Below are 72,089 nucleotides of genomic sequence, written 5' to 3' on the forward strand. Positions count from 1 at the left end.
GGGGATAAGAGGACGGACAATAGTATCTTCTTATTTTTAATGCAAAAGGATAATGGCCTAACATAAGGCATTTGAGTAGGATGAAATTAGTTTCCTCATTTCCCCATACCAAATTTATGAAGGTGCCTGTTGGCCTTGCCTCTACATAGGTATAGCCCTGGTTTCATTGACTGCTTTCTAAATCCAAATGACCCATTTGAGAAGTGGCATAGCTCAGCTCAAGTCAATTCAACTGGTGAGGATATAAATTCACCATCGAGTGGCGACACAAAGGAGTAAAATGTAGTCCTTGCCTTCAGGGAGATTATAATTCCCTTGGGAGAGGGTGCTGATCCTCCTCAATCTAAGATAGTGCGTTATTGAGGGCTGTTAGCTTTAAAACACGAAACTCAAAAACAGTCTTCCCTCTTTTCCCTCTGCTCCCTTGCAGCAAGATTGCCATTTCTAACATACTATATAGAAGATTTGAGCCTCTACTTGGTGTTACCAATTTGCTGGGACACAAAGGCATTTACTAAGAAGTTTACAGTTTCCCTTTCTCTGCAACAAATCAGCTTGATGCCATCAACAGTTCTTCCATTTCTATGGTGTGATATTGTGGTTCATAATAAGAAATATATATTTGGTCTTCTCCATTTCTGGCACAGATCTCCTAAAACCCTCGGGATTTTCTAAGAGATAAGAATGATAAAGGGATCTTGTGTTATTAATAACAAGCTCCTTTCAACAACACCTGAGTTTATGTTAATAAAGCCCCTGTCCATATCTGTCTTAACCTCCCATTCACTCTCTCTCTGTCCCATTGATTCGGGTTGCAGTCCTTTGGCCTCATCTTTCTTTCTGGACCATTGTGGATTGGATACTTTAATTGGACTATCTCTGGGTCTCAGGCCCTCTTTTACCCCTCAATGCTGATTTCTTTTCCCTGTTTTCTCAGTAATCCCACTGCAGTTGCCTCTGGTCCCTTGCCCAGTTCAAGCTCTAGGAGGCCAGTGCAGGTCAGAACCCTAGGCCTGTGTTTACTTACGAGGGGAAGTTAGGCATCATGACCTTGCTTAGCAAGAGTGGTAGCAGTAGCCACTGTTCTTCGAGGTTATTTAGATCAAGTGACAGGGATTGAGTGAGTGGGTAAGCCCCTGGAGAGTCCTGAGGTCCTAAAATATATTTTATACCATGCAGTTTCTCCATGAGGTATTGTGGAAGTCAGGAAATCCTCCCACATCACCCTGGAGGGATAGAGTGAGGAATATATATGTATTAAGTGTAGAGGATGTATTAAGCTTTGTACAAAGGTAGTACTGACGGTCAAAACTAAAAAGAACTATGCATCTGAGGCATGCACCTGAATCAATCGAGGTCATCCAGCTCATGAAAACATGTTTTTCGTCATACAGCTGGGATGTTTGCCATCATTTTAGAGCCGAGTTTCTCAAAGTATGATTCCTAGACCACCTGTATCAGAATCATCTAGGGAGCTAGTTAAAAATGTAGACTCCTGGGATGGGACCAAGTTAGGATGCTCTCAGCTGCAAATAAGAGAAAAACTCAGCTCAGAGGGACTCTAGGAACTCGTTAATTCAGAGGTTCAATAACCTCTTCAAAGACATCCTTTCTGTCATTCTTCCCTTGTGTCAGCTTTGTCCTCAGGTTTGTTCCCCTCATGCTGGGAAAATGGCTGCCCTATCTCCCAAAGGCAGCCACAGTGATGTCCAGCAGAGGAAAAGACTCCTTTAATGAGTGATGAACACTTTTCCAGGAGTCTCCCCACTAAGGCTGGCTTTACAGGCATGAAACCTGTGCAGTCACATGGGGCCCTGTGCAGTCACATGGGGCCCTGTGCTCAGAAGGGCCTTCCTTGTACTTGGTTTAATGCTTGCTTAAGACTCTCACTGTCTTGAAATTCCGGGTAATTTTATCTTTGAACTTGCGTTTTGTAAGTGAAGTCTGATGGGACAATGGAGCATGTACATGAGCAGATCAGTTATGTGTCTCTGCCCTTCTTTGCTACTCCATTCGCATGTAGCATTTGCAGTGTCCCGTGAGCACAGAATGTGTGGGCGTTCAGCAAGACTCAAAGCTTGTACAAAGTAAGCATGTTATGGAAGCTGTTGGCTTCAATGGAGTGTTCATATTTTACATCAAGAAGTAAAATAAAACAGTTGAGTTTTGTACAGACTTTTCACTGTTCTGGTAAGAACAAAGTATGTCTATGAGCTATATAATACAAATTGTGTGATTTCAGCTATTCTGCATACAAGTTAAATGTTCTTATATTTGTATTTAAAATTGCTGTTACACAATATAAAGGTAAACACATGATAATAAAGAAATACCACGACAAGATTAGAGAGAGATTACAGAAGAAAGGAAAAATACAAAATCTCCCTCCATTTTCCTCAAAAGTCAACAAAGGCCTTGTAAGATTTGTGGGGTGTGTCAAGGAAATGGACTGAGTTTCACTTCTGGGTTAGAAGAGGGACCTCATGCCCAGGAAGGTGAGAGCTGATGAAGTGAACTAATTCCAGAACCAGAGACCACAAAAATGTAAGTGTTCTGAGAAAGTGCAGACATCTTGGGGAGGGCACTGAACTTTCCACAGGATGTGGACTGGAGATTCAAGCCAATCTTATCTGGATCTCAAGTGGCAGAGTGCCTGCAGCTGACATTTGGGTTATGTTTGATTTTTATTTTATTTATGACATCAAATTCATTTCCTTCGCCTTCCATAATCTTGCTTCACCCTATGAAGCCAGCTTCAACACAGAATCCCTCTGCTCCAGCTAAGGTAATGCTGGAGTCATCTTAAGAACAGGCTTCGCTAACTTGGGGCACCCAGCCTTGCCTCCATTTTCCCCGGTTCTCTAATGCTCTTCCTTCCCCACTATGCAAACTCCATGTCCCTCTGTGTTTTGCCTAAGCCTACTCGTAAAAGTTTGACCGCTTCCTGTCTACACACTCTCTCTGTTTCTGGCTGCTTTTTGCTCCTATGGATCATAGCCATGAGGTCTCTCTCTCTCTTCTTTTTTCTTCCAATAGACTGTTTTTTAGCGCTGTTTTAGGTTCACAGCAACATTGAGTGGAAGATACAGAGATTTCCCATATACTCCGTGCTCCCACACGTGTATATCCTCCCCCATTATCAACATGTCACACCAGAGTGGCACATCTGCTACAATTGATGAACCTATATTGACACATCATAATCGCCCAAAGTCCATAGTTTACTTTAGGGTTCACTCTTGGTGTTGTATACACTTGGTGTTGGACAAATGAATAATGACATGTATTCATCATTATTATATCATACAGAGTATTTTCACTGCTCTAAAAATTCTGTGTTCCACCTATTCATCTTTGTCACCCTCGACCAACCACTGATCTTTTTATTGTCTCCATAGTTTTGCCTCTTCCAGAATATCATATTATTGGAACCATATGGTATGCATACCTTACAGATTGGCTTCTTTCACTTAGTAATATGCATTTAAATTTCCTCAATGTCTTTCCATAGCTTAATAGCTCGTTTCTCTTTAAGTGCTAACTAATATTCCATTGTCTGGGTGTATCACAGTTTATTTATCCATTCGCCTACTGAAGGACATCTTGGTTGTTGGGTCTACTGTTAATCAACATACTGTTTTGCATATGTCTCCAATTACTGTTCAGATTTGCTTGGCTTTCAACACTGCCATGCCGTGGGCTCATTAAAGCCAGAGCCCTTCTTGTTCCTTGGATGCCCCACAGTGCTTAGCAAGGTGCTTCGTATTTACACAAGATGCTGACAGCCTGACTTAACACCTTTACCTTTGGGGCAGTCCATGCACCAGACTCTCTGCTTGCTCTGCTGCCTTGAGCCTCTCAGTTTTGTTCCTACACTCAGCTAGGACCCTCCTCTTCTGGAACTGTTGAACCCCCTGCTCAGCTCACTTTCCAATCAAATTTCTTTGCAGATGAACTGATACCCCTGAACCGAGGAGGTGGGTATTCCCCAGCAGAGTCCACAGCCCCCAGTTCATGAGCCCCCAGTTTGCCCTTAATGAGTCGGTAGGATCAACCCGAGCTTTGGAAGACCCTCTGCCACAGTCTGTAATAGGTACTGCTCTTTGACGGGCAGACTCTGTCACAAGCACAGTACCTCAAAGGGTGGCCACCGGGGAGAGGTGCTGGTTCTGGGTGATCCCTCCTCCTGCAACCTCCTGCAGCCTTGCAAATTCAGTGAAGGTAAAGAATTAGCACGAAAGACATCTGGGTCCCCTCACTGGTCTATGGGCCAGGTGGGCAGCTTCCTGTAGAGCGACATCCGAGAATGGGTCGGGGGTTCTCCACTGGGGGCTGGATACTCCGTGCCTTGTTGTACTGTCAGCTCTGTGGACACTCAGGACAGGATCATGCTGGTGTTCAGTAAATGCTTATTGAATGGATAATTGAAGCGTGATGACCTCCTGTTTCCATAGTTCTTTGTTGGTGGCTACTGACAAAGGAAAGGCTCTGGGGAGAGGGAGGATGGGGAAGAGGGAGGGACGAACACAGAGTCTCACCACCAGTGACACTTCTGGGTGGTGAAGCATCCAGGTGTCAGCCTTGCAAAAGGCAGACACTGGCCGGGGTGTCCCCTGGGCTCCCTCTGCATCCAGAAGTGAACCTTCTCAGTGAGGGTCAAGGACAAATGCAGCCTTTTCACGGCCTTTGCCCGTGGACAGCATTCTTGGGGCTGAGCGGAGGAGAGACCGTGGGGCAGTAGGAGGGAGGGAGGTCCTGAGGAGATTACACCGGCTGTGGCATTTTATCAGGGATGCTGCTCACAAAAGAAGAGGTGATGAGGAAGCGTTAAAAGTCAATGAGGTGCTGCTGATGTGCTCTGGGCCAACCTCTTCCTGCCAGTCATGGTCACACAGAGTGGACAGCGGCCCCCTTCAGCCCTCTCCCCAGGGCCAACTCAACTCAGTGCCAACTCAGTGCCAACTCAGGGCCAACTCAACTCAGCGCCTTCCAACTCAGTGCCCTCCCTGGGCCAGGACACAAAGCTCTGCAGGCCCGTAGGGAGCAGGGACCCTCTCCACGCTGCTGCCCTGATCCTGGGAAGCAGAAGAGGCAACTGCTGTGTCTCCATGGCAACCTGGAGGGCCTGTCTCTCCTTGTGTGGGAGTGTGGGCCGCCCTGAGCTGGGTGACCTTGGGCAAGTTATCGAGTTATTTTAATTCTATCTAAGTGTCCTCATCTATTAAATGGGGCTTGACAATACAATATAGTTTCTGTGAAGATTAAAATGAGGTTAACATATAAAGTCCATAGCACATAATTAATTAATTAATTCAACAAATATTTAATGACTAGCTGTTATGTATCACTCTCTATTCTAAGTGCTGGGGATATAGCAGTGAACAAACCCTGCTCTCATAGAGCTTATATTCTAAAAGGGGGAGTGAGATAATAATCAATAACAAAAATAAGTAAATATATAAAAGGTCAGATTGTGAGAAGTGCTTTGGAGAAAAGTAAATCAGGGTAAGGGCCACAGAGGATGATTGGGGAAGAGGTTGTTATTTTATACAGACTGATCAGGGAAGGTGTTATGGACTAAATGTTTGTGTCTCCCCAAAATTCATATGGTGAAGCCCTAATCCTCAATGTGATGGTATTTGGAGATGGGCTCTTTGGTAGGCAATTTGGTCATGAAGGCAGGGACCTGATGGGATTAGTGCCTTTATAAGATGAGATGCCAGAGAGCTTGCTTTCTCCTCCTTCATGTGTGGACACAGCAAGAAGGTAGGCTTTGTAAGTCAGAGAGAGAGCTCTCTAGAAGCCTGCCTGGCTGGCACTCTGATCTTGGACTCCAGCCTCCAGAACGCTGAGAAAATACATTTCTGGGGCTTTTGCCACCCCATCTGTCTGACATTTTGTTATGGCAGCCTGAGTAGACTAACACAGAAGGCCTCTCTGACAAGAAGACATTTGAGCAGAGACTTGAAGAAGTAAGAGAGCAGGTCATGCAGATGTTTGGGCAGAATATTCTAGGAAAATGGAAGGGTAAGAGCAAAGGCCCTGAGGTGCCAACATGTTTAGTGGATTCAAAGACTATCAGGGTGGCCAGATTGCCTGGTGAGGAGTGAGAGGAAGAGAAATAAGAGATGAGGGAGCAAGAGATCTTAATAAATAAGAGATTATCGTGAACCCCTTTAAATAATCAATTTTTTTCACCTGAGCTTTGCATTTGGAACAACGGAACAGGCTTGTGGAGAGAGGGATGGACTGGGGGGGTGGGAGTAGGAATAGGGTTTGACCTAGCCCTGCCTTTCCTTCTGTCTCCATCCTTCTCTAAGTCCACCTACACCTCTCAGTTACCTGTGAGTCTATTTACTGACTCAAGAGCAGTGGCCAACAGAAGGCCATGTGTGAAAGACTGCTTTACTTGTTGACACATATCTATGCTCCCCTGCGTTTGTCTCGCTTCTCTGTAGGTGACAACCCATCCATTGGCTTCAGGCTGGGCCATGGGACTTACTCCTGGCAAGTGGAGCATGGGCAGATGCGTCAGAGCTGAAGATTTCAGTGTGCCGGGGTGGTTTGGCTCCATCCCCTTTGGAGCCTCTTCTCCTCAGGGAGTGGCTGCCCCTTCATCATGGGTCACTGAATGAGAAGAGAAGCGGGAAACCAGTGGAGTCCCACCAGAGCCACAGCCAATCCACAGGCCTCAAGAAAGAATTGTCTGTGCTTGTAAACCACTGAGATTTGGGTTTTTGGGTTGTCACTGCAGCAAAAATCTGACCAGTAGAATCAGATTCTGAGCTAGGCACTTTCAAATGTTACTTCATTTAATCCTCACACCAGCACTTGCCTGGACAGTGGGCATTCTCATCCCAATTTTGTAGATGAGGAAGCAGGGGCCCAGCAAAGTTAAGCAACTTACCATGATTGTACAACCCACAAGAGGCAACGTGCACACATAGGTCTCGCTGACTTCCCATTCCATGTGCCACTTCTGCTCTTTCACACACGATCCAGTGGAAGATTAATAGTCAAAGATGTCCCCATGACAACCCCCAATCCCCTCCAAGTAAGGTTGGACCTCTTTCCCCCGCAAGTCCAATGGACCCCTTTCCTCTCTTCGGGCCCTCCCTCCCCTGACCCCCACCCCTTCCACCTCCACTGCTGAAAGTGGTTTTTGCCTCTCACTTTCTTCCAAATGGCTATTCAAAACTACCTTTTTGGGTGAAATCTTTACCAAATGACAAAAGAGAAAGTTTGGTCTCTCTTGCACTTATTATTTCCAAAAATATGTGAAAAATCTCTTGGCAGTCTCCTCCCCATTCTTGATTCCCAAATGCACTAATTTTTCTCTTTATACCATAAATGTGTAAACGACCACATTTAGTGAGCACCTACTAGATACCAGCCACTGTACCAGGACTGGGGAGTGAGAGGTGAGTGAGATACTTTGTTGGAAGACTTTAAAACCTAGCAGGAGCCAGCATGTAAACAGATCATGTTATTAAAAGTGCTGTAAAATAAGTAAGAACAGGGTTATGGTTGCACAGAGGAAGGGTCAGTGCTCAGCTGGAGAGCGACGAATAAGAAGGTTCTCTGGGGAAGATGGTACTGAGGTGAGTCTTGAAGGAAAAGTGGGAGCCAGCCAGATGAAGAGGCAGGGAAGGGGACAGCATGAGCCAAGGCTGCCAGGGATTCTTGGAGAACCTCGAGAAGTTGGGTTTAGCTGAGGTATAAATTGCAAGTGAGGTCTGCAGTGGTGGGGGGAAGGTCTGGAGGGACAGAGCAGATGTGACACCTGAGAGCCTGGTACATATAACTCAATAGGTTAAAATGCCCAAAGAAGGTAAGAGAGTCGGCCCGCACCCTGGTGTGTAGCATTGCTTGAGTCAGAACAGCACTGCTGTGCAGGCCTTAAGGACAGTTTTCGTTTTCTTGAGCAGAATTTTTATTTATTAAAAAATTTTTATTTTATATTTGGAGGATAACTGGTTTACAATGTCGTGTTAGTTTCAGGTGTACAGCAAAGTGATTCAATTATACATACACACGTATCTATTCTTTTTCAGATTCTTTTCCCATATAGGTTATTACAGAGTATTGAGTAGAGTTCCCTGTGCTATACAGCAGGTCCTTGTTTATCTCTTTTTTGTATAGTAGTGTGTATATGTTAATCCCAACCTCCTAACTTATTCCTTCCCAACCTTTCCTGTCTGGTAACCATAAATTTGTTTTCTATGTCTGTGAGTCTGTTTCCGTTTTGTAAATAAGTCCATTTGGGTCATTCTTTTAGATTCCACATGTAAGTGATATCATATGATATTTGTCTTTCTCTGTCTGACTTACTTCACTTAGCATGATCATCTCTAGGTTCGGTTTGTTTTCGAAGCTTCCAGTCCCCTTGCACCCTTTCCCCCGTTGCATCCTATGTGTTCCTCCCCTCACCCCATAGCTTATCAAAACCTTTTCTGATAGCCTTCCTTCACCCTAGAGTGCAAGGGTGAAGCACCCCTGTTTCCAGGCACGTCTGCTTTCTCACAAGGGATCAACCGCACCCACAGCAACAAACATCTGCCGACACTTCATGAGCCAGGCTCCGTACTAAGCTCCACATGGGCACACGTTACATCATTTGATCCTTAAGATTACCCTGCAAGGAAGGCACTATAATTATCCCTGCTTTAGAAATGATAAGCTTTAGGGAAGACCCTAGGAAGAAAGCAGCCAACAGGTGGGAGAATTTGGTGGGGAGACTCAGGGGGTGAGCAGGATTCAGGGGCTTAGGAGAAACTTCCAGCTCCCATATCCCATCACACAGACTGACTATTGACATGTATTCCTGAGCTCATCCGTCCTTTTTTTTTTTTTTTTTTTTTTGCGGTACGTGGGCCTCTCACTGTTGTGGCCTCTCCCGTTGTGGAGCACAGGCTCCGGACGCGCAGGCTCAGCGGCCATGGCTCACGGGCCCAGCCGCTCTGCGGCATAGGGGATCTTCCCGGACCGGGGCACGAACCCGTGTCCCCTGCATCGGCAGGCGGACTCTCAACCACTGTGCCACCAGGGAAGCCCCATCCTTTTTAAAAAAAAAAAAAAATTTATTTATTTATTTGATTGCATTGGGTCTTAGGTGCAGCACACGGGATCTTCATTGTGGCGTGTGGGATCTTTCATTGCAGAGCCCCAGCCCCTAACTTGACTTACTCAGATTCCTCCTTCTGGTTCTCTGGGTTCCCTTGGTTCCAGTGCTCCCTGGATCTGGCTCTACTCATGCAAAGCCATCTTCTTACCCTCAGAGGCAGGCAGACTGGATGCTGAGCAGGGATGCTGATACACTTGGGTGCTCAATAAAGCATACTGATGAAGGAAATATGGTAGCTGACATTACTGAGAACACCTCTGACCAAATCTCATGGGTTATGTCAGTTAATCAACAAAATCCCCATGTTGCTAAATCCCACAGTTAGTTCTCAGTCCTCATCTTACTTAAAATGACCTATAGGCTACACTGACTTTCTGTACTTGCTCTCCAAGGCACCACACTCTCTGCAGTGATGTTCTAGTTCTCTCAGTGTAAAAGCCAAAGTGCTCACAGTGGCCTATGACACCATCTGGTCCCGTTACCTTTCCCACCTTATCTTCTACCTTTCTCCTCCTCTTACTCAGCTCCAATCACACTGCCTTACTAATGAGGAGAATCAGAATATGCCACCCAAAAGTATGCTACTTTGGTGTATGGATTATTCTGAGCAGAAGACAATTGGGAAACAGCAGATGTAGGCTGAGCTCTCTGTCCTCTCCCTGTTTACCTAAAAGCAGGGTATAAATTTTCCCTTGGGAAGGCGTCCCCTGATCATCTTCCCATATCAGGAAAAGGAGACAACTCTTACTGGAGATGGCACCGACTTGGATCTGCATAAATAAACGTTACTGAAAGAACTCTTATCTTCCATTAGCTTCTCTCCATGTGTTTACCTTCCCACAATTTACTTCCCCCAGAAGCTCTAAAGTTTTCCTTTGTCTTGTCACTTCTCCACAAATTTATTGCTTTTTTAAAAAAATGGTATATAAGATCTCAGTCCTAACTATTTCTTTGGGTTTTCACTTCTTTTTCTGTGAGAGCCCTGTGTACATGTAAACAAAATTAAAATGTTAACATCAAATAAAATTTGTTTGCCTTTCCCCTTGTTAATTTGTTTTTTGTCATTTTAATTTGCAGATCACCAGGTACAGAACATAAGAGGATAGAGGAAAGTTTTTTCCTCCTCTACACTCACTATTCCTCAAACATGCTAGGTGCACACCCCCACCTTAGGGCTCTCGTACCAGCTGATCTCTCTGCTATCATATTCTTTCCCCAGATATAGGCTTGACCCATTCCCTTTACCCTCAATTCTTTGCTCAAATGTCACCTTGTCGAAGAGGCCTACCTTAACCACCATGTTAAAGACTGTGACCCACCCCAGGCACTCTCAATCTGGCTTTCCCTGCTCTATTTCCCCCCTTAGCACTTGTCGTCTACTAACATATTGAAATAGTTTTCCTTGTTTATGACTTTTTGCCCCTACCTCCCATTAGAATGTAAGTTTCAACCAAGAATGCCATACCTAGAAAGATAGCTAATAGTTATGTAGTACTGTGTTCCAGGCCCTCTTCCAAGCCCTTTACTATGTTAAGTAATTTAATCTTATATCAGCTCTATGAGGTAGGTACTGTTATCTCTATTTTATGGATGAGAAAACCGAGGTATGGAGAGGTTAAATGACTTACCTAAGGTCACATAACTAGTAAGTAGTGAATCATGGACCCAGATATTATGACTCCAGAGCTCATGCTTTTAACCCCAAAGTATACTGCCTTTTGTTGCATAGCACATAGTAGGTGCTCAATAAAGGTAAATAGTGTTATTGTTCCCTTACAGATGCGGGCACTGAGGGACAAAGCTCATGATTTAATAAGTAACTTGCTCACACAGGGAGTGGCTGAACTGGGCTCTGAACCCAAAGTGCTGCTTCTATTTCCAGCTCTTAACATCATGGACGGGGGATGAATATAAACTGCTGATAAACATCACTTTTCATAGTTTCTCACTGCATGAGAATCTATGCAAAAGTTTTCCTTAACGCACATGTCCAGGAACTCTCATTAAATACCACAAAGGAGGTAGGAAAGAGCATCCATCTCCAACATATTAATACACAAACTGATCTCATATAGGTCAATTAAACATAACTCAGGAGCAGAGCTTCTGTGTCCCAGAAGGATTCCAATTTCCCAGTAATCTACAGAAATGCAGAGGAAATGAAGGATTACTTCCACTAACCTTACTCTTTTGTCTAAAGAAAAATGCTGAAGTTGAGACCTGCGTCATATTATGACACTAGATTTGGTTGGAGACTGGCCATGCATGGTCATTTCTGCTCCTGATCCTGGTCTGATTAGTGGCTCAAAGTCATTTTTGTCAGTTTTCCAAGTGTGTGTTGGGTGTGTGTATTCCAAGTAGTCCTGGTGCCTGCCCAGCCAGCTCTCCATCTCATGGAGACATTCCCACTCTGAGAAAGTCATTTATTTACATGTCTGCATTCCTGGCTTTGTCCGCCATCAAATCAGTTAAGAAGCACTGAAGGCAGATGCCAGGGATAGCAGGAAATGGGACCCTGGAAGAGTTTGTGTTGTTTCTGAATGCTGACAACACAGGGAGCTTAGAGAGAGAGGGCAGAAGATAAAACCTCTCCTGGCTAGAGCAGCATCTGACTGCTAGGTCTTATGCAGAACTGTCCTGTTAAAGGAAGAGTCTTAAAAACCCTTCGAAGTTTCTTCTTTATCCCCAGCTCAGTCTGTGTCTTCAACTCTCCCCAGCAATGAGTCATCTCCCCTGGGCTCCATGATAGCCCTCCCCACCTTGGATTGCCACCATCTGTTCCCTGTGTCTCCCCAACTAAACTGTGAGATCCTTGGTGGGTCTTATTCATCTTTGTATCCACAGAGCTCAGTTCACAGTCACACAATATTGGGTATGAAATGATAACAGAAATAAAACCCCACGTGGTCTCTGTCAAAGGGAAATGGTGAGCACACGGCATTTATTTATTTATTTATTTATTTATTTATTTATTTATTTGGAGTATAGCTGATTTACAATGTCGTATTACTTTCTGGTATACAGCAAAGTGAACCAGTTATACATATACATATACCCACTCTTTTTTAGATTCTTTTCCCATATAGGCCATTACAGAGTATTGAGTAGAGTTCCCTATGCTATACCGTAGGTCCTTATTAGTTATCTATTTTATATATAGTGGTGTGTATATGTCAATCCCAATCTCCCGATTTATCCCTCCCCCACTTTCCCCCTTGGTAATCACATGGTATTTATGTTCCAGTTATGGGACCCATTTTCAGCTCTAGCCAACCTGTCAGTTACCCTTTTTGCAAGAGGTGTACAAGCCCTCTCTCCACTGCCACATGACAGATAGGACAACACAGAACATGGGGGGCGAAAAGAAGGCAGGCAGCTGAGGGACTCTAAGACGATGAAGGGATGCTGGTGGAGGAGGTACCACATGTATTGGAAAAGATCAAAACCTTCGTAATAGTGAGGATACATTCTCTGTGTTCAGGGTGTGCTCAGACCAAACTTTTGGTGATGACGCTGAGATTTTTCTGAAAGCAGTGATGAGATTTTCCTGAAAGCAGGGAAGTGACTTGTCCCCCAGGTAGGGCTGAGACAAGGATAGTGGGGAACATGGGAAAAGAAGGATCAGAAGAATCAGGGAAAGAGAAGGAGAAAAATCTGGATCCACCAAAACTGGGACACTCCTTCGAGTACTGTTGGCTAAGAGCTGTCATCAATTCCTCACTGGGGAGGGGCTGCTTGTCACCAGCAGGGTCCTGCTGTGAGGTGGTTGCACCTGTATGTAATTATGTCTGCCATTTACCAAACAGTAAACCATACACAGTTCCCATCCCCTCGCAAGGATAAAATTCATCCTTTTAATGTTTTCATCACTCTCCAGGTGTTGGATCTGAACCCTGTGGATCTGACAACTATTTTGGTCCTGATCCTGCAGTTTAGTCTGGGTAGGACTTGGTTCTTAACAAAGCTTATTCTTGTACGTGTGTGCTCTGGCTAAACCTGGAACAGAGTAGGTACCCCATTGTTGTTCAATGGATGAATGAATTTGGCTCAGGTGCCTGATGCTGTTGCTGGTACAGCCTCTCCACAGTGCCCACTCAGGACCATCTCTCCAAGGCTGGTGCCCCCTACGCTGAACCCACCTGTCTCTAGTGTGTTTTTTAAAATACTAAACAAATGGCTAAGCATTAAGGAATCAGGGTACAGCTCACAGTACAACTCTCTGCTTTGTCACTTCACTGAAGGGAGAAAAACAAACCTACTCAAAGGAGTATCTGAATGGCTGAAATTTATTCCATCCAATCATTTCCTCAAATTCAAGTTAAACAGTGACAGATTCTGTTTTCGTTTCCCTTCTTTCAATTCCCCAGATAGGAAAGCATCTGCCTTGATGAAAATGATTTATCACTGGAATTGTGTGTAGTGGAGAGAGAGAAATAGGGCCTGCTTGGCTAATACTGACTATGAATTTCTGGTGTGAACCCACCACAGCAACTCTTCAGTTGGAGGCACCACTGTTGAGGACAGGTGCACAGCCAGCTGACTCTACCCTTCGGGCTCAGGCAGCTCTGGATTTGAATCCTGGCTCTAATACTTTCTACCTGTGGGAACTTGGGTGTGCTCCTCAATGTTTCTGAGCGTCACTTTCCTCACCTATAAAATGGGGAATTATAATGCCTACTCGACAAATAGCTCTTGTGAAGTCATATTATTATGGGAAGGAATCTCATCAATAAATTCACCCAATGGTACTGACAATGGACTTTAACTTAATGTACTAGATCCTTCCAAAGACATTTTAATAGGGCCCAGTACATTATTCCAGGGAATGAAGCTCTGATGGGGGCACAGGACACTCAAGGTCTTAGGAAAATCACATTACGTGAGTTAGAAAAACAAAAGCTTCCAAAATCAACAGAGCTAAGAGAGTGGGCCTCAGAAACAGGGAGGGTAGGATGTGCCAGGCACTGCTCTTAGGACTGGAAATCCAGTGGTCAATTGAGACAATCAAACCCTTACCCTCATAGAGCTTACATTCTAGTTGGGACAGACAGGTAATAAGCATCTAAATAAATTAAATATATGGTGTAGGGGCTTCCCTGGTGGCGCAGTGGTTGAGAGTCCGCCTGCCGATGCAGGGGACGCGGGTTCGTGCCCCGGTCCGGGAGGATCCCACATGCCGTGGAGCGGCTGGGCCTGTGAGCCATGGCCGCTGAGCCTGCGCGTCCGGAGCCTGTGCTCCACAACGGGAGAGGCCACAACAGTGAGAGGCCCGCCTACCGCAAAAAAAAAAAAAAAAAAAAAAAAAAAAAAATATATATATATATATATATATATATATATATATATATATATATGGTGTGTCAGGGGCTTCCCTGGTGGCGTAGTGGTTAAGAATCGGCCTGCCAATGCAGGGGACACAGGTTCGAGCCCTGGTCTGGGAAGATCTCACATGCCTTGGAGCCACTAAGCCCATGTGCCATAGCTACTGAGCCTGCACTCTAGACCCCGTGAGCCACAACTACTGAGCCTGCGTGCCACAACTACTGAAGCCCGTGCACCTAGGGCCCATGCTCCACAGCAAGAGAAGCCACTGCAGTGAGAAGCCCATGCACCGCAATGAAAAGTAGCCTCCGCTCACCACTACTAGGGAGAAGCCTGCATGTAGCAACGAAGACCCAACACAGCCAAAAATAAATAAATTAAACAAATAAATTTAAAAAAATATATATATATGGTGTGTCAAAAGATGTATAAAGCAAGGGAAGTTTGGGGTAGGGGGGTGCCGCTGGGTTTTACAATTTTAAACAAGGTGGTGAAGTATACCATCCTGAGAAGGTGACATTTGAGCAAAAACGGAAGGGATGAGGATGTCTCCAAAAGGTAGTGGGCAGTCTGGGTGGAGGTGGAGCTGGGTAGACAAGGGGTAGAAAAGGATGTTACCAGGTCCCAGCTTCAGTCCTACTGTCAGTGTCTGGTGACATCGGAGAGAGCCAAGGGCAGTCTCTGTGCTCATGATGTTTTTGTATAGGACAGGTTGGCAGGGACCCTCTCTGCTCCTTCCCGTCGCTGCCCCACTGGATCTCTGCCTCTGCTGCCTCTCCAGCAGCTTCACTTTAACAAAGCAGATGGGTGAGCCCTTCTCCGAAGTCAGATTGCTATGTGTGGTTGTGCAGGATGAGTACTGTAAGGATGACACGTTGAAGGGGGCTCCATTTATACTTTACACATTCTTGATTTGTATACAGTATTATAATTTTCTGGCAGGTGGCAGTAAAGTGTGTGATCTAATGAAAGCAGTATATTACAGTGCTTTTCTGACAATTGGAATAAAGCATCTCGAAGAAGGGGAACGTTTTTCCAATTCACGTTTAAGAAAGCTTGGAGCCAAGTGTCAGCCCCGAATTTCCAGATTTCCAAAAGGTCCCACCAGTGGTTTGTTGGGGATAGATTGATTGGTTAAGTCAAATCCTTCCTCTGCTGAAAATTCTACTGTGGCTCCCATCACATAATGGAGAAAATTCCCCAGAGAGGCAAATAAGCAGTGGAAATTCTAGAATTTCTATGTTGAAGAGGCTCCAGGTACCAATCTGATTGGAAGGATGGAGAAGCCAAGGAAACACAGGGTGAAGGTGCACTATCAGGGCAAGCATATAGTGTTCCTTTAGTTTGGGGAGCAGCACAGCACACTGTCCCTTGACCCCAATTCCTTCTCAACTTGGTCTCTGCTACTTTCTCTTGCCTCATCTCTCATTAGCCCTCCACCGAATCTGTGGCCCAGGGGCACTGGCTACTAGAGGTGGCAGACCATTTGCACGCAAGGCACAAGATATCCATTCCCACTCCTGCACCACTGTGGTTGCCCTTAATCATTGCTTCCTCTGCAGAGCCTTCCCTGATGCCCAAATCTCGCCCCATGCACACTTGGGCACTCTATTCTTGTGCTCACAGACATTTTATAATAGTCTCTTTTAAGTATTGTTTTCTCTCTCTGTAATAAAGTGGCAGGTTCATCTGTCTATACACCCCACTAGACTTGGAGCCTGGACTGTATCTTATCAACCTTGGTAAACCCTGCCTGACCCTGTGGTAGCTCAATAAATGTACCAACAAGCACTGTTTCTCAAGTATAATTCCTAAGCAACTTCTGGTGATAATAAAGAAAATGATCTTTTAAAATCATACATCTCAAAACAGTGGCACATGTCACAAGCAGCTTCTAAATCCTTTAAGTCTTAAAAGGCTGCTTTTTCCATCTGTCATGTCTGCGTTGAGCCTGATAATTTCTCAGGAACTGAGATATAAATATGCATCAAATGAGTACACATGCAGAGAAGAATAACACCTGCGATTATGGGGTCTTGGATCAAATAGCCCAGGCTACATTCTTCATACTTGATGGTATATGTTCATCCCCCTTTGGGATTGGAGAGAAATCCCATACCCCAGTATGGGGACCCCAAGAACGGGTCACCAAGAGCCCTGGGTCTGTATCACTGGGAAGCCCCCTGGGTCTCATTGTAGCTGTCTCTGTAGGCCTTGATCACTGGGGAAACGTACAGAGTATGTGACCTTTGTAACCCCAACACATAAGACTCTTCGGAAAGTTGCCATTTTCAGGCGTCAAGCACGTCGATGGACCATATCCCACGGTGACTCTGGGGCAGAAATATCCCAATTTAAAAGTATTCTCCAAGTGGCTTATAAAATGTGTACAAGTTCATTTATTCTCCAGTCCCATGTGCTGTGGCAGCTGGCCTGTCTGTGTTTATTTGCTCCTCTGACTTGTGATTATGCAGAGGGATGGCGTTTGTCTCAGTCTCCTCCATGAGACGCAGGGAGTCCCTTAGAAGAGAGGTCAGCCACCTCAAATGAGTGGTGGGCCCGCCTGTGGACTCTTGTACTTCAGGGGCAGAGATCAGGAGAGTGTTGATCCTCCTGAGGAGGCTGGGGACAGGTTAGGCAGCAGTGGACAGGGCTGGGTATCATCTAGGTGGCAGTGTGGCCACCAAGAGAGGACAGTGTGCTTGTGTTTTTTCCACTGGCCGTGGAAACCAGCCCTGGTGCCACCTTAATTCCACTTCCTGTAGGTGGCCAGTCCTGCCTTTGCTGTGTCCTTGGAGACACAGTGGAGGGAGTCAATAGTCTAATAAGGCAGAGTGTCAGAGGATAGTTGGCAAACATACATATGACTTAAACAATAGAACCCACAGAGTTGAGAACAGAAAGCTGTCTCTAAATTCCCTTTGGCTGGCAAGCTGACCTGGGGATAGCTCAGCTAGTGGACCAGGGCTGGAGAGGGAATTCCTCACCCAAGGTTTTGGGGAATGCCATCCAAAGAAGACATTCAAATAGGCTGCAAAAAGCAGGGGGACTGGGAAGATCAAATAAGGCCTGGCCTCCATTCCCCAGTCCATGACCTCAGCAGCCCATAGGCCCCGACTGACCTGAAGGGGTCCTGGACCCAGCTGTGACTACAGCCACCTCAAGTGCCCATGGAGGGATAAAGTGGCCATATTTTAAAGCTTGCCTACATTACTTCAGTTGGCAATTGATTCTCTACTTCATGCCTCTTCTCTCGTGTTTGATGTGATCCTTGAACTAAACTTCCTGACCTTGGATTTCAGCTTTCAATGCCGGTGCCGTAGACATCCCACCTTGGGTTGCTCTGATTTGCTCCTCACCTTTATGTGGCTCATTACTGTTTGTAAAGCCTTTCACATTCCTGACCTCATTTGATCAACACATCAACCCTGAGAGGTAGGTAGAATTACTAGCCTCATTTCATGGATGAGAAAAATGAGGCTCAGAGAAGAGAGGTGACATGTATGAGGTCACTCAGCTGCTAAGCAGTGGAGCCAGAAACTGAACCCAGACATTCTATTTCTGTTTTGACATGTCAGTTATGTCTGTACATCACTGATAGCCACACTTTTTTTTAGTGTTGTATGTTTGAGCATGCCCTCCAATGTATGTATGCTTAACAATCTATAAAGTGTGTGATGGTGTTAATATAGTAAGTACATTATACAACATGTAAAAACATATTCAAAAGGGGTTAAAAAAGGAAATAAATAATAATAAAAAAAAAAACCCACAGGGGCCAACATTTGTTGGCAGGAGCTGGGAACTTGGGGATTAATTTTATTATTTGGACTACTGTTGCATATGTTTGAGATCTGCCATAATAAAACTTTAGAGAAAACAAAGAAAGAACAAAGAGGGTTTCCCTGGTGGTGCAGTGGTTGAGAGTCCGCCTGCCGATGCAGGGCACACGGGTTCATGCCCCGGTCCGGGAAGATCCCACATGCCGGGGAGTGGCTAGGCCCATGAGCCATGGCTGCTGAGCCTGTGCGTCCAGAGCCTGTACTCCTCAACGGGAGAGGCCACAACAGTGAGAGGCCCGCGTACCACACACACACACACACAAAAAGAACAAAGAAACAAGAGAGGGCCAACAAACAACCATGGAAGCTTTGTTGGGGAATCTCAGACGCAGGCCGGGTAGACAGAGGGGGCCTAGGAATTGCCCTTGGCATTGCCTGGTTTCTGGTGTGGCACTCTCGTCGGGCATGTGGGGTGACAAAGGCAAGGGCTCAGTTAATTCTGCTTCTGTGATTTCAGCAACATCACTGGAGTTTGTCTCAGCTCCTCCCTTTGTGAGAGGCTCTGCGGTGTGTTGGTCAAGAGGCTGGACTCCAGTGTTGGACTGCTGGGTCGCTCTGTCCCTCACTAGTTATTTAATCCTGGGAAGTTACCTAACTTCTTTCCTACTCTGCAAAGAGGAGATAATAACAGTGGCTACTTCACTGGGTTGTTGTGAGGATCAGATGACATACATATCATTTACATAAATTAACATATAAAGTAGTAAGGCAGGGTTTAAAACATAGTAGGTGCTACATGTACTTGCTATTGTTATGAGTTATTGTTCTCTCTGCCCTTAATCTTCCTAGACATAACGGGATCTGAATTCTCAGGGACTCTGCTTTCCCTGTTTCCATCCCTGACTCAGGCTCTGAAAATGTCTGAATTAAGAAGATGCCAGCCCTTTCTGGGTAAGTGCGATTTGGAAAAAGAGAAAACGACTCTGCCATACGTTACACATCATAGGAAACAAAATCTGGTGGAAAGAGGTAAGGTGGTGATTCAGGAAAGCAGATTGCAGTATAAGTTCAGCCCCACAGCACACGCTGTCCACTTCAGTGGGTCCCAGTTTCATCATCTCTGAAGGGAGTGATTTGGAGCAGGTGGTCCCAGAGGTTCCCTTCAGAGCTGACTTTTTTTTTTAAATATTTATTTATTTAGTTAACTTTTGGCTGTGTTGGGTCTTCGTTTCTGTGCGAGGGCTTTCTCTAGTTGCGGCAAGCGGAGGCCACTCTTCATCGCAGTGCGCGGGGCTCTCACTATTGCGGCCCCTCTTGTTGCGGAGCACAGGCTCCAGACACGCAGCCTCAGTAATTGTGGCTCACCGGCCTAGCTGCTCAGCGGCATGTGGGATCTTCCCAGACCAGGGCTCGAACCCATGTTCCCTACATTGGCAGGCAGATTCTCATCCACTGCGCCACCAGGCAAGCCCCAGAGCTGACATTTTTTTACTGTGTTCTGGTTTACTCTGAGCTGTGATCACTTAAGATTTTGAATTTCAAACACTCTCTTAGGTTTAGAGCCCGATCATAAGCTCTCCCGACCTATGGTTCTGACATAGGCCATGTTCCCATGTGCCCACACACCAGGTTACCCTTCAACACAACAAATCATGAATTATGTATTAAACTTTTAAAAGAGCAAACGTATCATATTTTTTATTATATGTACATGATGATTGGTTGATAATGTAGGAATTCATAGCAGAATGCCAAATAAAAATACACACGTCATATAAGCTGATCTCTATTTAGGCAGTTATACATAGCTAGCTATATAAATCTCTATCTACTTATAGATATTTTATGATACATATATCTAGTTACATGCAGGTTAGATAAATCTGAGATACATATTAGATACCAACCTATTTCCAAGATCCTTGTGTCACTAGGAATATCTAGAATACTGCACTGAAGAAAAAAATGGTATTCATAGTTTAAAAAATTTCATGAAAAGTCACAAATGTGTCTATATATCTATATAAATATAGATGTTGATATGTATGTTATATAGATATAATCACTGTTAACGGTGATTATTTCAGGGTGGTGGCATTTCAGGTGATTTTCTACATTCTTCCTTATGGTTTATGTATTGTGGAATTTTTTTTTACACTGAGTATCTATTATTTATATAATCAGAAGAAAAGGTCCTTTTTGTGGTGAAAAGTAGAGTATCTAAAGGACACTGATTAGATGCTGGTATAAAAGATAAAATTATTAAAGGAAAAAATTAACAAAATGTCTGATGTAATAACTAAAGAAAGAATACCAAAATCTCCTTAGGTAAGAAACTTCTAACGCATGTTTTTTTGTTTGTTTGTTTATTTGTTTTTAATAAGAAACTTAATTTATTTATTTAGGCCACACCGCATGGCACGTAGGATCATAGTTCCCTGACCAGGGATTGAACCCAAGCCCCCTGCATTGGAAGCACAGTCTTAACCACTGGACTGCCAGGGAAGTCCCTCTTACACATGTTAAATGCAGTGTTTCAGATCTTTTTGTTTACGGTAGAGTTCTAGGGCTTCTTGGATCTCTCAGAGGACTGACTACAACTAGGAAATGCTAGAAAATGTTCGAAGCTGGAACAATTTAGCCTTTTGAGGATGATCAAGAATTTAGGCACTTGGGTAAAACATTTCTTATTGTAGACTGCTAATTTTCTTTAGTTTCACGAAACTATTCAATTCAGTCATTTGTACTGGGTGTTTCAATGTATTAATACTGGGGCACCCTTACACTGGTCCCCCATCTCAATCTGCCTTCCCTCCACAACACACACACACACAGAACTCAGTGCTCCTTTGGAAGACAGCCCCTCCCCAAATGCAATCCCGCCCCTGCATTGACCCAGGCTGCCGTCTGGGCAGCAGTTCCCACAGCCAGGCTATCGGGAGAGCAGTGAGGGCTAAGCAATAGCAGGGGAAACTGGAGCAGCTCTGAGCTGATAGCCTCCCAGACCTTGCATCTGGGGCAGGTGAGGGACCTGGAAACACTTCCTCCACAGTAGAGCTTGTCTCCTTTGCTCCGGAGCAGGTTCTTCTGGGGAACAGAGTCTCAGTTCTCACTGCTCTGGGGGGTGGGTGCAGGGGATGATGAGGGCTCACATCTCAGGAGCTGGTGCCCCAGGACTGCTTTGGAACTGCTCATCTGCCCCTTGTGGCCTTGGGTGAGGACCCCCCCAGAAGCCAATCAGGCAATATCCCATTTGGCGGGAGAAGAATTTCCCTTAGCCTCATGCATTCCTCTTACCTGAGCCCGCTCTCATTAAAAAAAAAAAATTCTACACAAAATACTCATTTAGTGCTTAATATAATAGTCGTGGTGAATATTTACTATGCACTCATAAAGTGCCAGGGGTCAAGGTAAATGCTTTACATGTGTGGGCTAATTTAACCTTTACAATAGCTCTATGAGGTAGGAACTATTTTACAAGTGAGAAAACTGAGTAATAGGAGTTGCTTTCTCTAAGTCACACAATGAGTAAGTGGCTCAGTAGAATTCAAACCCCGGTCTATGTTTCCCCTGACCCATGCTCTTAACTGCTGATCTGTGTGTAGCCACATACTCTGTTCAAAACTGTAAACAAGACAGGCATTGTCCTTGTCTTCATGGAGCTCATAATCTAATAGGAAGAAAGGACCAAAAAAAAAGAAGAGTTGATTATGTGTGTGAAACAGGAATGAGAGAAGAGAATGCAAGGTTTATAGCACTCACAGCAAAGAGAGCTGACCCAGGCTGGCCAGATGGTTCACCTATATGTGTGAAGGTGAGGCAGAAATGCATGTAAATTCAACATGGAAATTAGGGACTCTCCTGCAGATCCTTTACTTCATCTTGTCCAACAATCTTGGAATTCCATCTGGCAAGGAGAGTGGGGGATTCTTTTCTCTCCAAAACATTTCTTTTGGCAAATATTTGAAGATTCTAAACTTGATCAGTGATCTACTGGGACTCTGTGTGAGAGGAAACAGCCCTCTAGTAATAATAGCACAAGCACAGCCATTCATCAGTTTCATCCCAAAACCTCTTTCCTTTCCAAGGCTCAGTGTGGAAGTTTGCAGGCCAGAGACATTAGAAGGTGCTAATCTTGAGTGTTGGCATCCTGGAATAGAAATTTAATTTCAAAAAAGTACATGATTATTCATATTTCTGCCTGTCTCCGTGAAAATCAAATGTATTTTTATTCTAAGTACTCTGATAAAGAAATGATTTTTCCCCTAATCTTTTCCTTGCAAAGATAGCAGAAAATAGGGTCAAAATATACTACATCTGATGGGGCTTCTTCAAGGCAGGAAAATGGATTGGAACTTTATAAAGCGTTTATTAAGGGAATGGTGAAAGTCAAAGGTTTCTCCTGAAGCTTATAATTGCCAAGTCAACAATTCTGGAAAATTTCAACCAAGTTCTGTGCTGCCTGGTAAACATGCTTTCACCATTTTGATTCATTTTAACACTCGTTTATTGAGCGCTTACTACAGAATGCAGTGGGAGAAAGGAACTTTAACTTGGAGTCCAAAAGTCTAGGTTCTGAACCCATTTGTTAACTGCTTGACCTTGATTAAATACTTTAAACTCTCTGTTCTTCAATATCTTCATCTGTTGAATAAAGATCAAGCTTACCCGACAAGGTCATTTAAAGGATCAATATAGTGATCTCAAGGGACCCAATAAGTGACATCTCCATTTTCTGCCCAAGTTGGTTAAAATGGAAGAAACAGACAGAGGGACAAGGAGTAAGGGGGTCAACATGTCTTTCTTACTGATGAGACAATGTTCAATCCTTAGCTTAGGGTGTATAGCTACAGTGGACTTTTCTTTCCAGTCACCCAACAATGCTGGACACAGCTGTGGCCCTGTCAAACAGTGAGCATGGAGGAGCACGCTAAATGCTTGCTTCCTGCCCACAGGCAAGGCAGCTTCCCAAGAGGAAGGCGGGGAGGGGCTGAGCTACCCACACCCACAGAGCTGCATTGTAATGTGTGTGGGTAACAGGCACTTTGGCCTTCGGGGCCCTTTCCCCCATAAAAATGTTAAAAATTATAGGGGCTTCCCTGGTGGCACAGTGGTTGAGAGCCCGCCTGCCAATGCAGGGGACACGGGTTCGAGCCCTGGTCTGGGAAGATCCCACATGCCACGGAGCAGCTAGACCCATGAGCCACAACTACTGAGCCTGCGCGTCTGGAGCCTGTGTTTAGCAACGGGAGAGGCCGCGACAGTGAGAGGACCGCGCACCGCGATGAAGAGTGGCCCCCGCTCGCCACAACTAGAGAAAGCCCTCGCACAGAAACGAAGACCCAACACAGCCAAAAATAAATAAATAAATAAATAAATAATATATGCATTGGCATAAAGATGAATAGATTAATATTATATTTGAAAACACTTTCTTTGACCTAACCTAGACATTTATTTTTTTCTTATTTTAAAGGAAATTAAAACATTTTTTAGGTTTAGGGTGGGCCCCTGAAAGTATTGTGAACACTAGCCACTGTGCTGAATGGATAAGTCAGCCCTGCATGCCCAGTCCTTGTTCCCAAATTTCCCAACTAGATCATCCCCTCCTGCCATCTTGAGGAGGATTGAGCAAGGCCAAAGCGGAGGCACTAAGTGTTGTTCCAGATAGAGACGTGAATTCAGGGAACAGAAGGCTCCCAGACCCCCATGAAAGTAAAGCGCTAAAAAGAAATGTGTGATGTAGCCTGGACTGTGAATAACACCAAGGTGAATAAGACATTCTCTCTGCCTTCAAGAACTAATTACAACACAAGGCAGAGGGAAAGTGCAAAAACAAGTCACGTGCTGAGGGAATTTCCAGAAACAAATGCTTGAGGTAGTGATATTTGAGCTTGGCCTTGAAGGATAAAAGACATTTTCTAGACAAGGTAGGATGGGGAGAGGTCATTCCAGGCTGTGAGACTGGCTAAAGATCCAGATTCACTAGAACACAGGGATGTTCTGGGAATTGAATTCAAAAAGCATCCACTTACCATACTCTTCTGGCTTCCATGGACTGTCTGTTTGTTGTATTATTATTTTATAACAATGGATGGGAGGGAGGAAAGTTATCATTTATTCAGTACCTACCATGTTCCCAATGCTTTATAGGCATCACCTCATTTAATCTTCACCCCAGTGGTTTGAGGTGGATATCGTTATCCCCACTTTTTCAGACAAGGAAGTTGAGACCCTGAAGGTATAAATGACTTTACCCAGGGCCCCAGAGCCTAGCTGGCATCAGCGGAAGCCAGAACCCAGGGCTCTTGATAGCCAGCCCAGGGCTCTGTTCCCCACTCCTTGGAAACTTCAAAGGGGTGTTCCGAGACTATACAAAGAGGAGTTTTTACAGTAATATTCTAGGTAGAATGTTGTCTCAGAGCTTCATTTCTGGTGTTCCACCATGCATGCTCTCAGACTCTTGGGATGTTTTTCCTCTCCTCACACTGATCGTCTGTCTGTTGAGGGCTCCTGCCTTCATCTGTTGACAGTGCTGCCTACCTTGGCCTCCCACGCGGGATCCAGACCTCTGCTGTTCTAGGACCTCTGCTTATGATTCCCCAGGAGGGGCTGGTTCTAGGCACCCGACCACAGGTGTTCCTGTGTGCCTGTCCCAAGACCACCGTGTGCTCGTGGGAGCTAACATCTAGTGGTCAAGTAGCTAATATTCAGGAAGCAGCTGCTCTGTTCCAGGCACTGTGCTTAGCACATTCTTACTCGCTTAATCCTTTCAACATTCCTCTGACATAGGCATTATTAAAATTTTACAGATAAGGACTCTGGGACTTGGAGACACCATGTAACTTTTCCAAGGTGAACTGGAGGCAGGGTTTAATCCCTGCAGCCTGACTCCAAACTCTCACCCTGAGCCACAATGGGGTCCAGCCTCTTGTAACACTCAGAGCTTCACATCAAGCCTTTAATATTTGGGAGAAATTGGCCTCTCTGCTTTTCTCCAATTAATTTCAGTTTCTCAAAGTGCTTCAGTATTTGGAATCTTTTCTTTGTTGTCTTTCAAGTTATCTTTCATAGGCATGCCTTTTATTCTCTTAGAATTTTGTCGTTTGAACAATTTCTTGTTCAGAAATTATTCTCTTATATCTGTATTTCATCCATTCCTTTTGTTCTGGTCCTTTTGTTATTTTCTTTTTTCTTTTTTGCTCCTTGCTTTTTTCATCTTCTCCTTGCAATGGCCAGAGGGTAAGGATGGAAACTCGAACGTGGAATTCTTGGGCACAAAGCACCTCAGAAGTCCTCCCTTTTCCCTCTAGCAGGACCAAGCCATGAGGAAGCATCTGTGGACTTTATCTCTTAGCATCCATCCCCCTTCTTCATCAACCTCAAAATTCTGCTTTGGGGGACCTGACCTTTCCCTGTTGATATTCAAGGAAATATAGCATGGGGACGTCACACTGCCTCGGCTTGAATCCCAGCTCTGCCACTAGACCATCTGTGCAAACTTGGACTGCTAATTCAAACTCTGTGGCTCAGTTTCTTAATTACAATAGTACCTGCCTCATAGGGTTACTGTGAGAAGAAAATATGTGTAAATATAGTGCTTAGAACAGTGCCTGGAAGAAAGTAAACACAATATAAACAGTGATTTGTATCATTAATCTTTTCGAAGGCTTGGTTGAGAGAATGTTCTTTCCCTGGAATTTGAATCTTGAGCAGAATGACAAAAAGACAGAAAGCCATTAAAGCTGATTTACTTGGATAATTGTGCCCTGAAGAAGTGGTTAATCAGTTCCTGCTCCCTGGATCCTAGGGCAGTCCTAGTTCTGGTCCTTCTTGTATCTGGATCTGCAGAAGTTTCTTTTACTCTGCATCCCACTCCCAACACTCTGTCAACAAATGTGCCCCCCTCCTCATTTTGCTCTTCCTCTTCAAAGATCTTTCTTCTCCTTCTCCTACTTTCTCTCTTCCTCCCTGGTTTAAAGTAGTAAACGTTGGTTTCTGATACTTTTTGCCAAGGAAATTTACTGAGCCAGCACCCCTTGAAAATGGTCCCTTAGCCTTGGCTTGAATACTTCCATAAAACAGCTCTTTCTCTCTTTTTTAAAAAAAATTCTTATGTTCTCTCCTTTTATTGTTTATTTTTTATACATCTTTATTAGAGTATAACTGCTTTACAATGTTGTGTTAGTTTCTGCTGTACGACAAAGTGAATCAGCTATAAGTGTACATATATCCCCATATCTCCTCCCTCTTGAGCCTCCCTCCTACCCTCCCTATCCCAGCCCTGTAAGTCGTCATAAAGCACCGAACTTATCTTTCTGTGCTATGTGGCTGCTTCCCACTAGCTATCTGTTTTACATTTGGTAGTGTATGTATGTCAATGCTACTCTCTCACTACGTCCCAGCCTCCCCTTCCCTCACTGTGTCCTCAAGCCCATTCTCTACATCTGTGTCTTTATTCCTGCCCTGCCACTAGGTTCATCAGTACCATTTTTCAAGAGTCCATATATATGTGTTGTCTCTCTCTCTTTTTAAATTGGTAAACTCTGAAAGTACTTCCTCATAGTAGGCAGAAAGCCTTTATAGGACCCTGGAGCCAGAATGTTTGGGTTGGGAGCCTGGCACAGTCATTTACTTGCTATGTGGCTTGGACAAGCTATTTAACCTCTATGCCTTGGCTTCCTCATCTGTAAAATAGAGGTTAATAATAGTAACCACTTCACAGTATTGTTGTGATGATTAGCTGTCAGAATACTTGGGAAGCACTTAGATGCCTGGGAAGAATAAGTTGTTAGACCCCTTCCTCCTCCTCATTCCCACCTTGGGTCCTAGCTCCAGCCTTTTGAGCTGCCCAGAATGAGCCAAATCTTCCTCTTCATGCCAACCTTTCAAACACCAAGATGCTCTGTTCCTGTCCCTCTTTCTTGCAGGCTCAGCCCTGCTTCCTCCTGACCTCACTGTGGACCTCCTCCCAGACAGGGCAAGCCCCTCTTTGTGGGCTATGCTGATCAAATTGGAGAGATCCAAACCCTAGTCTTCAACTTGCCTGCCTCATTACTTTATCAAAAATAAAACACAAACAAACATCTTATAAGGCTTTGTGTTAAAATTTACCCACACCCCCCTACCCTTGGAGAGGGTCTATGCCAACAACTTCTGGACTCCAGCGTTTTTGAGCACGACTTCAGGAGAAGAATGATGCATGAAGGCACACAGGCACAACAGCAGTGGGAAGACCTTCTTCCTTCCCTGCCTGGCTCCACCCTGGCTTGTGCAGAAGCAGATACACTTCTTGCATGTTGCCTGCTCTGCTCTTGAATCATGGGCACGGCTGTGTACTAAGCTGTTTCTGGTTGCTGACATGCCACTGACAAGCCTGAATGGTTTCCTCTCATAGGAAGAGCTTTCCCCACGACATGGAGAGCAAGACTCTGATTGATAATAACATCGGTTGCATGGTACTTTGTAGTTTGGAACACATTAGTTCAGTACAGTATTGTGATGGATTTGTCAGAGCCAAAACAGCCTTTTCACAAAAGGAATACCCTTTTTACCATGGGTGCATTGAGGTTTGGAGAGGTTAAAGGACTTGCCCAAGTCACACAGCCACCTAGTGACACAGGTTGCATTTGAGTTGAGTTTAGAGTTCTTTGTGACATGCCTTGTTCCGAAGGCTTTGGGGCTGCTGTTGGATTAATATGCCTGTGATTGCGTCACTTTGCCCTTGCGGCTGCAGGACCTCCAGTAGCCTCTTTCTCCATGGTCAGCAGAGACACCAAAAAGCAGGTGGCCTAAGAGCCTTTGGACCTACAGATTTTTGAATGTAGAGACACAGCTTGTGATCTTAAAGACTCATTATGTTTGGTAGGTCTGCAGGTGTGTCCGGGAGAGAACAAGAATAGACTGGTGGATTGGAAATCATGTCCTGGGGAAAGTCAAGTTCCATTGTCTATTTATTGTTCCACTTAAGAAGGGAGCCTTCTGACTGAGAGGCTTGTTCTTTGAGATCTTTACAGAGATTTTAAGGAAAATAAGTTCTTTGTTGGCCTCTACTCGGGTTTTCTTGGATTCAGGGCTCCCAGGATGAAAGAGGAGCCCAGGATTCTATGGTGGAAAGGTGCTGGGGTATCCTGCCCAGCTCTGTCTTTGACCAACTATGCATCCCTCACCTTCCAGCCCTGGGCTGGCAGTAGAACTGAAGTTACCCAGCCTTGAGCTCTACCTGTAGTTGCTGGGTGGGGAGGAAGGGGAGACCAGAAGCGAGGAACAGGTGGGCAAAGCAGAAGTGATTTCACATTGGGTGTGATCCAGGATAAGGCAACTGGGAAATCATCCTCTGGATCTCCGAAAATTGGAGGAGAGTCCTGACTCACCCCTTTCCTCAGCTCCCTGCTGCCTGCGGAACAAATTAACGTGGTTTGCAAAGCTCTTAACAATCTGGTCCCACACTTTGGCTTCTGTGCAAGCCAAGCTCCCACATACCTTTCAGTCCAGCTGTGTAGCTTTATTTTCTGGTCTTCAAAAATGCCAATTTCCTTTCTAGCCTCAGGTCTTTGCTCATGCTGTCTCATGCTGCCTGGGATGGACTGCCCCCCATTCCTCTGCCTGGAGAACTTCTGCTCACTCTTTAAGACAACACAAATATCACCTCCTCTGGGGAGTTTCCCTGGCACATTTATTACTTGTTACTTTCTCGGTTCCCACAGCATTCTGATCTTAGCTCTATTTGTAGCCTTTCTCACATTTATTTTGTGTATAATTTATTTTGTCATGTCATTTATTTTGTGGTTGAGTGAACAGACATTGAAACCAGACCGCCTGGATTCAAACCCTAGCTCCACCACTAATCAGTTGGGTGACTTTGGGTAAGGTCTCTGTTCTTGCCTTCCTCCTATGTAAAATTGGGGATAAAACACCACAGAGGTATTATGAAGATTAAATGAGCTCATGTATATTAAGGACTTAGGTCACCAGTCTGGCACTATAAGTGTCAGTTGTTATTATTATTATCATTATCTGTTTGAAGTCACCTGTCAGGGTCCCCTCCTATTCAGGTCTACCTGTGTTTCAACCTTCATGATTTGGCCTCTTGCAGGCCCATAGTCAATAAGCCAGACCTGGAAGTGAGTGGGACTCTCTCTTCACCCTTGCGTGTAGGTGAATAGTTGCTGACTTGAATGGTTCCTGATTTCCATTTTATGTTCCTCTGAGATCAGAGCTCCAACTTGATCCCTTCTATGGTCCTTGCCAGTTCCTGCATTGCCCAGCCCCCTCAATCCAGGTAGACCTGTTGGATATCAAAATATCCTTGTAGACTTGGCAATCTAAACCAAGATAGCAATTTTCTTCCAAATAGTTCTCCATGTCTGTGTAACTCCCATCTGGTAACACCACTCAGAGGGGTCTAGGAGCATCTGGAACTTGACTACACCCTTAAGTTTTGGTCTCTTTTAATGTATATGCTATGTTTGAGTCACTTGATTATCTAGTTCTCAGCACAGTACCAAATTCTGTGCATTTTTTAAAATAGATGGATGGATGATGGAAAGAATGAATAAATAAATGGATCAGTTATAACTGAGCCATCCATTAGCATTAATGCACCCTATACATTCTCACCGTATAATGGTGTATGAGGTTGACTGCACCTGGATTTTCTGTTACTGACAGCTGAAAGCATCCTAATTAAAACACACCTCTGAGCGTTTGCTCATTTCTATTCTCCTTATTTGGAATAACCTTGAGTTTTCAACACAGTGCCATCATCTGGAAGGTTCTAAGAACATATTTTGTGCTCCCAGACTGCTGGATGGGTAAAGGAGGGGAACAGCTCCAAGAGCAGAACAGTCAGGCATCCAAGACAAACTTCAACTTCTTCCAAGCTCTGGCTTAGTAGGGAGAGAACCAGTCACTTAGAATCATAGATATGTTGAATTTTAGAACTGGAAGGAACAGTCAATTTAATTTAACCCAATTCCTTCCTTTTACCAAGATGGAAGGTGAGGGCCAAAGAGTATGAGTGACTTCTCAAGGTCACTCTACTCTCTAAGTGTCAGTTAGGACCTGAGCTCAGGTCTCCTGAGTCTGTGATTAGCGCATTTCTCCCCAGCCTCTCACTGTCCCATCAGCCTCTGTCTTCCACACATGTCCTCACTGCCACAGGCACAGCTGGTAACTCAACCTGAGGGATGCGTGGGAGCTCATGGAAACCTGGGCAGGACTGGAAGCAGGAGGCACTGGTGGTAACTGTTCTGGGGGTAGTGGGCTTAATGGAGTGGCAAGAGCTTTGACAAATTTTGGTTTAGCTGTTCAGGATTTAAACACCTACCCCTGTTTACCCACAGAAGTAATCTCCCAAGATTTTTGAAGGGTTTTCTCAGGATCTGTCAAGGTCACCCTTATCTCTCCCAGTGTTTCGCCACTCACCCAGCACACTTCCTTTCGTGTGTTATGTCGTGGTGGGGAAGGGGTTATTGAATAGGGGAGGCCAGTATTTTTTGTTTTGTTTTGAATTGTTTTGTCCAGAAATTCTGCTTTTTCCCACGAGCTGTCTGCAAGGCTTTGAAACGAGGGCTGAGAATCACATGGAGTAATTTATTTGGGGCAGAGAAAGGAATGTGTCAGCAGCACCAAATTACCTTGTCTTAGAAATTAAAAGCGCGCTACTTACCTTCAACACGGTGATATTTATATTAACAAGAAAGTTGAAATGCCCAATAATAGGGCATTACATGAACTTTGTTAAATCTACAGAGTAAGAAATTATGGAACCCAAGGCCTTAACAATAGTTGGAGGGGACATATCTGCTGTAATCAGCCTAGAGGGTCCCACACAGATGCTAGTCTTTGGGAATTCTAGTGCAGTGCTAACATCCTTGTAGAGAGAAAGCCACAAACATATTATATTTCCTTTGGGTGCCATTTCCTCTCACTACACTCCTGATAATCATTAAAAAGGTGAAGATGATGTATATCTATTGACATAGAAAATGTTCCTGACATATTGTTAGGTAAAAAAAAAAAAAAAGCAGAGGGCTTCCCTGGTGGCTCAGTGGTTGAGAGTCCACCTGCCGATGCAGGGGACACGGGTTCGTGTCCCGGTCCGGGAAGATCCCACATGCCGTGGAGCAGCTGGGCCTGTGAGCCATGGCCGCTGATCCTGCACGTCCGGAGCCTGTGCTCCGCAACGGGAGAGGCCACAACAGTGAGAGGCCCGCGTACCCCCCCCAAAAAAAAAGCAGATTACAAAGCAGTGTTCATAATACAATTCTAATTTTGTAAAAATATTATAAGAATAAAAATGTGGTGGATAAAAAAATAGGTATCAATATTTTAACAGTGGTTACAGGTGATTTTAACTCCTGTTTATACTTTTTCTGTATCACTAAATTTTTACAATAATCTGCTGTTACTTTTCATAATTAGGAAATACTATAAACATTTGAAAAAAATAAAGCTTTCTGTTTGTGGGTGGGCTTAGGGATTGGTTTATGAAAGGAATATTGCTGAGGGGGGTCAGTCCTTGGGTTAAGAAACTTAGGTGGGGCTTCCCTGGTGGCACAGTGGTTGAGAATCTGCTTGCCAATGCAGGGGACACGGGTTCGAGCCCTGGTCTGGGAGGATCCCACATGCCGCGGAGCAATTGGGCCCGTGAGCCACAACTACTGAGCCTGCGTGTCTGGAGCCCGTGCTCCACAACAAAAGAGGCCGTGATAGTGAGAGGCCTGTGCACCGTGATGAAGAGTGGCCCCCGCTTGCCACAACTAGAGAAAGCCCTCGCACAGAAACGAAGACCCAACAGAGCCAAAAATAAATAAATTAATTAATTAATTTAAAAAAAAAAGAAACTTAGGTGATCAATGAATGTTATTATCCTTTCCTATGAAGAGAGGGAGGCAGGGGGAGGGTATCCTTGGCGTAGTATGGGGTAGAGATTCTTGAATCTGAAATTCTGGAGAGGGAGATGTACTCCTGGAGTCCCCAGTCAGAGCTTGGCATCATTATTTCCCACCCAGAGACCATCTTAACTAGTTTTCTCAGCTCTATAGTTAAACATTAGCCCTTAAATAAATGTTTAGGGCCTAGCCTGGAAAGCTAACTACCCTTTACGACATTATTTCTATGGGAAAGTATGCTCCAAATTCCACACCATCAATTCACATTGGAGGTTTTAGGATGCAACCATTTTCAGTTTGGAGCCATACTCACCCTTTCTCCTTAATTCACTAATTATTTCAAAAATCCCTATTAGTTTGTAAAAGATTGCAAACTTGTGAACAAATCCTTTGGCTTACGCTTCATCTGTTAGTCCAGCACACAGTCAAAGGGTTTTCAAGACTGAAAGGGATCTTAGAGATTGGCACCAATAACTAATTTTTGAATGAATATTACTTCTCATTGTTTGAGCTGGGTAGAGCTGCCCAGGGATCAAGCAGTTATGCTAGTGATTTATGTCTTCCTCAGAATTCCTCCTATCCTTACTATAGTAGTTAATTTTATGTGCCAACTTGACTGGGCTACGGATGCCCAGATAACTGGTAAAATGTTATTTCTGGGTATGTCTACGAGGGTGTTTCCAGAAGAGCTTAGCAGTTGATTCAGTAAACTGAGTAAAGAGATCTGCCTTCACCAATCTGTGCTGGCATTACCCAATCTGTTGAGGGCCTGAATAAAACAAAAAGGCAGAGGAAGTTTGAATTCTCTTTATTCTTGAGCCGGGACATCCATCTTCTCCTGCCTTTGGACATTTGGTCTTGGGCCTTCGGTTTTGGGGACTTATACTAGTACATCCCCACCTACCCCCACCCTGGTTTTTAGGCCTTTGGCCTTAATCTGGGAGTCATACCATCAGCTCCCTTGATTCTCAGGTCTCTGGACTCAGATTGAATTATACCACTGGCCTTCCTGGCTGTCCAGCTTGCAGATGGCACATTGCAGCTTATCTCAGCCTCCATAATTTTGAGAGCCAATTCTCACGATAAATCTTCTCTTATATGTCTATCTATCTCTATATATCCTATGGGTTCTGTTTCTCTGGAGAACCTTGACTAATACACTCCCTTTTCCCCAATTGTTGGGAGAGGCTTTAAGGAAAAAATTCTTTGTTTTAGGCAGGTGCATTTATTTTCCCAATACATTTACAAATTCACTGAGGTCAGAGCTGGGTCTTGTAACCCTGAAGCTCCTCTAGCATTTGGGACAATTTCATGACCATCTAGAAGGTGCTTAATAACACTTGGAAATGTTATGAGGCAGTGGAAAGAGTGCTGGATTAGGTGTGATGAAAGGTGGGTGCTGGTTTTGGATAGCTGTGTGAGTTTAGAAAAGTTATAAAAAGGAAGGAGTGGACAAGCTGATCTCATAGGGTTTTCCCAGACCTGACAGATGAAGACTGAACAGAGAAACTCACCTCATGTCAATGGGACAGATTTCATCCTGTTTGCTAAGAGGCTTCTAGGTCATGGGAGAGGTAGAACATGTTGGCCTCTGTTAGATTTGTCAGCCGTTTCAATTACTATGGAGGTTGGTGGCAAATAACCTTTCCTGACTTTCTAGACCTAGAGCAATGATCTTTGACCCTTTCTGGGGCAAGAGTGTTTTGTGAATCAGATCAAGAATATGGTCCCTCTTCCCCTAAAGTTTTGTGTATGAATATAGGGGTTTCTAGGCTCCATGAAACCCACCATAAATCTTCTAGAGGTCCATGCATGTAATATTAAATTAAAATCCTTTGGTTAAACTCCAAATTTGGCCAAAGATGTTTAAAAACAGCTCAAGATCCAAAGTTTTGCATCTCCTCTCAGAAATCTTCAGGATCTAGAGTCATCTCTAGCTCTTGGAGACAAGTTGTTCCAGGATCTACAGAGGTCAGGAAATCGTGTCTTTTCCCTAGTTTTTAATAAATTAAGCTCCAGGGACTTTCAGCTAAATGCCCTAGCAGAGGTCAGAGGGTCTATTATCAATCAATTGGCTTGTTCAGCCCCAAGAGGAGTAAGTCCCAGGTTTCCTCTATTCTTTGAGAGATCTGGCTTCTGCTGCTGAACTTGGACAAGCCGCTTCCCCACTGGGAGCCTCAGGATCCTCATCTGGTCCAGTCGCTCTTTAAGTTCTCTTCAAGCTCCAGTGTCCTGTTATCTGTGAGTCCTTGATACCTGTGGGACACCCCTCTAAGAAGTCATGATTCTGGATCCTAACTTTGGTCCACTCCTGCTACTGAGGATATTCCTGCCCAGAGAAGAATTTCTAGAGCACCCTGCCTGAGAAGCATTTGGCTTCCCAGAGGCCTGCAGGGGGAGGGCAGGAACAGGGCTTTCTTTTGGTTTTCTGCTCTGGGAGGAAACTTAGTAAGAGCCATCTCAAAGGGCAGATGTCCACTGGCACGTTTGTGTCCAAATGAAACCCTCACCCAAAGGACCAGAAAAGGCAGGCCAGCATCAGGGATTTAGCTATGCCCTGAAGAAATAAAAATCTCTTCTCCACTCTCAAGCATTCTCCCACTTCCATGACTCACCTCCTCTCATTCCAGAAAGTCATGCACAGGAATTAATTTATAGGTCCTGTCCAGAGGTCTTTAAGTAAACAGTGCTACCAGTCCTTTCAGCTACCCAGACGAGCTTGATTTCAGGCCCCAGGGAGGAAGCTAATGACTTGTAGTTACTTTGCTATTGTTTTCCGAAAACAATTTGACTTCCTTTCTGATAGCTTCAGAATTCCTTCTTTACAAATTAAAGCTCTGGAGCCCGGGAAGGGCTGAGCTCACCAGCTCAGTTGCACAATGCTCCTTGCTCAGCAGCAAGATCTCCTTTCTGTGAAAAGTTCCAGAGGCTCCTGAGAGGATGGTGGGCAGGCATCTCTGGGGATGCAAGACCTGTATGAGAATGGAAGGGACCTCTGTGTCTCTGCCTCTCTCCTGAGATCTCACCTCCAACCCAGAGCTTGCAATAGTAACAAAGGTGTATGGTGTCCAAAGAACAAATTTGAGAAGATAGTGTTATTATGACCATTTTACAGACAAGGATGTTGCAGCTCAGTAGTTTGCCCAGGATCACACAGCAAGTAAGGGACAGGGTTGAGATTCCATCTCCAGCCTTCTGACTCCAACTTACGACCTCAAAGAGGCTGTGCAGTTGCAAAGAGAGGCCATCTGTCCAGAGCTGGCAGACTTCAGTATATTATCTGAGAACTGAGCCTTCATGTTAGATCAGAATCAACATTTGAAATCCACTGGATGTGGGATTTAAGTGATAGATTCCTGTCCATTCTCCAAAGCTGGGGCTGGGTTGGGTCTGGTGTTGAGGGAGCTATTTCCGAACCTTCCTTCTGCCAGAGAAGCTTGATGGAGGTTCTCAGCAGAGTGGCCAGTCCTTTCTTGCCATAAACTATGATCCTCACTGGCTTTCTCTGGCGGTCTGGACCCATTACAGAGATGTCTTGACTCTTTCTTATTAGGGTGCTTGTGGGGATTTAATTTTTATTTGTTAAAAATTATTTATTTATTTATTTATTTATGGCTGCGTTGGGTCTTTGTTGCTGCACACGGGCTTTCTCTAGTTGAGGGGAGCGGGGGCTACTCTTCATTGCGGTGCATGGGCTTCTCATTGCAGTGGCTTCTCTTGCTGTGGAATACGGGCTCTAGGTGAGCGGGCTCCAGTAGTTGTGGCACATGGGCTCAGTAGTTTTGGCTCTTGGGCTCTAGAGCGCAGGCTCAGTAGTTGTGATGCATGGGCTTAGTTGCTCCATGACATGTGGGATCCTCCCGGATCAGGGCTTGAACCTGTGTCCCCTGCATTGGCAGGCGGATTCTTAACCACTGAGCCACCAGGGAAGTCCTGGGACTTTTCTTTTTGAAGGGAAGTAGACTTTCTCACTTTTTGCTACTGTTGATTACCACTATGCCCTCAACCCCACGACTACCACCACTTAGAAGGAAAGCTGGTAACCCTCTAACCTCTTGTACCTCTTTTGTGTATATTGCTCACTTTTGCATTCATTACACTGCATTCAGCTTATTGGTGCACTGGGCTGACTCCCAGCCATGCGGAACATCAGGCCAGAACTTGCATCTCATTTATCTTTGTATGCTCTGTCCTCACATACAGTAGGTCCTCAGTATACCTTCACTGAATTAATGATTAGTGAATGAATGACTCTACAGAGCAGGTGCTGTTCCTGAGACTCTGGGAGGAGGATGCTGTGAGGGAAGTACAAGTCTGCCTGAAAAAGCAGTTGTCACGTGCTCTCAGGTACAAAGGGAAGGTAATATGTGAATGGCACTTTTGGATGTGTACAGTGCGCAACCTGCGTGGCCGTATCTGGTGGCCTTGCTTAAAGGTGGCCATAATAGTTATAGCTATTATAATAGTGATAACACCATGTTCTACTGTTAATCTTTTATCTCTTTACAAAGTAGTCTCCCACCTATAATTTAATTTTCATCTTCAGAACAGACACATGATTCATAGGATGCTGTATGTTTGTATGTATCTATCTATATCTATTTATCTATCGATCTGCTACCTCTCTCTATGTATTCTATATGTGTGAGAGAGAATATTTATTTAGCACTCACTATATGTCAAACATGATATACATCTCATTCGATCTTCATAACCAATCTATAAGTTTGATACTTATTAGCATTATCCTTACTTTAAAAATGAGTCAGATGTGGCTGTCAAGGAGAAAAAAAAATTGTCCTCTATCCTTTAGGTTCAGTAATTTGGGGGCATGTGAATTAAACTCACAAAAGAAACTAAGAGCAGAAAAAGAGATTTTTTTCTTATGCATAGGGGAGCTAACAAAAGTAGTTAGCTCACTAAATGGTTAAAGTTAGAGGCTTATGTATTTAATTTAGGGAAGAGAGTGGTGGAGTAAAGACTTCGACAGGAGGAATAAGTAGGTTTCTTTAGAAAAGACAAATAGGTTTTTAGGAGACCAAATGGAAGATAAGAAAGTTTGTGATAGGGACTTCCCTGGTTGCGCAGTGGTTAAGACTCTGCGCTCCCAATCAGGGGTCCCGGGTTCCATCCCTGGTCAGGGAACTAGATACCACATGCCACAACTAAGAGTTCACATACCACAACTAAGGAGCCCACCAGCTGCAACTAAGACCCAGCACAACCAAATAAATAAATATAAATAAATATTTAAAAAAAAACAAGAAAAGGTTTTTAAAAAAAAGAAAGTTCGTGTTAATGTTTGTTTATGCAAGTAGAGTGGTCTTTCCATCTTCTTCCTGGCCATGAAACTCCCCTGGAGAGGGGATTTATAGTAGCCTCATTTCCCAGAAGTTTCTGCTTCTAGTCAGATAAGGGAAGCTTCAAGAAGACTTCTTTCTGCCTCTGATGAATCTCAAATGTCTTCAACTTAAAATAATCATCATACCAACTCTGAGGTTCCAAATGGGTCCCCACATGGCAAAAGAGGTCCCACGGCTGCTGAATGGAGTCGAGGTCTGAACCCAAGCACTCTAACCACAAGCATTTTTGCCCCAAGTTCTGTCTATTCTACCTTGAATATTTAGCTGACTGAATGTAAGACTAACCTTTGGGAAGAACAAAACAAAACAAAACAGGGAAGAGTCTTAATCTTCTAAATGCCTCTAATCCTCTTTAATAACTTGACCCCAGGAGCCAGAGCTGAATCTAGACACTAATTTGGGAGGAGCTTATGCCTGTGGTGTCTGAATCTCCACTGGCAGAAAAGTGTGACCTCAGCCCACAAACCAGGGCCCCAATTACCCATTTATGCCCTCCAATGAGGCAGGGGCGGGGGGGACTCATCACTCTCACATGTAGATGCTGGCAGAACTTATTTGCATGCGTTATCCTGTAGGCACTAAGGGATGTGGCTCTTTAAACATCTGGACCTCAGCGTCTTGGGAAGGAAACTCAGAGTCAGAGATTCATTGGATAGAGGAGACATTGAAAGGTTTGTTCATTTGCCCACTTGTCTATAAGGAGACGCAAAAAAGATGCACTTTTCAAAATGCCACCTTTAAAATACTTGAAGAAAAGGTGACTGTGTCTCTTCCTGGAAATCTCAGATGATGCTGGACCACCTTCATAGTCATGGTCAAAGACAATCTCTCCTGCTAGGGCTGGAGCCCATCCTTCTTGTGCCATCTGCAGGCCTGTTTGCTCCCAGCTGGAGGGCCCCATGCTCCCCCCTCTGACCAGATAAATGGGTTTCATGAGAATTTCCTCTACAACCATGGGGAGAAAGGGCCTGGCCTTTAGCATCAGGCAGACCTTTTCTCCACCTATTAACTGAATAATCTTGGGCAAGTTGCTAAACTTCTGAGTCTGAATTTTCTTTTCTGTAGAATGGAAATAATAACATAGTATCTAACTTGCAGCGTTGTGAGGTGAGAATGCCTGGTACATAGAAGGCCTTCAGTAAATGTGCCTATCCCTTTCTCCTTCATTACAGCACAGCAAAGACATTGCTCTATATGAATCTGTTTTCCAAATGATTTTTCCTTACATAATTTAACAGTTTATTACATAATTATGTATTGAGGACAAATACATATAGATACTGCCATTTATACTAATTGTTTTGTTTGAATAGCTCTTTTCTGCAACTAGAATGTCAGCTTCTTGTGGACAAGGGATGGTCTTGCCTCCCAGTTAGCGTAGGCTGGGCCCATAAGAGTGGCCAATGAATTCTTATCCAGGAGACCTAGATGGATGGTTCAAGTGAGCTTTAGAAGGTCATCTTTCTGTCTTTTCCTCTCCAAGTACAATAATGTGAAGTGTGCCTAGTCCAAAGCCTAGCATATGGTGAATGTAGAATGAAGTCCATTTTGCCATCCCACTTCTACAACTTTCCTTACAGGTACTCTTTGACCAGATTTTGGCTTCCTCTCTAAATCCTCTGAGTTCTCCATATTTTTTAATGAGTGGAACACAGACCTTGGCACCCCTAAGACCCTTTCTTAAGCTGAACATGAGAATGACGGGGAGGACATGACAGGGGTGTGCGCACCCCTGGCTCTTTGCCTGCACCTTCTTTTCTGGAGCATCGGGCATCTGCTCATGGCATCCTTCTTAATATGTGGTGATAGCCAGATTCAGCCCCTTTAGACAATTACCTTGGATCTATAGCCCAAATGACAAAAGTTTCCTAACTTTTCTCAGGGGCCTTATGGTGAGGAATAAACCAGAGTTCTGAAGACCTTGCCAAAGCAGCTTAGTTTTGGGCCATCAAATACACTCTGTCCTAGATGCCATCTTGAGCAGAGTACCTGGCTGGAGGGCTGCTCGACTTCATTGAGTTGGGATGATCTGAGTTCAAGAACTCAGTCTTCTCTCAGCACTTACTTGGACCTCCTGGATCACCTCTAGCAACCCATCCAGTTTCTTCACTGTCTTATTCTCTACCTGCCAAGCAGAGTGGAAGCATTTATTTTCTGTGCTCTGCGCTTGCTCCAGGATCTTGGGTGTACCTACATCTCGGTAATTCTTCCCTTCTGGGCACTCAGAGGAAAATGGCATTCTCTCTTCACCTTCAGCCACGGCCTCAGCTGGACCCTCCTTTGACAGCTGATTATCTAGGAGTTAATACTCCACTAAAACTTCCCCACTCTCAGATTATCCTTCAACTGAGACTTACGGGTTCTTTAACTGGCCATCTCCTGGCTGAAGATAATAAGGTATTCCCAGGAACCTGCAGCCTTTTTGAGTGACTGAGATGTAAGGACAAAGCCATAGCGTGGGGAAAATCTCTGCTTTGGAGAGGAAACTGGATATCACCAGGGCTCCCTATGTTTCACATGTTGAATTCTATCCCAGGAGTTTGCACCAGCCATGGGAAGTACAAGCAGGAGGAGGCAGGCATTGCATTGTATTGTATTGCATTGTATTGCATTGCATTGTATTGTATTGTATTTTGCAGTCATATCCACAACACTTACCATGTACCAGACATTGTTCCAGGTGCCTTACACATCTGCATTTGTCCTCATGATGATCTATGAGGTAGTTATTATTATCCCTAATTTACAGTTGAGGGAACTAAGAGGCATAGAGTTTATGCTAACTTGCCCACTGTTACATAGCTGGTAAGTGGTAGAGACAGGATTCAAACCCAGACAGTCTGGCCCCAGCATCTGCTCTGAAGCTTCACAGGAAAAAAGGTGGGGAAACTCTGGCTAAGGAATCAAGAATCTTGAGTTTGTTTTCAGCAGGGCTGCTATCTCCCTAGACACAGGAAATTTGGCCCCATGTTCTTTCCCCTCTTGCTGATCCTAAGCTTATTCACCCATGAAAAATATCACCCACTAAAGAAACAAAGTTTTGCAAACTGTTGGAATATTTGTGAATATATGTGCACGTGATGATGTGGAGCAAAGGAATGGATCTGGGTTCTGGTCCTGCCTCTGCCATGTACTATGTGTGACATTGACAAGTGGCCTTGAGTCTTTGGGCCTCAGTTTTCCTGGCTGTCCCAGATGGTCTTTGGGGTTTTCTTCTAGCTCTCACAATCTGTGGGCTCTTGGTCATTGGTTTGTCTGATTTCAGTCCACTCGTAGTCACCTCTGTTGTTGACTTTTATCACAGTCCAACTGGGTCCATGGCTAAGCATATAAGTTGAGGAGTTGAGGAAAGTAGTTGAGAATGAGGGGAGCTTGAGGGTAGAGATGCCTCACAGTTTCCACATTTGCCCACCTGTGGCATGTGATTTAATAAGAGTCAGCCTCACTTCTGTCAGCTCAGTTCCAGCTGGGGGGCCTGTATGCTCTTGTAGAAAGAGCAAAGAGGTGACTTTTGGCATTGGCTAAAACTTCTAATCTGGACTCTCCCATTTACTAACTGGGTCACCATGATCATGTTACCATGATCATGATTTCTCTGAACCTCAGTTTCCTCAAATGTGAAATGTAGAAATGTCTACGTTGAGAACTGGACATTGAAATGATTAAGTGAAATAAAAATATTATATCTATATCTATATCCATATCTCTCTCACCCCTAGCCCAGTGCCTGGCACATAGAAAGCACTCTCTTTTCATTAGAGGAGAAGGAGAAAGTAGTCCTGGGCAGTGGAGATGCCCTCTCCCTGCCCTTTTGAGCTTTCAGGTTACCTCTGGTGTCTATTCTGGGTGTGGGTGCTTGTGATTTGTGAGCCTCAGCTCACTCTTGTGGGCATAGTAGAGGTTCCCCAAAAGACCTGCTCTGGGAATGAGCACTCTTTTTTTCTGACGACAGGAAAAGGATGGGAAAAAGGGATCTCCAAGGTAGTGCCAGCTTTCCCGCTGACGCCCCAGGAAAGTGGCCCGGCAGAGGGTGAGCAGGCAAAGACTAGGGAGGCAGTGCACCACCAGCCGGAGGGAGAGGGGGCCAGCGCGAGGACTGTGGCGACAGTGACAGGGGCAGGGCAGAGGGGGAGGAGGAGGACTCAGTCTCCTTCTGGGGAGAACGTAGTGAGGAGAGGCTGCAAGGAGGTAGAGAGGAGAAAACTTTTTAAATGAGCAAAGATTCTAGGAGCACAAGAGAGAGAGGGGAGGGAGGGATCTCGAGGGGGAAGGGGGAGGAGAGAGAAAGAGTAGGAAGAAGTGGGCGGAGGGAGGGTGACAGATAGCGATTAAAAAGAGGGTGGGAGAGGAACGACCGACAGGCTGGAGAGCAAGGAAGAGTTGGCAGCGGGGTGAGGCGGCCAGAGAACCAAGAAGCCAACTGGAATTCCAGACAGGAGGAAAAGAGGAAGGTAAGGGGGAACTTGAATTTTAAGAGATAAAACTACCAGTTGATGAGAGAGAGGCAGAGAGAGAGCCTTGAATCTCCAGCTTTGTTGCTGGATCACAACAAAGCTCTCTCTCTGCACCTGTGGGTTTCCTCCCTACCCCTCTCACCAGTCCCTGTGATGGTGAGCTTTGGGTATATTAAAGAGAACAGCTTATGAAGCAGCAGATAAATCACTTACTCAATTTAGAAGGAGCTGTAGAAATGCAAGTGGAGGGCCTTTGCCGTCCATCTACCTCTCACAGATGCGCCGTGCTCCAGCGGCATCTTACAGGCAGGACACCAGGTCGTTTCCAGGCACTTTTGTGAAGATTGGCATTGGCCCTTTAAAAACCCAAGCCATCGCTGTTTTACCATGCTTCCTCTAGGCTTGGAATTCCTTTTGAAATGCTTTCCACAGCATCTAGGAAAGTGTTTTGATTTTTTTCCCCCTAGGGCATGTTGGATGGTTTAAAAATATTCCCTGCTTAGTTTCCTGCGGAGTATCATGTCCCCGCTGTCCATTGTGAGCAATCTGGTCACTTGCTGTTGGAGGAAAGAGGCTGGTGAGACCCGGAGAGGAAGCCGGGGAGAGGTGGCCACCGGAAGGTCTCCTTTCCTCCTGGGCGCAGGGCAGGAAGGTTCCTGACAGCCCCTTGATCTCCCTTCCGAGCATGTGGTAAAGGAGCCCGGACTCAGGGCCCAAGAGACCTGGGCTCTGGTGCACTGAGGGGCTGTGTGACCTTGGGCCAGACAGTTCCCCCTTCTGGGCCTCAGTTTCCTCATATATAAAATGAAAGGTTTGAAGTAGCAGGATCCCTCTTGTTCCCTTCAGCAGTAACACTGTCCAAGGCTGAGATTCCTTAGCTCAAATGCACCTCAGAGCCACTACAAAAGGGAAGGCTGACACAGGAGTTTACATCCTTACTGTGCCTTTGTTCAGTTTTTCCTTCGTCCCCCCTCTCAGTATCCTGTCATGATGGAGGAGTTCTTGGTTCTGACTCGTCAGCATCCCACTGGGCTGTCTCCTGAGCACAGCTCTGGCACACCGGGCCCGACTGGCCTAAGAGAAGGAAGGGCAGTGTGGGGAGCACTGGGCAGGGGGTCGGGAGGCCTGGGAGGAGGCCAGTGACACTGAACAGAGAAGAGACCAAGGCCACCCCCATTTGCCTGGGGTGGTGGCTTCATAGCTGGGGACACAAGCTGGTCTTTAGAAGCATCCTAGCCTAACTTTCACATCATCAGGCCAAGTGGTCGCCATCTCTTCCACCCACTAACCCTGGAGTCACAGCCCAGCCCACACCCTGTTCTCGTGGGACAGCTCTCTCCACCCTCCGGCCAGGTTCCCCGCGGTGGCATTGCTGTCCGGAGCCTTCTCCTCTCGCTGATCCTCCAAGCCTTTTCCTCACTTAGCAGCTGTAGAGCAGCTCCAGTGACCACTGGGCATATGGCAGGCAGTACCAGGACGTGTGTTTCCTGGCTTCCAAACTTGGCACCCTCAGGGCATCCCCTCCCCCAGACGCGTGAAGTTCAGAGAGCCATGGCAGTAACACAACTGTGTTGCCCAGCTTGGCCGCTGGCTTGGAACCCCAGAGATGTTCTTGCTGGGCTGTTGAGACTGGTTATTGTTCTTGTCTCCTAACTGCCTCACTCCTGTCCCCCTGCCAGGTACTGGTCTAAAGTCCTAGGCCATTAGAACTGGAAGAAGTCTCCTAGATTGCCAGTCAACTTCTTCTTTGACAAATAAGGAAAACAAGGCCTAGAAAAGGCAAGTGACTTGTTGGAGACGACACAGTGAGTCAGGCAGGGCCAGTTCAGTTGAGAGTACATCCTGCTCTGTTCACTCACACCTAGGGCTCTTCTGCCTTCCATCCTTGGCTGTGTTTTCTGAGCCTCCATTTCTCCCCAAACCTCCCTGCTTCTTGCATGGAAGCATCTCTGTAATCCTGCTTCCTGGCAGGGACACCACCTGCCCACCTACTCCTCCTCATCTCCTCCAGCTGGTGGGGGGCACATGCAGTGGAGAGTCCTGGGCTCTCACAGCCAGCCAGCCTACCACAGGGCAGCCTGGCCTCTTGGGTCCTGGCTGATCCCCGCTCTGGGCCCAGCCAGTTAACACAGGGCAGGGAGCCTGTCTGTGTGGATCAATCAGGACAGGAACTAGAAGACCTGCAGTCCTTAGGGCCAGGGAGACCCAAGGCCCAGGCTCTGCCTTCTGTCCCAGGAAAGAACTCCCCCACCGGGGAGTCCAGCAACTCTCTGTATGAACTGGCTCCACTCTGGGCTCCAGGATTGAACTGACTGAAGGGGAGAGTTGTGCACTTTCCCAGGAAAGCTTCAGTTCTCCTAGGAAGGAAGGTGACTTCCTTTCTACAGTCAGAAGCTGCTGACTCCTGGCAAATGACCACTTGATGCCACTTTGTGAATCAATTGTTTCTGACATTTTAGCAAATCATGGGGAAGAAATATTCAGCCTTCAATAATCCACTCACCTTCATAAGGAAAGGGAGTCAGGAGGTCTCAGAATCAGAGGTATTGAAATAACACAGAGGGATCTTAGAGTTTATCTGATTCAGGGGTAAGGCAGAAGGAAGGGCCTAGGCATTTGGAATCACATTTGGGTTAGAATTTCAGCTGTGTAAACCTTGGGAAAATTATTTAACGTCTCCGATCCTCAGTTTCTTCATCTGTCAAAGAGGTTAATAATAAATAATTTCCTTGTAAGGTTTTATGAAGATTAAATAAAATAATGTATTTTAAATGGCTACCACATAATAAGTACTCAATGAAAAACAGAACAATAGAGTGGAGTCCAGGTCACCTGGTGCTCAGTCCAAGTCTCTTTGAATTGAGACTCATTTGATGCAAAGGCCTTTCCACAGTGAAGGCTCACCATGACATGAAATTCTGAGAAGGTACTGCTTGGTTTTTGTGACCACAGATTTTTTTTCTGGGTCGACTTTTGCTGACCTCTAAGTTGGGAGTCAGAATATCTGGATTCACCTCTTGGCTTTGCCACTAATTTGCCATACCATCGCAATGGGGAAGTCACAAACTCCCCAGATGTTCTAACTTAGAGCTGGAAAGGCCTTAGGAACCATCCAGCTCAACCACTTAGTTTTACCCATGAGTGAACTCAGGCTCAGGGAGGGGGAATGTCTTGACTAGAGTCACAAAGAAATAGCTGGAACCAGAAAGAGCCTCTCTTCTGAGGCTCTTGTCCACAGAGGACTTAGAGAATCTTAATCCAACCTGGCATCTTCATGATTCAGGACTTCAGGAGAGGGCAGGTGTGTTTAGGGGTCAGGACGCCTCTTCTCCTCAGATCACAGAGTAGACAACCTCCTATTTCTCTTTCAAGTAGAACTGAGCCAGCTTCAAACCTACACATGTGAACATGCCTTTGGATTGGTGATCAGCTCCTCAGAAAGAGGGAATTATATGAAGCACATATTTTATAATATGGACTCATGTGGAGTCCATCTCCAGGCCCCAAAGCTCGAGTTAAAGAAAAGTTCAGGGGCAGGCTCGACCAATTACGAGAACACAAGGGACCTGATTGGAGTGACTCTACACATCCCTTCCTCTCCACCCCGCCTCTCTTCTTTCCACCTAGTGAAATAACTGATTTAGAATTAAATTAATATCCTTACCGTTGCCCATGTTTTCCCCACCTCTGATAGTCACCCTCCCCCACTTGGTGGCACATAGGGCGTCCTTGCTGTGTCCCTCTAACCAGCCTGCTGCATGTCAAATGCTGCCTCAAGTTGACTAGTTGGGTCATGTTTGAGAGGAGTTTTTACTGGAAATGGCAGAAAAGAAAACAAGGAACTAACATTATTGAGTGTCTACTATGTGCCAATTACTGTTCTAGATGTTTCCACTTACTCACACATTGTTCAATCCCCATGAGTAAACATTCCCCTTTTTTCAGAAGTAGAGGAAACTGAGAGGTTATGTTACTTGCCTGAGGTCACACAACTAGAGGGTGATGGAAACAAGGTTCGATTCCCACTCTTCCTGGGAACCACAAGTCCCACCACCTAACTCTTTCTGTTCCTATTGCTCTTGTTATGATCTGACATCAATGGAACACCAGAGCCTGCTGTCTGGCCAGCCAAGAACCCGGCAGTCGACACTGCCGCAGCCAAGAACACTTACTGGCTAAAAAAGGAAATAACTTTCTATATGTGAATTCTGGCCAAATGGTGGCAGATGCTGAAGAGTCTGGGAATCCTGACCACTCTGGGCTGAAGGCCTCCATGTGATCATCAATTCTAGGAACAGCATATGCAAGGGATGGCCAATCCACAAGCCAGAGGCTAAAAGGAAAAACCCTGGGCCTCTTACGGGAAAAGATCTGCTTGGGGAGTTAAGACACTGGAGCTCTGGTCACAGGTTTGTCACCAGCTGTCAGTCCTATCAGTCCCAGGGCCTCTTTGCTTTTCTTTCCCTTTAAGAGACACAGAGAGAGAGGCAGGAGCCAGGCAGACCAGGTTCAAGTCCCTGATGCAGCATTTGCTACTTGTGTGACTCTGTACAAGTTACTTAAATTCTGAGTCTCAGTTTTCTCGGCTGTAAAATGGAATAATACTGCTTTCCTAGCAGGGCTGAAGTAATGGTTAGAAAGTAATGTTAATGTCATGTAAGGGCTAGAAAGTATAGTTGTAAAATGCTTCACACACGGAAAACACTCAACTTAGTGATATCTGTTATTATGATTACTTAACTTCCCTGGACCCTTGTCTTCATCTTGTGTAGAGATAAGGGGTTGAATTCGCTTGATCCCTAGATTCCTTTTAGCTCTACTGTACTATGAATCAATGACAAGATGTTGGAAATAATAAAGCATTTCATAAATATAATTTTCGTTCATAACTGCATAGGTATTAATCAACCTCTTCTGGTAATCAATAAAGACCTCCTGATATTTCATTGTAATTGAATATCTCCATTTGCCAGCCCCTCCCATCCATTCCTTGTAAATATGTCTTCTTCTAACTTTTTAAGAAGAAAATGACTTATCCTAGCATAATTCTCTTTCTCTACTTTGCCTGCTCCCTCCTACCTCCTTGGCTTTGAAACAACTGCCGGCCAGCAGGATCTCTGAGTGGACTACTCTGTCCTTGCCAAAATCAAATAATTAAGTTTAAAGAGGTTAATTATCTGCCCTTGGCTGGAGTAGCAGGAAAACTAAAGTGATAGTTAATCTCCTCCATCTGTCTCATTTTCCCTCTCTCTCATCTCTAGCTCCCTCTCCCCTCTCTAGTGGTCAAGGTTCAGGGGTGCAGGCCCCCTCTGGACTTCTCATTCTGAGAAAGTTGCCCACACTGCCCAACTCAGTAGCTGTAGGTATATCATACATCTATCTGGTTGAAGTAGCTACCCCAAACCTAAATCAGGAAAGAATGAAAATTCTAAATGTACGAATTACCCTTAACCATGCACAAATCAACTCCCTATTCTAATAGTTATCTCACAAATATCCCTGTGGCAGTTATCTTATGAAAAAGAGGCCAGCCTTTGATGAGTAAGGATTTTCAAAGAAAGGAACTTAAGGCGATTTAGATAGAATCTAGTACAGTTCTTAAGGCAGGGGCATCACTGTCAGAAAAGACAACTGCTGGCTTTGGTGCCAACGTCACCGCTTACTAGCAAGTCATCCTCAAGTGATTTTGCTCAAAACACCCTCTCTGAGCCTTGTAAGAAGGGGACCGGGCCAGTCCCTAGTTCCTCCAATTATTGTGAGAATCAAATGAGAATATATATATCAAGAAACTTGCAGAGTGTCTGGCACATAGAAGGGTCTCATTAAGTGTTAGGTTTTATTATAATTATTGTTATTATCACCTAGATTCAAATTCTCTTTTTGTGTAACTCTGGGTAAACTAGCAAATGAAGCTGAGAATCTCGAAGGATAATAAAGATGAATGAGGTAGCTGAGGATCAAGACCACTCTCTCATGTAATCCGCCCTACATATCCATTTTAGGGAGAAACTACTGGGGTGAGGGAAAATTAGAAAAATGTACATTAATGAATAAGCTCCAAAAGAGTTCCAAGATGATGGTTATAGTTGGCACTTCACTTTATAAAGCCACCTTTGATGTCTGGTGTAGCATTGGGGTTCATAAACACTTTCTGAACTGAGCTGCACTGACATGATACTATGTCTAAGGCATCCTTTGAGTGAGGCCCTATGGGTCCTTTTACAACAGAATTCTCTTCATTGGGAAGTAAGTCAACCCTGCCCTTGCCGCATTCCACTGTATGGTGAGAGGAATTATAGCAGGGGCCCAGGGGATTGTTATTCTTACTGTGAATAACAATCTTTATTGAGAACCAGAGGTCTGTTAGATACTATCCAGTACATGTGTCATTGTCCAGAATTAGACGCAGCCTCTGCAGAGTGGTCTTAAAGTCTAATGTTGACAAACTTGGGTGAGTTTCCCAGTGATCTGTGGGGGAGGCAGAGAAAGAATAGTCCATGGTGACCAAGTCTCTGCTCTAGACACATTCAGTCCTGCTCAGCCAAGTGGAGGACTCTCTCATGGGCAGAAGGACGGCTCAGTGGCTTTTCTCTCCCTGGTGTCCTGGTCACCATAGTCATTGTGCAGATGTCCCTAGGCCAGCTTCCCAGGGAGGTGCCTCTAGTGGCATTAGGTGTTTTGAGTGACCTGAATGCTGTCATTCATCCACTGTTGTTTCTAAAAAGTACACGAATCAACCTATCAGGTGCAGGGCACGATATTAAACAATAAGGTGGAAGAGAGGGTAAGGTGATTCAGGGGGAGGATCCAGTGATAAATAGTTATGGGGCTTGTCTTCAAGGACTCAGGGTTGAGTTGGAGATAAAATACACAGTCCACAGAGCAAAAAATTCTCCTTAGGTGTGTGAAATCCCAGTGGTTTTACAATTTAACTCAAGGCCCAGCTGCTGACTTGGGGGGACACAGAAATTGTTGTCAAATAGTATATTGTAAGGGCTGTTATATTTGGCTTCAGAGGACAGAACTAGAATCAACAGAAGGAAGAGGATTTTCAAGGCATCCCCATGGTAGCTTCTTGCTCACTTGCAACATGCCTTCTTGAGCAGGAGAGATGGGGGTGCAGATTCAGCTGTGTGCTGGGTGGCGCACCTGTCACCTGCAGCCTGCCTAGCTTATGCTGCAGCCACTACTAAAGGACTGCAACGAGCAGGGTGACTACCGAGTGCAGTGCCTTATGTCCCCACCCCATTTGGGGGCTTTGTCAGAGGTAATGCAATCTTACTGCTAGACCAAACTTTTTTTTTTCAATTATTAAGAAAGCCTTTATTATGCACCTAATGAGAAAGCCTAATGCAATAAGAATACAAAGCAGAAGACAGGCTTTTGACTTTGAGAAGTCTACTACCCATCTGAGGGAAAAAGCCGTTAAATCCTTGAGGGCAGGAGTCATGCCTGATCTGTTTATTAATCCAACAGATATCATTGCATGCCTAGTATTTGCCAGGCCTGGGACCCATGAGGTATTATTTCAGTACCCAGAACAGTAGTAGACACATAGTAGGGACTCAGAAAAAATACTTGCGGGTTGGCTGATAGACAAGAAGCTTTTGGAGAACAAGTGTAAGGCAGCATATAACCCAGTGTGGGAATGTATCCTGCCTGCTGGATGGTAATTTAGCATCTTCAGAGTTCGGAAGACATCAGAGGGATGAGAGCAATTTGAGAAGACGTCTCCATTTCCACCAAGATCTGTGGGGTCAGAAGAAGAGGTGCTGGCTATGAGTTCATGTTAATTTGGGTTGCTCTAAATTGGTTGTCTTTAAAAACATTGGCTGCCAAGGGCGGCAACAGTGCCAACATGAGGAGGAGCACTGGATTGGGAACGTAGACCCTGAATTTTTTTTCTAGCCATATAATACATGAAGTAAAGGAATAAAATGATTCATGCTCACTATGCACAAAAACCTTCCGTTGGCCCTTTCCCTCTTCTCCAGGTGTAATGTTACTATTACCAAAGATGTTCCCTAAAGACTTCTCCAAAATTTTTGCTTTGTCCCAGGACGTGACACATTAAAAGAGGATGTGGAAGGTCTTGGAGTAAGGAATGTTCAGAGTTGGGATGTTCTTGTCCAGGTTCTAGGGACCATCTCTCTTTGCCTTGGGGACTTCAGAACTTGCATCAGTTGCAAAGGGCTGTAGAATTGAATTACCCAGGGCTCTATGGAGGGTCCAGGCCCCACCCTGAACCAGAGTCAACCTGCCTTACATTCCCATAGCCCCCTGTGTCTCCCTAATGTCAACACACATCGTGCTTTATTGCAATTATGTGTTTGTTCTCTCTCCTTAATTAAGGGAAATAAAGGCAGTTAAGCTCAGTAAAGGCAGGGACTCCTTGCTTGTCTTTTTAACTGCTGCACCTTCAGTGCCATCATCACTGCAGGATACCTGGTAACTGGTAACCACTCAACAAACTTATTAAATGAATGAACGAAAGGGAAGGACATCGTAGGCAGAGGCAACACGGGGAGCCAAGATAAAGAGGTGAGAAACTGTGGGCCGTGAATATACGTGTGGGGAGTTGTGTAGCTTAAGTACTGAGTATGTGAGGGGAACAGCAGAAATAGATGGGATGAGGCTGTGCTGTGGAGGGTCTCAAGTGCAAGTTAAATTGTTTGGACTTTATAAGCAGTAGGAAGCCAGTGAAGGTCACAGATAAAGCAGTGGGGTATACTACCATTTTTATTTGACAGAATTTATTCATGGCACGGGCAGCTGCCTTTGCCCCTCCTAACACACTTCCTGCCAAGAAATGGATAATAATCTACAAAGCTTTTTATGTGCTGTACACCCAGAAAACTCAACGAGTGTCTAATCTACAAGTTTCTTTGGCTGAGGTTGTCGGGGGCCCAAAGGGACCCAGAGGTGTTGGGAAACTGACTTCAGCCGGGGACCTTTCATAGTATAAGCTGAGCAGCTGGTACATGATAGCAATGTTAAGTTTCTCTGACCTTGTTTGAGTCATCCAGGATGTCGCAAACGAGAGGTTTTTCACCCTATATACTGCTGCCAGGGCCCACGGGGTCTGCCCTAGCCCACACCTCCCCAGCTGGTTAGTTTCTCTTGTTCTCTCCTGATGAGGCATCCTAAGACTGTCTTTCTGATATTCTGCAATGTTCCTTTCTTGTACCTGTGTTTTACTTCTTCCAGGTGGGACTCCTTGGACTACAAGTGAGGCAGTCAGCAGGCAAGCCACTTGGCAGACTAGACCAAAGCATCACATTCTTTGCCTTGAACTATTTTTATATTTCCTTGGGGACTTGCAAGGAATGAGTGACAGAGTCAGAAGATCAAGGGAAAAATCTTCAGGGATTGAGCAGAGTTTGGAAAACTTGCCCCAAATCCTGGAAGAATATAACATTTGTTTCTCTCTTTCTTTTTGTTTCTTTTTGATTGCCATTTCTCTTTCCCTCTGGCTTTCTCCCCTTCTTCTCTTCCATCTGTTTCTCTCTTCTTGGTAATGCACATCTCTCTACCTTCCACTTTCTCCTATTCTTGTCCTTCCCCCCCCCACTTTCCTTGCTAGTAATGGCTGCCTTTTATTCAGTTCTTATATGCTGAGCACTGTGCTAAGTGCTTTTTATATATCACCTCATAATACTCTATGAGCTAAATAATAGTATATCCACTTCACAAGTGAGGAAATTGAGACAAAGATCCAGTAACTTCTCCAAGCTCAGCAGATATTCACAGGGATTTGAACTCAATTTAGCTAACCCCCAAATTAACTTCCCTTAACTGTTACAGGGTCTCTTTTTTCCCATTTCCAACTCCCCCTTGTCTTTTCCCTCTTTTTGCTCCTCCTCTCTCCCCTTCTCTCCCTCCCTTCTCTCTGACACTTGCCACATCCTGGCCTTCACATGTGTGCTGATGACCCTGAAGGTGCTGAACACTGTACACGTGCCCAGAAGGGATCACAGACCATTCAGACTCTTATCTAATCAGCCATTTTCCTTTTGGACTAACACTCCACAATTTTCCACTTTTGGAGGCGATGGAGGGGGCCCTTCATCATGTGAGGAAAAGGGCAAATGTCTGATCACAAACCAGAGGAAAGGGCTCAAGACTTGGAAGGGTCTTTGATATGGAAGGGAACAGAGATAAGGCCCTTTCCGCATACTCACGGACTCTCTCATTCCCAGGGACTCTGGGTACTCTCAGGGTTGGGGAGTGGAGGGCTGGGAGAAGACAGAGCCGGGAGGCTGGTCTCTGTCAAGGTATCATGTCAGAAGCCAAAGCCTGGACCGTGAAATATGGAACCTCGCCCTGTCCCTCCTCATATGCATAAGGATAGGAACCGGGATAGGATAGGAATCAGGGGCATACTGGCAGCAAAGTTGTGAATGTTAAAGTTTGAACTTGACAACCTCTAAGGTCCCATCAGAATCCGAGGTTTTAAGATTCCAAGAAGAGAATTTTTACCTTCAATTCCCCCCCCCTTTTTTTGGTCATTCTGTTGATTAGGACTGGTTGATTAAAGGCTTAAGCCATAAGGACATTTATTGTTCATCAAGTAAGAATTCTGGAGGTAGAAGTTTCAAGAGTTGATTCAGAAGCCTCAGGGCACTGGTTGGCATTTCTGAGATTCTCTGGGAGGCTTCAGGCATCTTGACAAACACAAACTGTCCTCAGGCAGGAAGTCCTGGGGGTGAAGAGGACTTCAAGCGAGGCTCTATTTACTGGGGGATGGAAAAACATTTTCTAGAGTACTTCTTCCACATCAGACTCTCCCACCTCACAGACCAGAACTAACTGCAGTGGAGGCTGAGAAAGTGATAGCTGGCCTTCTCACCTGCTTATGGGACACAGCAAGAAACAGGGGATTGGTTTGCCACCGGGTAGAAAACACCAGTGCCTGCCACCCCCTCCTTCATTCACTCAACTAAGATTTACTAAGTACCCACTCTGGGCCGGGTGATGATGGTACAGAGGACAAGAGAATTCCTGTTCTCAAGGAGCTCCTACTGGAAGAACACAGACAGGCAGAGGATCACAAAACAAGATGGCAAGGGCTAGGAGAGGACTGAGTGTCCCCAGGGCCACCACAGAGCTGAAGATGCTCAGCTTGAGGAAGCAGGGAGGGCTGGGAAAGCAATGACTGGGTTAAGTTTTGAAGGGTAAATAGGATTCAGATAGGGGTGAGGGAGCATGTAGGAGGTGGCTGAGAGGAGAACATTTGGGAACCTTCCAGGACTTGGCATGCTGGACACGACAAAGGCAACTGAAGGGGATAGGCAGGAAATGAGGCTGAAGAAGCATGCCAGGACCTGATGAGGGAAGGTTCTGTGTGGGACTTAAAGGTTTGGGGCATTTATTCTGGATGTGTGGGTGAGCAGGTCTGTGTGTGGGAACCTTCTGTCTGCAGAAAGACAAGCTGAGCTATACAGCTGGAATGGCTGCACTGCAGTGAAGTGTAGATCAGCACTGCCAGCTGCTAACCAGCTGGGGGAACCTGTGAAAACTTTGAATGTTTTTGTTTGCCACCTCCTGATAGAGTTGGCCCATGCTGGATGGCTCTGATTGTTATTGAAATAGAAACAGAAACAGAAAATGCTTCCTAAGGGGCCACATTTGCCTCTCCCACCCTCACCGTTTTCTCTTCCACCTAGTTCTGGCCTCTGGAGTCAGAAAAATATATATATATATTTTCCACCTGACAGCAGCTCAAACACATGGAACACGTGAATTACGATTTTCAGCATATCACATACCTCATCTCATTTAACCCTCAAAGTCCTTTGGTGTAGCTATTCCCATTTTACAGACAAGGAAACAGACTCAGTGAGGTAAATGTCCAGAGTCACATTTGCAGGCTCCTGTCCTGTGTTCTTTCCACTACTCCAGTGTTTCTCGGGTGAGGTCCTTGGACTGCCTGCATCAGAATAACCTAGGCTGCTTGCTGCAAATCCAGATTCTTGGGGGCCATCCCAGACCTCCTGGAGTAGAATCTCTGGAGGTAACAGCACAGAATCCACATTATAACACACATCTCAGGTGATTTCTAGATCCATTAAAGCGTGGGAATCATGCTCCAATCTTGCTATCATGACTACTTTGAGTCTTTCATTTTTGCTGCGGGTGGGGGAGGAGGAAGAGAGCTTTTTAGGTGAATCTGACTTCGAAGCTGCACTCTCTTAAGGAACGCATTGGTATGGGTCAGTGGAATCACAGAGCATGATTGGACCTTCCAGATGTTTGCAGAAAGCATCCCTCTGTTTTTCTCTCTGTCCCATTTGCAGGAGTCTTGGTGTCTGTCTTCTGCTGAGCCAAGATGGGTGACTGGAGCTTCCTGGGAGAGTTCCTGGAGGAAACACACAAGCATTCCACGGTGATCGGTAAGGTCTGGCTTACCGTCCTCTTCATATTCCGCATGCTGGTGCTGGGCACGGCTGCCGAGTCCTCCTGGGGGGACGAGCAGGCTGATTTCCAGTGTGATACGATTCAGCCTGGTTGCGAGAACGTCTGCTATGACCAAGCCTTCCCCATCTCCCACATTCGCTATTGGGTGCTGCAGGTCATCTTCGTCTCCACACCCTCTCTAGTGTACTTGGGCCACGCCGTGCACACGGTGCGCATGCAGGAGAAACGGAAGCTAAGGGAGGGCGAGAGGGCCAAAGAGGTTCGGGGCGCTGCCTCTTACGAGTACCCAGTGGCCGAGAAGACAGAGCTATCCTGCTGGGAAGAAGTGAATGGAAGGATTCCCCTCCGGGGCAGTCTGCTCAACACTTACGTCTGCAGCATCCTGATCCGCACCACCATGGAGGTGGCCTTCATTGTGGGCCAGTACCTCCTCTATGGCATCTTCCTGGACACCCTGCATGTCTGCCGCAGGAGTCCCTGTCCCCATCCTGTCAACTGTTATGTGTCCCGGCCCACGGAGAAGAATGTCTTCATTGTCTTTATGCTGGCTGTGGCCGGACTGTCCCTTTTCCTCAGCCTTGCAGAACTGTACCATCTGGGCTGGAAAAAGATCAGACAGCGATTTGTCAAGTCACAGCAGGGCATGGATGAGTGCCAGCTTCCTGGTCCCTCTGCCCGCATAGTCCAGAGCTGCACACCACCCCCTGACTTCAATCAGTGCCTGGAGAATGGCCCTGGGGGGAAATTCTTCAATCCATTCAGTAACAAGATGGCCTCTCAGCAGAACACAGATAACCTGGCCACTGAGCAAGTGCGAGGCCAGGAGCAGATTCCTGGAGAGGGTTTCATTCATATCCGTTATGCCCAGAAGCCTGAGGTACCCAACGAAGGCTCCCCAGGTCACCGCCTCCCCCATGGCTACCAGAGTGACAAGCGCCGTCTCAGCAAGGCCAGCAGCAAGGCCAGGTCAGATGACCTATCAGTGTGACCCACCAGTGTGGCGGAACCAGGACAAGGTGGGAACAAAGGAGTCTCAGAGAGGGAAGGTGTGTCCCTTCTGACCCCATCTCTCTCATTCTCATCACTGCTCTACTCAGTTTGGGCCCTGGATCTCAATGGCATTGCTCATTTTTTCCAGAAGCTATGACCAGGTCTTTGTGGGTGCGGTAAGAGACATGGCTACCTACCCAGGCTCCTTCACCCTCCACTCAGAATGCTCAGTGAAGCCTTTCATATTACTCAGTGAATGGGATAGAGGAAGGGACGGGGACCATGGCAAATCTGACCTGGGAGGGACAGCCAGAGGTATAGGATGACTCTCTACATACAACCCACACACCAGATGGATTCTCTAAGCCCCTCTGGCGTCCTTGACCCAATCACCCTTCCTCCTGCAAAGAAGAGCCCAAAGTTCCCAGCCAGCAATGAGCATGAATCAAGGAACTTGCATTAGATGTGCTCTTGAATCTGTTGTCTCCTTGGACCATACCTTGGGGTGGTGGTCAGGTCGCCATGGGATGCCCTTGGCTGCCCCTCCCTCTACCCAGTCTTACTTAAAAAGAGGTCCTTAGAACTCGACCAGCAGCCTCAACTTTACAAGTGCATTGGTATGTACCTCTGGCAAATGTCTCACCTTGGTGATGTTGCAGCCTTTCCTTCTGCCAGGGTGTACAATGAGCCTGGGGAGGGGGGTGAAAAGCTCTCCTAGGGAGAGCACTGTGCACACTGACTCCGCTGGCATTCCTACCACCACGTATCAACCTGCAGCTCTTTTACAGTTCAACCTGATGCTAGAAACCATCCCTTCCAGTCCTCCCTTGGCTGTCCATCTAGTGCTCCCCTAAAAACCTTATTGACCAGAATGCCCAAGAAGCCATCGTCCTCTCTCACATTCTGACCAGATCACCAGCCATGGAGACCAGTGGAATTTCCCCAGGTCTTATTAAAACAAAGAGGGCATTGTGCTTCTCAGATTCCCCTTGGGAAAAAAAAATAATTCTGCTGTGAAGATAAAAATGAAAAAGGAGAGAAAATACTGGAAAACTATTTTTCCCTCCTGTTTGCTTCCCTTGCTGACTGCCAACTTAGAGTGCCAAGAGGAGGTGTGATGACAACTATGGAGGCCCCCATATCTCTCTTTCCCTGGAGGATTTAGCAGGGGCATGAAAGCAGAAAGGGAATCTCCAGCTCTCTTGGCAGGGCCCTTGTTTAAGAGCACAGAGATGCCTGTGTCTCCCCAGTGCTCCTAAAGAGACTGCCAAAAAAGCAGTGGGGACTACAGAAAAGCCCTGCCTTCCCAGGGACTGGCCAGGTTTCTCTCTTCAGTCCATCTGTAATAGGTGGTTGCCATTTTGGATGAAGGTGAAGGATGCTCAGAAGTGGATGCTGAAATTTATAGGGAAACAGTTACTTTTTAAGATGCATGTGTGTGTTTGTGTGTGTATGTATATGCTGATAAGCTGGGTGAAAGGGAGGGAAGTCCTGAAGTAAGGAAAGCATGCCTTAGAGACACTTGTGTCTTCCTGCCCTTTCCTCCAGATGCCTGGCAGAGGGGCTGAGCCTCACTGTTTTCAGTGTCATTAACCTAAATAGATAAGCATGAGAGGTCGGGACAGAGGAGGCTGAAGCCTCAGAAGGAGGCTCAGCCTCTGCCCCACCTGCCCATCTCTGGGCCCCTCTGCTGATACTTGGTTGTTATTGGTGGGTGGAGAGAAGGATGAGGGTAGAGGGGTGGAGGAAACTGACTGGGATGCCATTTAGGGAAGAATGACTGCTCATCCCAGATCCCTGGAGGGGACACCTTTTAATCTATTCTCTGGCACTGGCATTAAGACTCTCTCTCCAAAACAAAGCAAAAAAGACTCTCTTTCCTTCCATCTCTGAAGTGTGTTTGTTTTGTGAAATGAGTGTTCTTGGATTAGAAATTCTGTGAGATCAGTCCTGATGATGGGGCTTTCAGGAAGGAAAAAGGAGATAATATGTGTAGTTTGTCCTAATAAAGTCTGGCCCTACATTTATCTCTCCTCTGTGTCCCTTTCATGCTTTGACTACAAGAGAAGGATGGCAGACTTGGTGGGGGAGGGGAGCACTTGGAGCCAGTCATCAATCAGTATTGCAAAGAGCTTTGGAATCACACATGCCAGCGTGAAAATCCCAGCTGCTGATTTACAGCTGGACTCCAGCAATCTACTTAATCTCTGAAGCTTGGTTTTCTCATCTGTAAACTGAACCTAGTAATATCTACCTCATAGGTTGTTAAATGAGATACTATTTATAAAGAGTACAGCAGAGGGCCTGGAAAATAATAGTCTGTCATTAAATGGTTATTATTGTTATTATCGCCATTATTTTTGTTGCTATGTTGAATACATAGTATTTGAAAACCTGGGACGTTGAGGGATGGTTACAGAACTTACCTTTATGGAGCTCACAGTCTACCTAAGATGATCAACTAAACCACATAGAGGAAACAATTAGAATAGAATGAAATAGGAATTCATTGATTATCAATTCTAGGAAGTATAAGGCTCCAGGAAGTGATACATATGAAAATACTACATAGAAGAGGACAGACCTGACCTGAGCCTTAAAGAGTGGCTAAGGTTTTAGAGAACTGAAGACCTCAAGGATGACACTGTGAAATAGGTCTGGGTATCCCCATTTTACAGACATGGAAGCTGAGTTCCAGGAAGTTTCTCTGACAGTGGGAAGCTTCCCACTGGCTTCTTTGGGTGAAATATCATCTCTTTGGAAGAGTAAAAATGATTCTTGCTCCAAACAAAGGGTCCAGGGACCACTCAGTCCTTCACCAGCAAATGGGTGCCATTTCCTAGAGAAAGAAACAAAGGCTGGGAAAAAAAACAAATGGAAGTATTATCTGAACTACCAAGTGGTCTTGTCTATCAGGGCAGGAAAGCTCTTATAGGGACTTCCCTGGTGGTCCAGTGATTAAGAATCCATCTTGCAGGGGCTTCCCTGGTGGCGCAGTGGTTGAGAGTCCGCCTGCCGATGCAGGGAACACGGGTTCGTGCCCCGGGCCGGGAGGATCCCACATGCCCTGGGGCGGCTGGGCCCGTGAGCCATTGCCACTGAGCCTGTGCGTCCGGAACCTGTGCTCCGCAGCGGGAGAGGCCACAACAGTGAGAGGTCCGCGTACCGCAAAAAAAAAAAAAAAGAATCCATCTTGCAATGCAGGGAACTCCAGTTTGATCTCTGGTCAGGGAACTAAGATCCCACTTGCTGCAGAGCAACTAAGCCCACGTGCCACAACTACTGAGCCCACGCACCACAAGTAGAGAGAAGCCCACACACCACAATGAAGATCCAATGCAGCCAATAAATAAATAAGTATTAAAAAAAGAAAAAGAAAGCTCTTGTAAAGAGGGCTTGCAAAGAGGTCATAGAACACATCTTGTGACACCAGTGTTGAGATTCAAGGGTGCTCCTGACATCTGGTGTCTATCCAAGGGTAAGGTGCTCAGCCCAAATGTGCCTGAGCAGTCTAACTGGAAAAAGCACCTGGGATCCATTTTTCTTCCTAGAAAAGAAGTAGAGAATCTCATGGTTTTATAAACATAGCTATTAACATTTGACAGTTTGTGTAACACTGAGACTGCAAAAGCCAAGGGACTTATTTTATAGTGAGTAAGATTTCAACCTCATGTATCCACTCTCTTTTATTTCCTTTCCCTCTCTAAAGGTTCACCACTAAAGAGGTAAGCTGAGTACTAATCTAATGAACACACTTTGGGTTGTAGGCTCCTACAGGCCCCTTTCCTTAATTTCCTTCCTCCAGTGCCAGATAAGACCAGAATTTCTACCACTAGTGTTTCATCCCTATGGCTGAAGTGTTTAAGTGGGTAATGCTAATAACACTACTGTGAAGAATCATATTATGAATGAGTTTTCAGATTTCTTCTTAATAGCAAATTTTGATAGCAGAGGGAAAAACAAAAGAACAAGGGCACCAGGTACTTGGCAGGTGTCTTGAAGGATTGCTTTCATGATGTAGAAATGAATAAAACAGCAAGACTAAAGAGGGGAGCCAAAGATAAGCTGCCCACTTCCCAGTCCCTGGTAGATCCTGGAAGCCCCTGAATTTAATTAAGTCCATGATTTGGTCCTTATTATCCATGTATTGGACAAACAAATTTACAAGTGACAGCTACGTAAATAGAACGCGATCGATAGTTTATCCCCATTGGTCACCTGATGGTCAGCAGAGATGGGTATGGTCTATAGTTTTTTATTGTCATTTCAATTGGAAAAGAGAAAAACTTGCATTCAACAAATATTTATTGAGCACCTACTTTGAAGTGGCACTCTGTTGGGGTTTAGGAATACAATTTTATAAAACAGATATGGTTCCCTCCTTTTGGAGCTTATAGCCTAGTGGGGAAGACTCCCTCCCACAAGTAAATGAACAAAATAATTACAAATTGTGATAAGTGCCTAGAAAGAAACAGACTGGGGGGCAGGGTAGCTAACAAAGGTGGAGGGAGAGACCTTCTTCATTTAGGATGGGCGGAAAGACCTTTCTGAGGAGGTCATTAGAAGCTGAAATCTGACAGCTGAGAAGAAGCCAGCTACTGATGAGTAGGAGAAGAAACCAGGTAGGGGAACCCAAATTCCTTCCAGGAAACTGCAGAATCCAGCTGTCCCTGACCTCAATCTGGTCCAACATTTTTGAAAGACATAATTCAAAACAACACCTAAAACAACACTGTTGGACACCAACTGTTGCAAAACACACCAAGCCTCAAGGGACAGAGAAGTCTTTTTGCTCAGAGAAGCAAAAGGAACATATAAAAGGTCTTAATTAAAACAACTAAATATCATATGTTAACATTCTAGAAAGCCCTATTTGATGTTGCAACTATTATTTCCATCAGTATCAGTTCTTCTTGGGGCCTTCTAAACTAGGCCTGTTTCCTAGAGTCCAGGCTGGTAGGCAGAAGACTGTGTCCAAAGGGGCTGGGAAGGAGCCAGCAAGGTGTGGTCCAGCGGAGCCTTGGCATCAGAGGAGTCAAAACAGCAAAACATCAAGTGCACAGAGAGGGGGAAGTAAGGAGGGAGGGGGATCACATCCGCAGGGAAGCCAGGCTACGGCAGCCGTACAAGACACTGGTCAGGCAGGCACCGCTGGGGACATCTCTCCACTGGATCTGGATTTGGAGCTAAACCTCCAGACTCAGAGGAGGGAGTTGACATGGGCAAAGCAGAGCTTCATCCTAGGGGCTGGATTACTAAGCGGAGCACCAGGACAGAGTCTTGGACAGAGAACAAGGTGGGTGCCCATTATCAGAATCAGTAAAGTGCTGATAAAGTCATTGCCAATAATATATATGATTTAATAGATGCCTTCAAAACCTTAAACCACAGGAATGACCAATTGTGAGACTTCCAGGCACCTCATCAAACATGGTGGTGGGCAGGGAGATGATTTTTGGCATGGAACCTAATATTGCCCTGAAATCACCCCAAGCTGGCATCTACTTCCTTCATCTACACATAAGGCCAGCACAGCCCTGGGGAAGTCATGGCTTGGACACAAGGCTTAAGTCCCCTCTGTCCCTTCAACCTTTTCCACTACCCCAATTCAAGACCCTTGTGTGAAAGGGCACCTGTACTTGCTAACAAGGGCTTCCTCAGAGAGAAACTGAGAGCTATGTGTGAACCCACTGAGGAGAGCGCATTGCCCTGGGCACTGCAGCCTGGCCACTGCTAAATCCCCTTAGGTGGCAGCTGCTGTTCCAACAGGGGACATTCAGGGCAGGGTGGAATTGTTTTATGCCTTCCTGGGACTCTTCTTCAAATGAGCTGGAATATAAATTGGAGGGGTTTCAGCTTACAAATGTTTGAGGTAAAATTATGCATTCGAAAACCAATGTAAAAAAATGTGTGGGGCGTGACTTGCTAGGGAAAAGTCAATTTTAAAAACCCACATATTTTGATAATAATTATGAAGCACGCTTGCAGTTGGTAAGTGCTAACTCTTTTCTAGGTTCTGTGCTGAGATTTCATGAATTACCATTTCATCCTTAAAATAATCCTACAAGGTCAGCTGACCCCACTTTACAGATAAGAAAAAAGAGTCAGTAACCTGCACAGCTAGTAGGTGGTAGAGCTGGGTTCCAAACACTCATCTCTCAGTCTACAATGTGCTTCACTTAAGTGCTTATCCTATATTCTTGAGTAAAAAGGCGAGATACAAAATTTTACGTACACCATGATTACAATGAGTAAAATAGGTATTTATAAGAACAAAGACCTGAAAGGAACAAACAAAAATGAAAGCAGTTGTGCCAGTATGGTGGGTCTGTGGGGGTGCTTTAATTCTCCTTATTTCCTAAACTATTTTAATATTATCATGCTATTTTTGCAATTAAAAAATTTAAATTTTATTTATATTCAACCTTTGGTCTAAATTTGGTGTTCCCCTGGGGCGGTTGCCAGGAGCTGCCTCTCTTCGTTTCCGCAGTTCTCATGCCTGGGAACATTTTTCTTTCTTTGGGCTCTGACTGCCACCCTTAAATGGAATAAGATTAAGCAGGAGGCACCCACCCCAGGGTCTGGGCTACCGACTGTGTGACAGTGGATGGTCTGCCTCTGGAAATAGCTGAGCATCAGAGGGAGGGTGGAAGGCACCATCTGCACCCATGAGCTCCTGCACACCCTCAGTGTGGTGGGGACAGTGCCCACTCCGCGTCAGGTCAGGGCCATGGACCATGCACTGTTTGGGTGGTTTAGAAGGATATCAGTGAGAGAGAAGCCTGCCCTCAGATGCTCAGACCTAGTAGGAGAGGAGAATGATGCCAAAGCCCAGGGGACAAGCTCAGTATGGTAAGCACAAGAAAAGCAGCAGTGTGGTTCTCAGAGCAGGGAGAGGACCTCGGGAGAGGGAAAGCTCAGGGAAAGCTTCACAGAGTAGGTGCCACTTGAACTGGGCTGTGAAAAAAATGAATAAGGTTTTATTGGGCTGGCCAAAAATTTCGTTTGGGTTTTTCTGTAACACTGTATGGAAAACCCGAACGAACATTTTGGCCAGCCCAATATTACATAGAGAAAGAAGACTTTCTAGTGAGAAGAAATAGTGTGGTATGTTCCAGGAGTTGGGAGGAGCTGAGAGGGGAACACCGGGGGAGATGAGGGCAAGAGGTGGGAGGATTCTTGAAAGTATGCCTTCCACCTTGTAGGTGGTAAGGAGCTATTGAGTTTCTTCGGGCATCTGGGGAGTGGGGTGATCAGTGCTGTTCCTGAGGTCGCTTAAGGCAGCAAGACACTGCGGAGGGAAGACCCTGGAGGCTGATCATCCATGAGGCTCCCTTTAATCTGGGGGTGAAGTGAGGGGATACAGACAGAGCCTCAACCATTGGGACTTGGTGACTGGTGAGGAATGGGGTGGGGATGGTGGTAGGAGAAGGAAGCCAGAGATAGCTAAGAGGTTTCAGGTCTCTGTGAACATTTATTCATTTATTAAACAAAATTTACTCCAAGAGAGGGTAATGGGTATTTTAGACCCCTTTTATGTATCACTTCAGATCCTCTCAGTCTTACCTGCCTCTTATTCCAGCTGCCCGCGGGCGTGGACCAGCTGCACACAGGAGCATCTGACCTCCCTCCAGGGTGCCCCTATTGACATAGTAGTAGAGATCTGCTCAGCACCTACTCCGGCACATGGACACCCAGAAGTAGGGGGTAATCAGCGCAACACAGGGCAAAACCTCTGAACAGGGGGAGACAGAAGCCCTTCCTCTACCCCTGTCACCACTACCCTTGTGGTTCCGAGGCCTGGTTATTACGGCTTCTCCAGGGTGTAGCCCTTTGGATTGAGCACCCCACTTAGCAGTGCCCGGTTCGATAACACATCTTCCTATGGGCTCCGCCTCCTTCCCTGACTCTCTCCTTGGTCCCGATCTGTACACTGTGATGAAGTGTAAACACATCAGTTCTGCCTCAGGCTCTGCTCCCTGGGGAATCCAGGCTGAACCAATGATTCCATTTTGAAATCTAGCGGTTTTCACTCTACTCAGAATTGTAGAACATTCAGACCAAGCCTGGAGCATCAAGGTTGGTAGCGATACTTCACTCCTAGAACAAGTATTGGTATGTAGGTCACAAATCCTGACATTTGATAGAATTCTGAAGTCCAGCATTTATAGGGATTCTCATAGTTTCTTGTGTGTTAGTCTTGTCCACCTGGATATATCTTTACCTCCAAGACTCTGTACCTCACAGCATTTAGGACAATATTGGGCAGGCAGAAGATGCTAGAAAACATCTGCCAAGTTGAACTGCAGTTGTTCTCTTTTATTTCCCTGAATGCCACATAGTCTTCAGCCGCCTCACTTAATCTACAAACTAGTTTCCAAAAAGGCATGTCCTTCTCTTTGTACTGCTAGTGCATGGTGAAATGGCACCGATGGAAACTTCTGCTGCGTCAAAGTGTAACGTGACTACGCTCCAACAGACACTGTGTGATTATACAGTGGTTTATCCAAAGAGCTCCCCTCCCCGTGGATCTGGAGCTTCTGCCTGGGAAATACCCAAGCTGGTTGCGGCTATCATGCCCCTGTTTCCCTCTTTCCCGGATATCCCTGCTCTCCCATCCCCCAACCCGCCCACCACTGACACACCATGACAGTGCCCCAGTTTTGTTCGAATTTTCAGTGGGAAAGGAAGTTAAAAGTGTAGAAAGAAATTATTCTCCCCCCCCTCAGTTAACCGCGGACTTCATTGCCACTAACTTGTCTCTCTTCTTCCCCATCCCTTAAATGGTCTCAAGATTTGGGGAAAATAAAAAATTACTACACACATACACATACACACATGCGCGTGCATGCATGCACACACACACACAATGGGGCCTCTATCTTAACATTTATAGCAGCCTTTAACCCAAAGGGCTTTCTGGGAGAGGCAGGCAGCCAAAGCGATGTTGGCCTTTCCCTGGGCCTCCTGTGTCAGGCTCAGGTAGGAGACCATGAGCATGGAGGTGTTGAGTTTGGACCGTCAGGGCACTTCAGCTGGTAGAGAGAGTGAAAGGCACCCTCTGATAGCTGGGGCTGGGGGCTGTCAGGGCATGGAGAGAGCTGCTCAGGTGGCAGCTAAGCTTTCAAAGGAAAACACCTCTGGCTTTTCAAACACACACTCTTTCTGCTTCCTTTTCCTGGCACCCACTTAGACTCTGCCATTCCAAGTCCCCTGCTCACTCCTTCCAACACCTTCTGTCCACCCTGCTGACTTTCCCTTCCCACCCAGCAGAGCACTGGGTCATGGGCAGATGGATTCATGTGCATATGACTCGTCTTCCCGACTAAACCCCAGGACGTCAGAGTACATCTGACATTTCTTTTCTGTTGCTCACTGTCCCTAGCATAAGAACCATAGGATTTTTAAATAGGGAGAGGCCTCTAGCAATCAAACTTAACTCTTATTTTTCAGGAAACTGAGCCCTGGAGAATCAAGGGTTCTAGAACCTCAGTGCTGAGTTGCCATTCAGCCCAACCTCCTGACTGCTGCTGTGATCTTCTATCCACTGCCTGCCAGCGGTCGTCCAGCTTCTCCTGGGCACTTCCATTGGCAAAGCCTGCGAATGGTTAGGTTTAATTGGCCTGGCTTCCCAGACCCAGGGTCAGAGCCCAGCTTTCTACTTGCATAACCTCTTTGAGCTCTATGAAATAGTATAATAGTATTTAACTCATAGGATTGTTGTGAAGAATAAATTAAGCAAATAATACCTAGTATCAAATGATTACTTAATAAATGTAAGTTATCATTATGCCATTTTCTAAGATGGCCCAGCCTGTCTTCAGATGGATCTGTTAGAAACTTAGTTTTCTTTTAGTTAAAGTCTTTTTCATGTAGTTTCCATCTTGTGTGAGTTGCCCAAAGTCACCCAGTGGGTTAGTGGCAGAACTGGGACCAGAACCCGGATCCCTTCACAGACCAGGCTCTCTCTGAAGCACCTGCTGCATAAATAAAAAAGAAAGCAATCTGCCATAATAAAACACTGTTATCATTATTCCCATTTTAAAAGGTGAGATAACAGAGTGATTTTTTTTTTTTTTTTTTTTTTTTTTGCGGTACGCGGGCCTCTCACTGTTGTGACCTCTCCCGTTGCGGAGCACAGGCTCCAGACGCGCAGGCTCAGCGGCCATGGCTCACGGGCCCAGCCGCTCCGCGGCATGTGGGATCTTCCCGGACTGGGGCACGAACCCGTGTCCCCTGCATCGGCAGGCGGACTCTCAACCACTGTGCCACCAGGGAAGCCCAGAAGAGTGATTTTTGACTAGCCTCAGAGCTAGTTAGGGACAGAGCCGGTGACAATCGTCTCCTCTCTAGCCCGGTGCTCTGTCCCACTACACATGCGGCTTTAATGGGATTCTCTCTCCCCCTACCATCTTAGCAGATCAGAGAGGATGGCATTTGTAGATGTAGATAGATAGCAGCCTGCCCTGAGATCACACCCATCTCCCTGTACACCCTTTCTCAGGCTGGTGAATTGGTTAAAGAACAGGAATAGTTCTGGCCTGCAAGTATGTTGGAGAGACAAGATTAGTCCTTCAGTTCTACAGGTGGTCTTGCATCAAAACCATAAATAATATTCTGCTTACAGCTCTATTTAAGGGTTGGCCCTAAAGGACTGTAGCGGAGAGAAATCCTTCCATTGTGCAGAACTTTGACTTGTTCCTTTCTTGGTGCACCTTGTCTAGAAGGGGAAATGACCTGACATCTGGATCGAAGCCAATTCTAATGACTAATGACTAATGATTTGGAAAAATAGGGAATTTGAAGGGATAAGACCGAAGGATGTATGACAAAGAGTTCCGGGAAAGAGGTATATGAATGGACCAGTCATAATGGGCCCAGGATGTGAAAATAGGTTTGTTCCATGAGAATGTTCTCCCAAAGGTGTCCGTAGTGCAGGAGGCTCTCAAACAGTGTACAAGATATCCTGCCCTATGAATGTTAGTCAGCCTCTTTCCCAGTCACCTCAGTATTTGCTCAATGAGGTTATGAACCTCAGCATGGTGTCAGGGTTAAGATTATAGAAAGTCTACAACATGCAGTAGGCTTCATCTAGGCTGACCTGGTCACAATCACTGCTGAGTATCCAACTTCCCAGAAGCAGTGACTAACCTTGAACCCTCAATACGGTACCACGACCTAGAGGTGCATGTCTACCACTTGCCTGAAAGGCTGACTACATTAAATCCTTTTATCATGAAGGGGGCAGAAATTTGCTTCTCATTGGAATAGATATTTATGCTTTTGCCATCTCTGCCCACCATGCTTCTGTCAGGAATATCACTTGTAGGCTTAATGAATGCTTGATTCAGTGTTGTGGAATTTTACATGAAGTTGTTTCTAGCATTATGGTAATGCTAGTTTCTGTAACAAAAAAAATAGTGGTTTAACACAAATAAATATCTCTTTCTTGATCATGTAATTGTCCAGTGTACATGTTTCTTGTTGGTGGGTTGCAGAATTCCTTCATGTAGTGTTTAGGAGCTATCTTGTGGCTCCACTCTTCCCTAGAAACTCAGAGTTCTTAACATTCACGTGGCAGACAGGAGAAGAAAATATGGATTTCCGCCGTCAGCTCTTAAAAGTCTCAGCCTGGAAATGACATCATTTCTACTCATATTCCATTGGTGATAGCTAGTTACATGGATACAAGGAATGCTGGGAAATGTAATCTACCCCAGTGTCAATTCCATACTATATGAATACTGGGTGGACAGCTAGCCATCTAGGTCTAATGTTATCAGTCTGAAGGCAGGTAGACTGGTCATCAAATATCAGCTCATATCTTTCTTCCCATACTTACACACTTAGTGCATGTACACACACATACACACACACACACACACATTCAAAATCCCATCTAGTCACCTTATCCAGCTCAAAGTCCAGGATTTCTGGGTGATGTACAGTTCTCTCTTGCAAGTCTGGATATATCTCCTTGTGGTCCAGAACTCAAAGACAAGTATCTTCCCTCCACTAACCACCACTCAAAGTACAATGTGGAGGCAGAAACAGGACAAATACAACAAAATTCCCTTTCAGAAAACAGAGGAATAGGAGCTACATGGTAATCACTTGTTCATACCAATGATGAAATCTTGCTGAGTAGACACAGTAAGGACTGTCTGTTCCAATGTGTGGGTGAAATTCCTTGCTTAGACCTTAATTCTGGTCTCTGGAGGAATTTCCTTGTCCATTATTCTTCCTGGTACCTGACTTCACCTTTGGAGGGTTTGTCCATGTCCATTTTCCTCCATGGTCTCATCAGAAGTGATTATTGCTGGGCTGGCCATCCTTGGGACTACACAGCATTCATAGCTTGCTTTCAGCTAGTACAAATTTGGGAGCCTAAGACCTATTTTATATTACAAGGTGGTTTCTGGTTTTTGTTATATTTTTGCTTTTGTGTTTAGGTGGTCAGGATCATGATTTCTCTGACAATGCAATTCTCTTAAAAACAGTAGTCTTGTAATCTATTTGCTTCCAGCCAATTTTATGTGCCAGTAGCCATACCCAGAAGTCTCTCCTAGACATAGGTCTCAATGCTGCCTTATTTCTTTGTTTCTTCATCCTCATGCTTCTCTCAACTCATTGGAGGCTACCCTGAGGTACTCTGAAGCAATAAACTTGAGTACAGAGGTAATAACTCGATCTTTTGAATAGACTACGTCCCTCTATGTAACTGAAATCTTAATGAAACCTTGTTTCAAAATATATTTGTATCTTAATTCCCACTGTTTGAGGTCCAGCTGACTTTTCCCATCCCTGCACAACATCCCATATCTCTTTATTATCTTTATCACCTTTAATTTCCACTTCATTAACAGATCACTAAACCGAAATCATCTCAGTGTCTGCTTGTGAGAAACTTGACCTAAGATCCTGGTGTATGTCTGTCTCCCTTTTAAGATGTAAATTTCACCATGGCAAAGACTTTGTCTGTCATGCTCATTACTGTATCTCAGTGCCTAGACCAATATCTGGCATGTTATTTGAGGTGCTGAATAATATCTATTGATTGAAAGAATGGAATAGGCACAACTAAACATTTATTTAGTAAATGAATGAAACAAATTTAGTGTTCTCCTTAAGACATGCTCTGATAAACGTATTTTCTTTCATTTCATTACATTCAGTGATGGTTTACCACCCAGTAATGTTTTGGCAACCCTTGTAAATGGCACTTTGGAAACCTGCCTGGTTGGCCCATGCCCAGCCCTCGTTGAGTGAATGAACATGGTGTGTGCCTAGGTCTAGGAAGAGCAGAGGACACACAATGGGGGGAAATGAGGTCAAGCAGTGCTTGCCTAGTAGGTTCAATCCAGCTGGGGCAGCTCCACCATTGGCAATCAGTATGGAGAGAGAGTTTTGCAAGCTGCCACCACCCCTCAATACAAGGAGCCTCACTTCCTTTTGGCCAAGCAAGGAAAAGGCAGGTTTCCTTGTAGAGATGTGTGAGAGAGGGGAATATGGCAGTTCTAGATGTTTCCCTCTGATAAGATTAAACTCTGGGGCCTGATGCCTGGTGCCTCTTTAGAACTTTGCAGAGGGTGGAGCAGGGCTGGGTGCAGTTAAAATTGACTAAAAATAAATGCTGAAACAGACATTGTCAGGAACAGGTGCTTCGGGGAAGTAGAGTTTGACTCCTGAAAACAAGTACCTCATAGGGCTTTGTGTGGGGAGGCGGGGCACCTGGCGGCGGCAGTGAAGTTTGCTTTCCTGCCCAAGACTTTCATCCCACCCTCCACCTCTAACACCACCACATACCACGGCCCCGCCACGGCTTTCCCCCCATTGGTTCACCACCTCCTGCCCAATATAGATTCCCGAAGCCACCACCTTCTGACACAAGGATTATAGAGTTTCTCAAAATAAGTTGTACTGAACAACTGCTGTCCCCAGAAACAGACTGAGTGGAAATTCCAAGGCCCTTGGACAGGGTCTCCCACTCCCTCATGCTTAAGCCCCTGCCCCCATGCCCCTGTAGGCGCCTGACCAAGATGCAAATGGAAAGAGCAAGTCTTTCCAGCCCTGTACTCCCTTTTTACATCAAAAAGAGGTTGGTCAGGTCTAGATCAATGCATTGAAAGCCCTTTTGTAGTGTGAAACTCTTTAAATACAATGTCCTGTAAGCTCATGTATAGAACTGGCCGAACTGAGCAGCCCTGATTGAATTGTGACGCAGAGAGAGATGTGTGGCTGGGCCTCACCCACTTTGCTCCATATCAGTCTCTCCCTCCTGTGGGCCTGGAGGAGCTATAAGGATCCCTTCCATCATAGCTCAGGGAGGGAGAGTGTGAGGCCCAGACTGCCCCAGCAGGAAGGAAAACACCAAACAGAGCCAGGAACTGGAACTAAATTATACACAGGCCAGTCTTCCTACCTTGTGTCAGGATTGTACCAAGGAAGCTGGGCTGAACTGAGCCTTCAAGCCTGTGTGCGTGTGTGTGTATGTGTGTGTGTATGCATGTGTGTATGCGTGTATGTGTGTGTGTGTGTATGTGTATGTGTGTGTGTGTATGGTGTGGGGTGCAGATGGGACGTCAGGTGGCCTCGGCTGAGAGGAGAGAGGCCTTCAGGGCCAGGAGCCCAGGCAGAGCCAGAGACCATGTGCACATTGTCCCAGTCCAAAGAGAACTACAGTGTTCACAGTGTCAGCATTTGCAGACAACAGTGAGGAGGCAGTCGTGAAGGAACCAGTTAATGGACAACTCTGAAGGTCAGTAAGGGAAGCCTGGATTTGATCCAATAGGCAATAGGGCACCACTGTAACTTTCTGAGCAGAGGAACATCTCATGAAAGGGCGCCCGGAAGAACAGTGGCTGTGCATGTAAAATCAGCTCTAAAGAGGCACATGTCTGGACTAGAACAAGCACTTCATAGTGTCTCTTCTTCCCTTCCATCATTTTTGCCTGTCTAAGTTTAGATGCCCAAATGTGCTGCCTAGGCTTTTGCTCAGAGGTCCAGCTTCCATCACCCAGTATGGGTCCATCCTCCATCCTGATGCTGTGGTGATTCTCCTGAAGCACAGACGTGGCATGATGTGTGCTCCCTCCTTCAGCTCCTTCAGTGGATCCTCATTGAGTAAATTCCAACTCCTAAGCCTGCTTTCACCTCCTCCACAGTTACGCTACAGCCTCCCTTTCCAGTTTTCTCCTGGGCACATCTACCCACACCTGCCCGTCAACGCCCCTCCACCCCGGCTCTCCCCACCTTTCCGGCTGATTCATGCTGCACCCTCCACCTACTCTCCTTCCCTTCTGCAGCCTCCCTTACGGTCTCTCAAGCCTGCTGTTGAAGATCTGTTCTTCTTTAAGGCCTAGTTCTAATCTCATGTCCCTTGAAAATCCTTTTAAGATCCTCTAGTCTGAAATAGTCTCTCAAGACACTGCATTTGTATCACCACTGTATCTAGTCTAGCACTTATCTGTCTGCCTAGCATCAGAGTTATTTATAAATGTCTGTTTCTCTTATTATGCTGTGCACTCTTAGCAAGCAAAAACAGAGTTGAAATAGATACTTGAATGTCCTGTATTAGCTAGCAGAGTTTATAAACTTTTGGGGGGAACCGTTCTATAGATATTTGAAAACTAAGCACAGCCATTCTGAGCCCAGGACACTCTGAACTTTCAAGCCCCAAACACTTCCTACCCCTTGTTCTATGGTAGGTGAGGTCAGCACTAGATAAGAAATGCTGCTGAGAAGGCCAAGCATCTCCCGCACCCCTCCCAGCCCAGTGCTGTGTCCAACCGTGGATCCAGGCTGGCGATTTGGAGAAAGGCACAACATCAGTATCCAAACACGAGGATGTGATCCACTGCACAGGTTGAGTCCCTTTGTTCCCACCCTGGATCTATAGCCTGAGGCTGACATGCTGCTTAGTGTATGAAGACTTTGGAGCGGGTACACAAGCACTTAGCAACGAGGAGAATGGTTATTTAAGAGAAACAGCAGCCAATCGAGGTCATTTATTGAGCATGCCTATATGCTGGGCTCTGGACCAGAGACTATGGGAGACATAACCCTGAAAGATTAAGAATGATGATTAAAAAAAAAAAGAATGATGGTTAAGTACAAGTCAGGACAGTCTGCAGCCTACAGATAGGTTGTGTTCCTGAACCACATGTGTTGAAACTTAGCATGCTTGCTTCAAATAAACTATGAACAGGAGAGTGAGGCTTCGGGTTATCCTACAAGAACCAGTTGAACTCATAATGCAGCTAACTATAGTACCTGAACACTACAGAACTCAAGCAGCCTTTAAAATCTGATTCCAACAGAAAATGTCATTTTGCTTTCCAATATGGGATGCCTTCTCCACCAAGCACAGCCCTAGCCTAGGCTTGGAGGTCCTCTCCTCTGCACAGGATCACTGCTGTGGCAGAAGCTCTGAGTGCCTTGGACCCTCAGCAAGTATAAATGGAAGGGAGGGAGAGTCTCTGAAGCTTCTAGTGTTTAAGTGGGTGCCTAAGTGTCTCTAGCAGCAAGGAGGAGAGGGGAATTCAAACGCTTCCGTCTGAGATGGGAGTCCTTGGCTGGAATGGCCATCTGTATGGAATGGACATTCGCTGACTGTGATTTGTAAGCCGAGAAGAGCCTACATACTTAATTAGATGAACTGAAGAATATTAGAACTGAAAAGGTATTTAAGATCAGCTAATCCACTGAGGATTTTATGGAGGAGGAAACGGACACTAAGGAAG

At 45.5% G+C, this 72,089-nt stretch overlaps 1 protein-coding gene across 1 annotated transcript; it reads left to right on the forward strand.

Moving 5' to 3' along the window:
* Positions 1–41,853: 41,853 nt before the first annotated feature.
* GJA5 (gap junction protein alpha 5) lies at positions 41,854–57,373 on the forward strand. Its single transcript, XM_081224548.1, has 2 exons — positions 41,854–41,937; positions 54,237–57,373. The coding sequence occupies exon 2, from the start codon at positions 54,269–54,271 to the stop codon at positions 55,343–55,345; it is 1,077 nt and encodes a 358-aa protein (XP_081080674.1). The 5' UTR covers positions 41,854–41,937; positions 54,237–54,268; the 3' UTR covers positions 55,346–57,373.
* The last annotated feature ends 14,716 nt before the right edge of the window (positions 57,374–72,089 follow it).

The sequence above is a fragment of the Mesoplodon bidens genome (assembly GCF_964165515.1).
Source record: "Mesoplodon bidens genome assembly, chromosome: 2".
Taxonomy (NCBI): domain Eukaryota; kingdom Metazoa; phylum Chordata; class Mammalia; order Artiodactyla; family Ziphiidae; genus Mesoplodon; species Mesoplodon bidens.

Bases quoted from the DNA above. Each gene is read 5' to 3' on its own strand.
- GJA5 (XM_081224548.1), top strand. From the start codon at position 54,269: ATGGGTGACTGGAGCTTCCTGGGAGAGTTCCTGGAGGAAACACACAAG.